Genomic DNA, 71,757 nt, shown 5'->3' on the forward strand with positions numbered 1-71,757 from the left:
GGGATCGCCATGAACTTGGCGTAGCACGGGCGCCCCAAGATGGCATGGTAAGCCCCCTTGAATTCAACCACCTCAAAGGTGAGGACCTCCTTGCGGTAGTTGGAGGGAGTGCCGAAGCAGACGGGTAAGTCGATGCGCCCGAGGGGTCGCGTGCGCTTTCCTGGCACGATGCCGTGGAAGGGCGCGGAACCACCTCGGAGCCGCGATTGGTCGAGCTCCAGGAGCTCCAGAGTGTTGACGTAGAGGATGTTGAGGCCGCTGCCTCCGTCCATGAGCACTTTGGTAAGTCGGGTGTTGCCGACGATCGGGTCGACGACAAGCGGGTACTGCCCGGGGTTTGGAACATAATCAGGGGTGGTCATCCCGATCGAAGGTGATTGCCTCTCGAGACCAGTCGAGGTACCGGGGGGTGGCCACCTTGACCGAGAAAACCTCCCGGCGTTCCCTCTTTCGCTGGCGCGCCGTGAGGCATGCTAAGGGTCCGCCAAAGATCATGAAAGCGTTGCTGTACCTCGGGGAACCCGTCGTCCTTGTCCTCGTTCCGACCGCCGGGGCCCTTCTGCTTGGCGTCGTCGTCGGGGAGCCCGAGCCTGGCGTAGTAGCTGCCGGAGCATGGTGCACTCCTCGAGGGCATGCTTCACCGGACCTTGATGGTAAGGGCAGGGCTTCTTCAGCATGTCAGTCAAATAGCCTGGGGCCGCGGGGGCCGCGGGGATTCCTGCGATCCGTTGTGGCGAACATGGACGGCCTCGAGAACTTCCTGCTTCCCTGGGCGACCCTTCTTCTTTTTCTTAGGGAGGTGGGGGGCTGAGGCCTCGGGGGCCTCTTCCCTCCGCTTCCCCTTGGAATCGGTGTTGGGGAAGATGGCTCCGACAGCTTCTTCCCCAGAGGCGAAGCTGGTGGCGATGTCGAGGAGCGCGGCAGTAGAGCGCGGGACGTTGCGTCCTAACTCTCAGGACCAAGTCCCGACAAGTGGTGCTGGAGAGGAAAGCCTGGACGATCTCCGAGTCGCCGACGCTGGGTAGCTCGGTGCATTGTTTGGAGAAGCGCCGGATGAAGTCTCGGAGAGACTCGTCTGGCTTCTGGCGGCAGCTTTTAAGATCCCAGGAATTCCCAGGGCACACGTATGTGCCCTGGAAGTTCCCGACGAAGATCCTAACCAAGTCGCGCCAGTCGTGGATTTGCGAGGGAGGGAGATGCTCTAGCCAGGCTCGCGCCGAGTCCGACAAGAGCAAAGGGAGATTGCGGATGATGAGCAGGTCATCGTCCACGCCACCCTAGCTGGCAGGCCAGGCGGTAATCGGCGAGCCAGAGTTCCGGGTTGGTCTCGCCGCTGTACTTCGCGAGGTTGGCCGGCTGTCGGAACCGGGCGGGGAAAGGAGCAACGCGAATGGCCCTGCTGAAGACCCAAGGTCCTGGCGGCTCAGGGGAAGGACTGTGGTCCTCACCGCTGTCGTAGCGACCGCCTCGGTGTGGGTGGTAGCCCCGGGCGGCTCCGTCGTCGTGGCGCCGTCGCCTGCCAACTACTTCGTGGTCGCCCTGTGCCTCGTGTCGGTCCCTAGGTCAGTCGCGCACCAAGGGGGCTCCGTTGGACCGTTGGTGCGCGAGCGGGCTCGGGACGGACCGAGGTATCCTGGCCCCGGCGAGGTCGCACCGTGGTTTGCTCCGAAGTGCCTCCGCGCCGGCGGGAGGCGGAACTTTCAGCCTGCTGCACCGCTGCGGTCTCGAGGAGGTCGCGGAGCTCTCTGTGGACCCGTCGCCCTTCGGTGGTGGAGGGCTCGGGCATCGCTCGGACCAGCATCACAGCCGCTGCGACATTCTGGCTAGCGCGATTAAAGATTGGGGGTGGCTCTCCCCCCTCGTTGTCGTTGATGCGGTGATGGACGTCGCGGGCCCTCCCTCGGGCTCCTCCGCCCTCACCGCGCCCTTGCTGCTCCTGCTCGAGAGTGTCCCGAAGCTGTTGTAGAAGGAGTCGGTCTTGTTCGACCTTGGCTCGAAGCTCGCGGAGCTGCTCCAGGTCTGGGCGTCGATGCCCCCCGCGAACGGGATTCTCGTTCCGTGCTGCCGGGGCCTCGAGACGTGGAGGTGTGGCGTCGCCCGCCCCTGCCCGGGGCGGGGAATGGTTGCCTGTCCTCTCGTCCTCTTCGCCCGCCCTTGGCATCCCGAGCCCGACGTGGAAGCACTCACGAGATGGATCGTAAGTCCCTTCATCGTCGGAGTCGGAGTAGCCGAGGCAGTAGTCGCTTGCGGCCAAGAATTGGCGCAAAGCCCTAGGGTTGTGGAGTTCGGAGAAATCCACCCTGGGCCATGCCTCGTCCTCATCCGAGGAGTCGGAGCGGGTGCTCAGGTCGAGAGCAAAGCGCTGGCGGCGTTCCGAGGGGCGCTCGTGAGTGGCAGCGTAAGCGTAGGCGTAAGAGGCGGCGACATTTCTCAACCCAAAGGGGTATGGGGACGGTGCCGTCTCCATATTCTGCCCCGCCGGGGTCAGCCCTTCAGGGAGCGGTGGGGCGGAGCTAGATGACTGGGCGTCGCCGCGAGCCACCGACGATTTTCCTTCGTCCATGCTCAGGCCAGACAGGTCCCTGGCCAGGGACCCCGTACCAACAGCTGGTCGTAGGGCATCGGCGGGGAGGGGCGTGCCGCCCTGGGCTCACGTAGCGTCGGGGTGGCCTTGCTCGCGTCGCGCTTGGCGAGCGTGGCGAGAGCGGCCGCCCGGGCGCCGCCTGCGCCTGGGCTGCCGGGGCGTGACTTCATCGTCGGACGGTGGGGCTCGAGGAGTGAGGAGCACCATGTCGTACTCATGCCCTAGAGACATGAACTCTAGGCTCCCGAACCAAACCACGGTGCCGAGACGTAATGGTCGTACGGGGTCTGCCATCCGGAACTTGCTAGGATGACGAAGCTGACACGCAGCGCCCCCTACCTGGCGCGCCAACTGTCGGTGTTTTGGAACCGGGGGTCCCTCAACCAATGAGTGAATTTGTGCTGCGTGCCCCTAATCCCGGATGGTGATGCAAAGAGACACAAGGTTTATACTGGTTCAGGCAATCGAGGCCCTACGTCCAGTCTGAGAGATCGATCTTGTATTCCTCGCACCTGAGTGCTCGTAGTAGGGGTTACAAGCTAGGTGAGAGAGGGAGCTAGCCCCAGGTCTCGGCGAGGGTGGTGCGGACTGCTCGAGACGTTGTTCCCAAGCAGCGTGGAAGCGTGGTTCTATCGGTGCGTTCGTCTTCTTGTTCCCCCCTAGAAATGGCCCCAGTCCCTCCCTTTTATACTCTAAGGGAGGACCGGGACCGTACATAGGTTGCTACATAGCGCTTCCGTAAATGGGGTGGCGTGTCCGAGCCCTGTAGCCGGCCACTGTTGTGGTATGGTCGATGGAGTGGCCCCGTCCTCGTCGTGTGGAAGTGACATGCTGGTCATACTCGATCTTGTGCGTCGTGGGGCTCCAGTACGGCTTGATGCAGGACATGGCGGGCGACGTGCTGGTCGCCGTGTAATGACGTCGTAGGGAGCAGCGGCTCTGCAGATGCCGAGGCCGAGCCATCGTGGGGGGCTCGGTGGTCATGGACCCTCAGGCTGCTGAGCCCGTGAAGCAAACTATCGAGGCCTTGGGGGAGTTATTGGCCCTGGGTACTGATTCCGAGGCCACAGTAGCCCAGACATGGCTCCCCATGCTGCGTTGTCCTCGGGGTAGGAGTTGGCAGCACAGTGAGGCATGGGTGTCAACCATGTGCATGGTGGATAGCATAGTGACGGGTAACCCCTGCCCAGTCCAGGGGATGTGCAGGTCATCGCGTGATGACGTCGTAGGGGGCTGTGGCTCTGTAGGTGCCGAGGCCAAGCCATCGCGGGGGGCTTTGGCGGACATGGGTCCCCAGGCTGTCGAGCCCCTGAAGCAAACTACCGAGGCCTTGGAGGGAATTATTGCTCCTGGGTACTGACTCCGAGGCCACAGTAGCCCAGACGTGGCTCCCCATGCTGCGTTGTCCTCGGGGCAGGAGTTGGCAGCACAGTGAGGCATGGGCATCAACCCATGTGCACGGTGGTTAGTACAGTGGCGGGTAACCCCTGCCCAGTCCTGCCTCCTGTCCCATCGGCCATTCTGCTGTGCTGTGCCGGTCATGCGGCTGTTGTCAGGGGCAGCAGTTGGCTGAGTTGATGCGACACGACGTTTTGCCAGAGGGACGGGAGAAGGAAGAGGTAGCGGAGTGCTGCCGAGCCCGCCTTGCGCGAGACGGAGGGTCGGTGGCCCGGCCGAAGCCTTTGGCGGGGAATCGGCCGAGGCCCGCGGTGAGGGGGCCTCGGGCGAGTCGGAGAATCGGCCGAGGCCCGCAGTGATGGGGCCTCGGGCGAGTCGGAGAATCGGCCGAGGCCAGCAGCGTTTAGCTGGTTTCGATCTTTACGAAGTCTAAGCAGTCGTTTTTTGGATCTTGCTTAGGGTACCCCTTCTTACGGTATCCGACACAAACATTCAAGCAAGAGCAGGAGTCTGACAGTCTACCCATTGAAAATGATCCTATTGTCGTTGTTGTCACCTAGACTGTCGATCCCCTAGTTCAGCAAACAACTGATGGTAAGAAAATCATATATCTATTTTATTCTTCTACAACAAACATGAACTAAAAAAATCTTTCTCGATGTTTGTAGATACCAATGTTGAAAGTTCAGAGCCGATTCAACTAGATACCATTGGTGCATCATCAGCTGTTCCTTCTCCTCACATAGAGACTACCCTAGAAAAGGTACTATATCCACTTCACCGTTTATCTTGTTATCAACTGGTTCAATCCTCCTAACAAGATTTTCTTATATATAGATATTTAATTCTCCAGCTCTGAGCTACTCCTTTAACTTTGAAGAATACATAGATGAAGGTGAAATCAGCTCATCCGCCACCTCTCTCCAAGAGACTTTATCAGAAAAGACCAGAAATTGGCTAAGAGACACACTGCCAATGCTTGAGAAGGATATAGCCGATTTTGTCCAAGATGCAGATCCAGTCAAAAGGACTTTCCTAGCCATTAAGGGTAACTTGCCCTCGAATCTTGCTAAAGTTCTAACACCTTTATCTGACATTGAGGATCGAGCTCCAAGAGTGAAAAGGGCTCAGAGAAATCTAACTGATCGTGAAGCTTTATTGGCCAAGAAGAACTCCAATAGACAAGAGGCCAAAGAGCTAGCACAGCTAATCGATAATTTGAAGAACTCCTCCCTCAGGATCGAGCCAGAGCTGAACCAACTAAAAACCAAGCATGCAGAACTTGAGAAGGAACTAGAGAACATGAAGGCTGTCATCGATTGCCATGAGTCCAATCTGGCTCAAATACCCAGTGCCATTAAATAGAAGAAACAAGAAATGCTGACCAAGGTCAAAGAAGGCAAGGTGTCGGTGTTTTGGACCGGGGGGTCCTCAAGCGATTAGTGAATTTGTTCTGCGTGTTCCCGATTCTGGATGGTGATGTGAAGAGACACAAGGTTTATACTGGTTCGGGCAATTCGTGCCCTACGTCCAGTCTAGGAGATTGATCTTGTATTCCTTGCACCGAAGTGCTTGTAGTATGGGGTTACAAGCTAGATGAGAGAGGGAGCTAGTCCCAGGTCTCGGTGGGAGTGATGTGGGTGGCTTGAGACGTTGCTCTCAAGCGGTAGGGAAATGTGCGTGTTACAGGGCGTTGTTCTTCGTGAGAACCTGTCTCTCCTCCCCCCTAGAAATGGTCTAAGTCCTTTCCTTTTATAGTTGAAGGGAGGACAAGGGTAGTACATGTGCTAACTATACGACATCGTGCAAATAGAGGCGGCGTGTCCAAGCCCTGTAGCCTATTCCTATGGCGGCGTGGTCGTCGGAGTGGTCCGTCCTTGAAGCGCTGGGGCGACGTGCTAGTCACATCCGATCCTGTGCGTCATGGGAGCTCTAGGGCTACCTCGGAGCGGGCGCGGCGGTCAGCGTGTGGGTTGCTATGGATTGACTGTGCGTGAGGTCGAGGCTCGGTTGGTGCTGAGGCCAAACCATGGTGGGAGGTCTCGACAGATGTGAATCCTGAGATAGCCATGACCCTGGCGTGGAGTGCCGAGGCCTGGAGGCAGCGGTCGATCTGGTACTCTAGTTCGGAGGCAATGATGACCCGAGCTAGACTTCCCATGCCGCGCTGTCTTTGGGGCAGGGATTGCGGGGCACAGTGCGGTGCGAGCGCTGATCGTGGGCATAGCGTCGGAATACAGTGGCCGGTAATCCCCGCCGTGCCCTATCTCAACCGGTATGGCGCCGATACGACCTCATGTCCCGTCGGCCACTCCACGGTGTCGAGCCATCGTCTGGCTGAGATTGCGGGAGTGGTTGACGCATTATTAGCACATGACATGCTGTCGAGAAGGCTGGTCGAGGCGAGAGCGACGGGCTATTGTCGAGCCAGCCTCGAGCGATACGGAGAATAGCTGTCTCATTCGGGGCCGTACGCCCGGGGCCTCGGGCGAGACGGAGATTGGGCTCCTTGCCGAGGCCTCTCATGAGAGGCCTCGCGTGAGGCAGAGATTTTGTCAGGGCATCGAGACCTCTCGTGCGAGGCCTCAGGCGAGGTGGAGAGCCGGTGGGCTCGGAAGGGGCTGGTGATGAACCCATGGCTTACCTTCTGGCTTCATTGTTGATGAGATTTAAGTGGCTCTTTTGGTGTACGCTTGGGGTACCCTGTTCTATGGTACCCGACACAAGACCATCCGCAGCAACCTTGAGAACATTCTTGGATCAGCCAAAGGAGACAAGCAAAAAATTGCAAAGGTTGATGCTATTCGACTGAAAGCTTTGAAGGCAATCCAGGATGTTTTGAATTTGTAATGTCATTATTTGTAATATATATCTCGTGTGAAACTAATGAGAACCATATTTCCTGCTAATCTATTGTATCTCTTGTCTCAGCTAAAGAGTCGATCTGAAAGTACCAATTCTAGACACCTGACCTTAATCCAATTAAGTCTGAAAACACGACCTCTATTAAGAAAACTCCACAATCTTCCATCCTCAGTTATCAACACCGCATTCTCTCCGACATTAGTGGGCGGCGCTTCGCCTTCTATTAATTACGGTTGCCTTTTGCATGTCTTGAGATATCTACTACCTCGCTTTGTAGCTATAAATACCAGCCAAGGACTCCGGCCTCAAACACATCCACACTTGCAACTGTTTCTATTCTCTGCACTTCTTCGCCTTCACAAACCCTATAGTAGTTTTCTTCCTCCTTTCCATAGATCCAACCAAACCCTATGGCTAGTGAGGACAACCGGGACAAGTGCACGACGGTGGAGGTTTTGGAGGAGAACCTACCAATGAGCCTGCATCTCCACCGTATGAGGTGAGATCAATATCTTCTACTCATGGCAATGAACTTTTCTAACTTATTTATAGGTTTGTCTTGAATGACAGCCTTCGTCCACTTCCTCCTAGGGCCGGTGAGCCCTCCAATGCTACATCTAATGTCGCCTTCGCACCTGATTCATCGTCAGACTCCTCTGACTCCTACAACAGCGACGACGCTCGACGTTTCCTCCGGGAGTAGAGGGCGGCCCAGGACTGTTATTCCGAGGCAACTCGCGAGAACGATCAGCTTGAGATCTGCCTTGGGGCTTCTCAAGCCACCCTCATCATCACTGAGGAAGAGGCTAGCGCTACTCAGGCATGGTTGTCCAAGTCTGCCACCATGGTGGCGGGTAAGATGAACTCCAAGAAAACCTTTGTTTCAATTTCCACTATCTTTGTCTTGATAGCTCCTTTGTTTCTGTTATTTCTAGCCTTGATGGTACAGTTGGAGAACCTCCAACTGGTGGCGAACGTGGCTATGGCAGCCATCAACGCTCGGGGCACTCTCCTCAACAACCACCTATAGGATGTCCCAGCGCGCGTTCAGGAGATCGCCCTCCATGACGTCCACCATGGCGCAGCGATGGCTCTGGCAGCAGCATAGGTCCAAACCGGGCATGATCTCTGCACCATGGAGCTAGGCTTTCCGATGGCCGACAACCCTAGCACACATGAGGACCTGATCGAGGACTTTGAAGATGCCATAGCGGCCATCGTGGACATCGCTTCAGCTCAGGATGTTGTAAACAGGGTGTTCGATTAGCTTGTACCTAGTATAAACTTATGAATGAATGAAATCCCTATTTTTCTATGATCATGTCTCAGTGAACTTCTTATAATATTTTTGTATATATCTTGATTGTCTCTATGTTTGTTTTTTTGCTCTATAGGCGATACATATCGTATCGGCTTTTACCTCTTCAGGTCTATTTTTGAACTAGAGGCGACACCCTTCTGGTACCCGTTATTAGAGCCAATGACTGAACAAATCGGCTATCAAGTATTAATCCAAACGCTAGTATAATATTTCTTTAGATACTTTTCATTGATTGCTCCTTGATAGGTTGTACCAAAACTCTTTAGACCAAAGATCATTACAACCCATTCAAATAGGCCGATTGCTCTAGGGCACCTAAAAGCTGTCTTCCTTAGCCATTATATTATGCATTATTGCCCATAAAAACTAATAACCTTGTGCTCGGCTGCTATTTACCAACATATTGACTATCGGCATTGGATAACCATCCATGGGTGTAGCCTTGTTCAGATCTCTAAAATCGATGCAAACTCTTAACTTCCCATTTTTCTTATACACAGGAACAACACTCGATATCCACTCTGCATATCGGCATGGTCAGATAAATTTTGCTTCTAGTAGTCTTTCAGTCTCCTTTTGATATCATCAAGAATATTTGGGTTAAATCTTCTTGGAGCTTGTTTAAACGGCCGATATCCAGGTTTGATTGGCAACCGATATTCAACAATTGATCGATCTAGACCAGGCATCTAATAGTATTCCCAAACAAAATAATCTTCAAATTTCTTTAATAAATCTTTCAACTCTTGCTTATACTCAGGATCCAACTTAGCATTCACATATGTTGGCCTAGGCCTATCTCTAGGACCAATATCTATCTTCTCTAATTCATCGGCCGACGTGAAGCCATGTCCTAGTTTACTATTTGTACCATCTGTTGGATTATCCATCAAAACAAACTCTCAAAGCTGATTGCTTGGATCGGCTGTTGGCTCTCATCATTGATCTTAATAAAGCCTCCTTCCCATAGCTTGTCAGAAAAACACTCGAAGTCTTTCAGTTCCTAATATATTGGACCAGCTGTTGCTATACTCACAGAATTATCAGCATGAACCAGCTCAAGATCATCTCCATGCCACTAAATCAAGCATTGATGCATAGTCGATGGTACACAATAATTCGTTTGAATCCAATCATGACCAAGGAGTAAACTGTATGAACCTTTTCCATTAATGACAAAGAATGTGGTGAGCAAAGTCTTACTTCCAATTGTTAATTCGATGTTTATTGCCCCCTAGTCTTGGATGCATTACCCCCAAAATTCTTAAGCATCATGTCGGCCTTAATCAAATCTCTTGGTCCCTTGCCAAGCTTGCGAAAAGTAGTATAAGGCATAAGATTAACAGAAGCACCTACATCCACCAACATTTTGCCCATCGGCTTCCCATCAACGAAACCTTTTACATATAAAGCTTTTAAGTGCCGATGCTTGACTGACTTATCGAATATAGCTTGTTGTATAACTATCAACTTAGCAACTATCTCCTCATACTCCGATTCATCAAAATCTAGATAGACTTCTTGGTCTGCTAGAGCTCTAAATTCTAACGGTAATAGAAAAGCCATTTGAATATTAGCCGATGGTTGACCCCTATCCATTGCTTATTAACACTCCACACTTGAGATCTAACAGATGCCTGAGCCTGTTCTAGCTCTCTGTTTCTTAGGCATTGTACCCTTGTTTTCTGGCTTCTTGTCAAACCTCCTGGATACCATTGCCCTTTTTGCCAAACATACTCTTCCTTATTATCTTCTTCTTCATAATCAGCCCAGTTTTGATCAACAACTCGCTTCCTAAGCCGATCATGAACACTTCTATTTTTTAAGCACCGATACATATTATTATGATGATACTCATCTCGAGCATGGATAGACCAGCGGTTAGCTTGCAATTGCCTAAACTCCCAATATTACTTACTGCACTCTGGGCAATTATTTCTAGTAGGCAATTTGAAACCTTCATTTCAATAATGTCTGAAGAAAGGACAATTCCAATATGATTCAACTTGTTTTCTTTCATACCTCTCTTCTTCTTGTTGACGTTGGTATTATTTCTCTTCTAACCAACGTTGATAATCTTTTCCTTCTACCGTTGCCATTTATTCAACAAAATTCGAGATGTGACATGTGGCCTTATCGCCCTATTCCTTGACGTCTCTCCCTACTCATATCGACTCTTCTGTTGGTCACGACGTCTTTTAATTTCTCTATATTCATCAATCAATATTTGTATCTTTGGATTGACAGTTCTAGTTTCTTTTGCCTTGGTTGATGTTAGGACTTTAGTCTTTCCTTTGAGCAACTTAACATCGACCATATTCTAATCTCTTAGGAAAGGATTATCATCAACTTTCATCTTCCGAGGTGTATCGAATTTAAGTTTCCCTTGCTGAATAGCCCTCTGTATATGGTGCCAGAAAATTATGCACTCGTTAGTAGAATGAGAAGTAGCGTTATGAAACTTACAGAACTTATTATTCTTCAATTGATCAGGAGGTAACATAACATGATTGGCGGGCAATTTGATTTGTCGAATTTAAGTTTCCTTTGCTGAATAGCCCTCTGTATATGGTGCCAAAAAATTCTACACTCGTTAGTAGAATGAGAAGTAGTGTTATAAAACTTGTAGAACTTATTATTCTTCAACTGATCAGGAGGTAACATAACATGATTGGTGGGCAATTTGATCTGTCCTCTCTCAAGCAAAAAATCAAAGAGCTTGTCTAATTTTGTGATGTCGAAATTATATCTCTCATCAACTCCTTTTTCCTAAAGATTTGGTACCATTACTTGCTTCTTACCCAAATTCCATTTGGCCACAGCAATCTCTTCTTTTTTATCATCCTCATCGTCATCATCAACTGAATATGGATTATAGGTTTCAGCAATTGTGGCACTCTTTTAGAATCCGGTATCTCTGTGTATATTCTGGAATTGGCTATTGAGTGCTGCCACCCGTTGAGCCAACTGACCTAAATTATCAAACTCTTGCCCAAGCAGATTCTCTCACCACGTTGGCAACATTCCTTAAATAGCTAAAACAGTTGGCTGATCATCAGTCAGATTCAATGAGAAGCATAAATTCTTGATTTCTCGGAACCTCTGAAAAAACTCGGCACCCGATTCATTAGTTCTCTGCCTTATGGTCATCAAATATATGATTTTCTTTTCTTCTATCCCTGTATAGAAATATGTATGAAATTTCTTCTCTAAGTCAGCTCAATTGGCAATGAAATTAACTAGCAACGATGAAAACCAAGTGAAGGCTGGCCCGGACAGGGACAAGGTGAAGAAACGAACTCGATGAGCCTCTTCAATGGATGCTTCGCCTAACTGTGTAAGATACCGACTGACATATTCTATTGTACATATGCTGACTAGTGAACTTAGCAAATTCTAAGAGCCTGTAATTTGAAGGAAGAGCGACCAAATCATACCACTCTGGATATAGACATTTGTACGAAAAGGTCTGCCCTTTTGGTTTTAAACCGAACTAATTCTTCATCATCTCGATCATTCTAAGCAACAACTCATCAGCATTTGAATCTGGATTTCTCTGCAATTATTGACCCATCTGTGGGTTAAAATTTTGAGTACCTTGATACCCTAGATTTTGAATCATATGAAGGATATTATAATCTGTGCCATAATGATATCCTTATGAAATCTCTATCTGTTGGGTCCTTTGCTGATTTGCTACTTAAAGTCTCTGATTGTAGATGTTGTGATCTATATCTCTACGAATCCTTTGAACTGATGACGCTATTTTTTGAGCCGACGATGGTATTTGGCCTGATGTGCCAAAATTAACCATTTGATTCTAAACTTGCCTCATCAATTGTTGCCAAGATTATTTTGTATTTGATTAGTAGTGGTACCTTGAACTTGCTCAGATAAGCTCTAAAATGTCTGGACATCATCATTACCAGTTATTGCTGCTTCTTGATGGCTAGCACTGGCTTGATTAATCTCCTGAGTCGACGGATGTGCAATGTTGTAATAAGCCGGTCCAACCTGATCAATTGGACATCCATGAAACACCTCTTTCATTATATTACGGAATGTGTTCAAGAAAGCTGTATTATGGTTCAACATGGCATCATGAATAGATTTATTTATAGCATCTATGAAGAAACACCTATCATCAGCTTCATCTGTATCTGACTATCCATGCATCAAAACTCTTGATAGTGGATATTTCTGAATAACTTTATTGTCACATGTCTTGGTATAGAATAATAAACACTTGTTCTGAAATTCTTCTATAGCTTTACTGATGACATCTTTATCCTCATCAGGTAGGTCTTCATAAGGCACCATAAGAATGTCCCTGTTGTTGTGAGTTGTCATGATGATTGTGGGGTCCCACCGGACTTGCCAGAACGCGTGTCGGTGCGAAAATATGGTAGCCACGCCAGGTGGACACGCAGCAAGCCATAACGATCTAAAGATCTGCCTGGCTTCAATGCAGGACCAGTTGATCCTGCGAATTCCCAAGAGCGTGCTAGTCAATTTAACCTGTAATTGACAAGGAGAGAAAAATTATCAGTAATTTAGGGTGTAACATGTTGGTTTTGCCCAAACAGTTCCAAGTATGCTGCTTCGGGAGCAGCCAAATGAGAAGATCGACTAAATAGCCGATACGAGAAGAAATCGACTGTTAAGGACTGTAACGCTCGTGGGTCATGATTGATTTTATGGTAACGAATACAATGCACCCAGTTTTAATGATCATTTTCCTTAAGCTATTAACATGTATGCGTCAAAGATACATCACTGACTAAATTAGATTTGATCATTACATGGTGTAGAGCCAATGAATCTGGTAAAAAGGGATATGCCACGCAAACAATTGACTGTTCGATATAGACAGATCTACGAACTATTTAGATCTAATCTATTACCGTCAATAGCGAGGTTCGACCGAATCGATGCAGCTATGATGATGATAGTCTAGAACTAGAAAATTAATAGAACCGACCATACTTCAACATGTTTATAAAAAGCATGTCATATCTGTGAAAGCACATGCGAATCGACTAAAATAGCCGATTCAGGTAGAAAAGGGATTACAACATGTGAACAATCGACTATTTAATATAGATAGACCTATAAACTCATCAAATCTAACATGTTATCCTTAACAGTGGGGTTCAACCAGATCGATGGCAGCCATGATAAAAATAATAAATCAAACCTTCAAAATAAACAGATCTATTCACATTTAACATAATCATGAAAACACACTATAAGCGTTAAAGTACGGACGATCGACTATTTAGCTGATGCAGGCATAGCAAACAACCAAGGTCACGCCTGGTCGAAAGCAAATCTACCAACTAGCATACTTCGATTTAAAGTGCTAACAGTGGGGATCGACCGGATTGTTATAGCCATAATAGCGAGCTATAGACTAGATTCAACTAGCTAGTAAATCTTCTCAAGATCAGGCATGCCTTAGTCGCGTACTATGCACAATCAAGATCGAAGTAGAACGACCGATAAAACATAACCTATCATTTAAAGTAAGAACCATCGCAATGTGACAAAATAAACGATGGAATAAAAGGATGTGAGGCCGATCTAGATCGATCTCGATCAGGCAGGTTGATATTGCTGAAACTAATGACAACAAGAATATCAGCAAGATCGGTAACTTAATGAATCTACCTGAAGGATGCCACTCTTAGGTAGAGCCGATAACTTGACCTTAATTTGATTCGAGCAGTGGAGGTCGAACTTAACCGATGTAGCCATACTTAAACTAGATAAGGATCAATAACTAACTTATACTAGAGGTCGTAAGAGGTTGGCCGGACCAATGCAGCCTTATAAACAAAGGTATAAGCCATAACAGTACTTACAGACAAGCCAGAGGTCAATCGGATCGATGCAGCCCTGCTTGTTGAAGAACTCGCCGAGATTTACAGTACTTCTACTCCTAAGGGTTGCGTGAAGTCGGAAAAAGTATTTGGTATTGATTGATTGGATGTTTCTTACAATAGCCGAGGTCCAATATTTATATCCAGAACATAAACATGAATCCTACTCAAACACAACTTATTACAATCTTTGAAATAAAAGAAGCATTCCTTATTTAAGATAACTTGGACCCTAAACCTTTCCTTTTTGTAGAGTCCAACATATTTTCCTCCCCCGACGCCATCTATACGTAATCCGTTGATGTTATCCGCTGACGTCATCTATAAAATAGCCGATTCCAACACTGCATCAAAATCAGCTAATATCGATTCACATCTGATCGATCCCTTGATGATACAATCTTAGAAGCTTTGAGTTCCCGTGTTCTTCTTTCTCAAATTTTGGTGTAAACACCACCTCATATTGGTTCCAGGGACTAGAGACTAGAGACTAAAAGAGAGACTAAATAACCAGTTTGGTTCCAGAGATTAAAAGGGACTAAAGGGCCGAACAAAGACTAAAATACCCTTCTTCCTCTAGGTGCCGAGATCCAACAGCAGCACCGCCACCAAGGGCCCGCGAGCGGGCGAGGCGAGGCGAGCTCACGGTCATGGACATCAATGAGGTCGTTGGAGATGGCCGTGAGGACGGTGAGGAAGAAACGGCGGCGATCTCGACGGAGAAGACCCCGGCGACGCTCGCACGTGAGAGGAGCACGAACGGGCGCAAAGGGAGGTGTCGGCGTGGGCAGGCGCGCTTGGGCTAGGGAAAGGGGTGGGGACCGGGGCATGGGGTGCCAATTTGACCCCATAAGTCTCAATAAGCCTCACCTTAGGGCCTTTTGCCCTTTGGTCTATAGTCCCTGTTTTAGTCTCTCCTGTTTGGTTGAAAGGAACTAAAAAAACAAAATATAGTATCTAGTCCCTATTTCTATAGAAACAAACAGGTATTAGAGCTTTACACATAAAAAGTCAGCTAAAGTACTATAAAGTTTAGAGGCATCTAAAGTTTGGAGGCAAGATCCAAACATGCCCTAAAAAATGGATAGATCATCAGATCGACTGCGCCGCTACGGGCGGCTGGTGGTTAACGCAAGGTACTTCATGGGGAGAACCGAGCGTAGCTCAGGTGGTAAGGCCCGGTGGTTGGGACCTTGTCGGCTGGAGTTCGAGCCCCCGTGGCTAGAAATTTTTGATCTCTCACTGGGCTTTGTCCCCAATAAATTTCGTTGTCTCTCACGTGTGGTGCCACAGAAGGAATGCGACGTGCCCGTCGCCTACGGTGTCATGGTTGGACCCGGTGATCTCACAAAGGACACGATTTGGTAATCTAGGTGTAGTTGTAGATTTATTTGTGTACGCGTGGTGTGAGTATGGTGTGCGTGTGTGAGGTTGATGTAACAGATGCTACAGGTATACAGATGAGAGGCGTAAAAAAAAAGTACTTCATGGGTGTGTCCGTGCGCGCGGGGGAGCAGCGCCAGGAACGGGCACGGCTGGGAGCACGGGAACGGGTTGCGTCTTGCGTGGCGTGTGGTGCGGGGTGGGGTTGGTGCGCGAGGCCGTGTGTGGCCCTGGAGGCCGGGAGCAGAGGGACGTGTGTCGGGCTATCTCGCGTGTCGGCGGTTCCGTCCCTGCGCCCCAACCCCACGACCGTGTGTACGCCTTAATTTTCCTTGCCCATGCTTGGAGCACCGGAGTGTCGATTTTCCTCGTGCAAAACGCCGGAAACGCACCACACCAAAGTCCAAACACACCAACAACCTGCACCAACTCTTTTCTTCATCACCACCTAATCGCGACTCCTGCTGCTACCAGTAGCTTACAGTAGTTGTTGTACTTGTACCCGGAAACGTCGTGCACATGACTTGCATAGTTGCATGTTTCAGTCTCAAAGATCAATGTTACCATGCACATGCGCCCAGTGGCGGATGTGGGATGCGGGATAAGGGGGGGCTAAAACAACAGAGATGTTGATTTACACGAAGATTTAACGGTGAAATCAAGCTTTTGCTACAGTAATTAGCATTGAAATCAAGAAATTAGGGGGGGCTGGAGCCCCCCCAGCCCCCCCTTTGGATCCGCCACTGCATGCGCCGGAACTGCGGAACCGAAGAATACAACTTGGAGCGGTAAAAACAGTGACTAGCAGTTGGGCTGCCGCGTTATTAGCTGCCTATTAATGCCAAACTCCCACGTCTACGGCCCCGTTCACGTGTTCTTAAATCCGACTTGATTCACTTCTTTTTTTTATTTAAAATAATGTTTTTCTCTCACAAATTCTATTAGTCTCTTTTAAAATTTCTCCAAACGAACGGGGCCTATGTTACCGTGAGCCGTGACGTCCTCAGCTCTGGTAGGAGTCGTCATAGACTGGCCTTTTTCCATTTACGTTCTCTTAGCTGTTTTCTCCAGTAATACCGTATGTATATTATACTACTCTCCGTCTAAAAAAAAGTTATGTCCATACTCAAAGTTAGAATTGTGTTTTTTTTTTCTAGAAAGAGAAAGTAGTCGTATTTGGTGGTCAGTGGTCATGGACGCCATGCCAGCTTCTCGTGCTAGCTGGAAAAGGTAGTTAAATACGATGTGATTAGCTTGCGGACGGCCAATTTGTCCCGTGGATGTGATTGCTAATGCTTTGCTCGGGTGCGGTGGTTTAACAACATTGTTTGGACATGACGTGCACTTCTCAAAACTAACGCCCTGTTTGCTTAGCCTTGTTTTGCTGATAAACCATGACTAAAAATACTGTTAGCTAATTTAATGTAAGAAAGAAATACTATTCGTTGACCGAAAAAATATCACTTACAAATCAAACTAGCCTAAACGAACAAGGCTTAGCATAATCGCCGACCTGGCTATTGGGTAGCAGTAGCCGTGCCGATGGTCGGTCTGCAGGCCTTGAGGCAGAAGTTGTCGATGACCATGGCCGATTAGCTGAGAGCTGACTCTGCGTCGTCCACCTGTGACCTGGAGAGGACGCCGCACAAGCCGACCCCACAGAGCAGACTCCCACCCACACATCGAGACCACAGACCAGCGGCAGCAGCGACCCAAGCACAAAACACCGCGTGACAAGACGACAAGCGGACAAGGCCCCCCCGGGGGAAAAGAAAAAAAAAGGCGAGAGAAATTCGTTAAAAATCCTCCCGGCCGGCCACTTTTATTACCACCTCCACCAGCACTCCCGCAGCAAGTCGTCGTCGCTCCCCCTGAACACCTCCACTCCAAACCCACCCCCACCTCGCCCCTCCTCTCTCTCTGGTCTCTACCCCCCAGGCCCCAGCTCCCCCTGTCTCTTCTCTTCCCCACCCGCCCCAATGTCGCCGCCCCTCGAGCCCCACGACTACATCGGCCTCTCCGCCGCCGCCGCCGCCGCGCCGCCGACGCCGACCTCTTCCTCCTCGTCCTCGTCCTCGCCGGCGCCCCGCCTCACCCTCCGCCTCGGCCTGCCGGGCTCTGAGTCCCCGGACCGCGACGGGGACTGCTGCGAGGACGTCGCCGCCGCGCTCTCCCTCGGCCCGCTGGCGGCTGCCCCCAAGGCAGCCGCCGCATCCGCTGTTGTCTCCGCCAAGCGCGCCTTCCCGGACCCCGCCCAGCGCTGCCCCGGCGCTGCCAAGGCTAGCGCCGACGACAAGCAGCAGGCATCCCCCACCGCGCCGCCGGCCGCCAAGTAAGACCCCGCTTCGATTCGTCTTTGGCCTGGAGTTGGCCGCCGCTGGGCTGACAGATGCGGTGCTGTCTGTCGATCCGGTGCAGAGCGCAGGTGGTGGGATGGCCGCCCGTGCGGAACTACCGGAAGAACACCCTCGCCGCCAGCGCCTCCAAGAGCAAGGCGCCCGCGGAGGAGGCCGCGTCCGGAGGCGGCGGGCCCATGTACGTCAAGGTGCGCATGGATGGCGCGCCCTACCTCAGGAAGGTGGACATCAAGATGTACTCCAGCTACGAGGACCTCTCCATGGCGCTCGAGAAGATGTTCAGCTGCTTCATCACTGGTGAGTGGTGTTCGGTACTATATGCTTCTGTTTGACGCGTTCCCCTACTGTAATTACACAAAGTACTGATCCGTTGCTATAAGTCCTTTGTGATGTACTAGATTTAGTACCACAAAAGAGTAGGAGGAGCTTGAGTAATTATTGTCGAATAAAAGTTGCTTTCTTGAAGCAAATATTCATAAGAATTACATGAATATACATCCATACATCGATGTGTTATGCATATATGATCCTAAACAAGCACCAAGCACAATACAAACATGCAGTCATTTTGTGCACAGGGAGAAATTTCTGCTTATCATGCCACGATCTAAGTGCCATCGGACTTGGCTCAACTGCTCAATTTTCATCACAGTTCCATGTAGCTTTGCTAATGGACAAATAATTGGGACACACGCACAGTTTTCATGGCCTAACAAATAATGACTAATGTGTGAACAGAAACTAAATACCATACAAATCACTGAACAGTTTTTCTACATAGTATGTCTTCCTTTTTTTTCACAAGGATATTTACTTGGCCTGTGATTTTAAAGGTCAAAATGGTCTGCATAAATCATCGAGCAAAGATAGGCTGACTAATGGCTCAAAGGTGGATGCCCTCAAAGACAAGGAGTATGTCCTTACCTATGAGGATAAGGATGCAGACTGGATGCTTGTCGGTGATCTTCCCTGGGAGTAAGTACCTTACATTGTCATATATTTCTTTTAGTGGTACTAGCGTAGGCTATAGTTGGATCAAGTTTGGTTCATGTTTTGTTAATTTTATTTTATTGGCAATTATTAAGAACATATTATATGACTATGAAAAGAAAATCATATGCATTTTTTATCCCCTTGTGAATGCATTACCTCATAGCATCAGTAGCTCACTGTCTCAGTAGTGTTGATTTTTCCTCGACCAGCTACGGTGACATGCAAATAACAGAAGGGTGAAAAGAAATTGTAAAATGTACTTGTGTAGGTATTGAACACATTTGTTCTATAATTTTGTAAACTGATTACCCTGTATAAGTTTCATATCTGTACAAGTTACTACTCAAGATGCAAGTGCTGACCTTATTTGTTCCCTTGCAGTTATTTTACTTCTATCTGTCGGAAGCTCAAAATCATGAGGGGCTCTGATGCTGTTGGAATAGGTATGTACCATGTGTAACAATAGATCTAGAAATTCTGCATGTATTATGTGCATATGTTATAGCCTTGCAGGACGAATTTATTAATTCCCAAGCACTTATATTTGCAGTTAACTTATACTATGCAGTGGCTACATTTCTCATTGTTTGCGTGAGGTAGTCTTGCCAGCCCTTTGAAAATAAGTTAGGCCAAAGTATTCAAGTATTAGCAGCAACTGTATCCTGGCCGCCAATGGATTCTAGCTTCTATGCATAGATCATTTCTCATGGCTGATAACAGAGCACAAACCTAAGGGAATAATAAGATGATTAAATATTGATTGGAAGAAACAGTTGCTGTTTTGGTGTCTGAATCTGAAACTTCAGTTTGGAAGGTGCCTTTTCCTATTGTCTGCAACTAAGACCACTGACTATCGCATTCGGTCCTTCATTCTGAAATTTGGTGCATTGTTTCATTTAGCTACAATATTTCTTGTATGATTCTGAACTATATCCATTTGCCTGCAGCTCCAAGAACCATAGAGCAGACAGGTCAGAACAAATAAGCTTGGTCTTTGTCTGCATCCACGGAAGACATCTGAGCTAGCTGGGAGACTATGTGTGTATGTTGAAGGCTGAAATAGTTGCTGGGAATTATCAAAACTCGTCAAATGTTTAGTGTAGTTTTCACGTGTTCTTGAGACATGTGCATTTGTATGTCTGTGATGTTATCCGTCAGATCGTGCAATCGTAGGTTGCTGTTTCTTGTGCCCTTTAAAGGCCAAATCAGGGAGCTCTCTGCTTCCTCTGTGTCGCTTTCCAGCATTCCCTGTTATTCTACTCTGAAATCATCCATCATGCCACAAGAACTGATGGTCGGTGATGTCAAGAAAGCTGTCCAAATTGTTCAATTGTAACCTCGCAATTGTGTTCTTTTACAGGAGAAATTGGTGCTGTGCACTCAGCTTCCTACCACATTAACACTAGTACTAACAGCGCATTTTACTGAGAACAGGGGTATGCGTTTGGGGTTTGTCATGGCTCACCAGTCACCCTTTCTTTGGGTTCTGCGAATCTGAGAAGAAATTGTAGAACGTGGGGTCCCTGGAATCTCTGGGCTCCTGTTCTGCTTCCTCCGGAGCATTAAGAGGCGCACTGCTGTCACCGAAGAAATTGTAGAATTGGATGTCCCTGGGAAGTCCGGTCTCCTGTTCTGCTTTCTCCGCAGCATCAAGCGGGTCCTTGCTGTCAGCGAAGATTTCCCCGGTCGTGGCCGCATCAGCGCTCTCGCCGTCGCCGTCGCCGTCGGCCTTCTTCTGGCGTCCAGGCGACGCCGCCACCGTCTCCGCACCAGAGTCCTTGTCGCCCGCCTTCCTCTTACGCCCAGGCCCCGTCGCCGTCTCCGCATGCACCAATCTCCTCGTCCGCCCCTCGCGTCCAGGCGTCACCACTGCAGACGCAGCGGGGCCCTCGCCGTCCGCTTCCGCCACCGCCATAGAACTCTCGTCGTCTACGTTGGCATTCGGGTTGCGGTACACCTTGCACAAGACAAGAAGGTTCGAGGAGCCCGCTTCTTGGCCGCCTTCATCGGAGTCGAGGCTGAGCTCCACCATGCGCCATGCCGAACGCACACGCTTGCCGTCCACTTTCTCCATGAAGGCGAAGGTCTGATGCTGTCCTATCCACTGCCGGCGGCCGCCGCGGTAGGAGAACACGGTGGTCTTGGGTCCGTTGTTGGCCCAGCTTCCCTCCCTCCCGGTGTCCACTTTGCGCTTCTTGTACTTCTTGGAGGGGGCCCTGGGGCGCAGCGTCGTGAAGAAGTACCACGTCCTCTCCCCATCGTCCGCAGTCGCCGGCGAGTACTGGCTGGTGAGCAGGTCCGGGTCCGAAGCATACAGGTCCGCCTCGTGAATGAAGTCGCTCACCTTGGTGCCGGAGACGATCCGGTGGCGCAGGTAGGAGTCGATGAGCTCCTCGTAGGAGGGGTGGCCGGTGAAGGTCGCAGGCGGCGGCATGGGCGAGGAGGAGCCGACGGCGAAGGTCGGAGGCGGTGGCTTGGGCGGGCTGCCAGCCATGGCGAAGATGGATGGTTTCGGCCTTTCGGGAACCGTTGCGAGTTGCGGCGTGCTAGGCGCGGCGGCGGTTTATATAGCCAGCCGGACGGTCCACGCGTTGGTCTGTGTAGTTCCAGTTCTTTGTAAAATAATTTCTCCTTCATTATTTATTATTAGGACTTGTTTGGAATGCAGAAAAAATCCCGGTTCATGTATTTTTTTCTATGAAATTGAATTGTTTCTGCGAAATTACTACATGATTCTTGTGAAATTTCTATGTTCAAAACAAGCCCTTAATAAGAACAAAGATATTTGTACTTTAGTTTCGGTTTGCGTTTAATTGAAATAAATTGGGGGGAAATAGATGGAGATTTGTGAACATTAATTTCTGCTGCATTTGTGAATTAACTAAGCCAAAGTCGTCTCAAGTATTTTTGAATGTTGGGTGCGTTTTATCGTCGTGCTGCATCTGTCTTTGGGCAGCAGGTACGGGCATCTGCCTGCAGCTAGAGTAGACAGGTACGTATAGGAAGTTAGGAACAAGAAAAGCTTTATGGTACATTGTTCTCACAAACAAAAAAAGTTTTAAGGGATGGATCATAAATCTCTAGTATTTACTGCTTATGCTACATTGATGCTTCAGGCGTTCCCTTCTCAAGAGTTGTGAAGAAAAATACTTCACAAATACAGTGTGGAACTGTTTTGAAGCAAGCATCTCAGAATTTCAGTTTGGTCAGTGTTCTACTATCTCCGCAATGGGAACGTTCAGGTCGTACAATCGTGGGTTGAATTCGCTCTGAAGTCTGAACATTTGGTGCACTATATTTAGGGCCCGTTCGGTTATGCCGTTCCCGGTCCTTGCTGAGCAGGAACAGTTCCCGTGCTATAGAAAATACTGAAGAAACCGAAAGGGCAGGCTGCGTCATTTTTGCCCTCTGAAGGTCCGGTCAGGTAGCAGTATCACACTCTGCTTCCTGCATTCCCTTTCAAAGATGAAGAGAAAAACACTCCTAAACTAAACCATCATCCTACAATTACAAGTCGTAATGCCCTCACGAAACTACCCTAATTATTAAACCCAAACCTCGTAATGCCTTCTTCCGACCAATACACCAGAAATGGGTTCTTTACTCTGCTATCAGATTACTCTCGACAGCACCCATCCATGGCTCTGTTTCCAGGATTTGTCGGGGGAGAGGAGCCCTGGATCTCACAGGAACTGATGGAACCGAACATTCTTCCGTGAAGAAGCACGCGTCTCGCCTCGCTGAGGAGCGCCGGACGCGCCGAGGGCCGACTCGTCCTTCGCGATCGCGGTCTCCGATTTGGACTCGGCCCTTTTCAGAGTGACCACCAGATGGGTGCCGCACTGAGGGCACTGCATTTCCGTCGCAGAAACTGGAGCGCGAGGGGAGCTGCTGCCGTCGGCCTTTTTCTTGCGCGCCGGCACAGCCGCGCCGGAGCTCTCGTCGTCCAAGGCCTTCCTCTTGCGCGGAGGCGCCGCCGCGGACGTCTCGACGGACTCCTCGCCGATCTCCGCCTTCTCCTTGCGTCCGGGCGCCGCCGCGGCCCCGCCGGGGATCTCGTCGTTCGCCTTGCTATGGCGACTGGGCGCCGCAACCGTCGCTTCGCTGGATTCAACGTCGTCGGGTCTCCTCCTCTTGGGTCCAGATGCCGCCTCTAGCGACGCGTTGGAGCTGTCGTCGTCGTAGTAGTCGTCATCCAACGTTGCGTCGCTAGATTCGTCGTCGTCGGCCTCCGCCTTGTGCCCGGCCGCCGCAGCCGCCGCCGCCGTGGCCCCGCTGCCGCTCGGCTCTGGGTTGCGCGGGCTGCGGTACACCTTGCACAGGACGCGATTTCTGAGGGCGCCCTCCTCCTCCTCCTCCGCCTCCGCCTCCGGTTTCTGTCCGGCGCCGCCGTTCTTGAGGAGGCGGAGCTCTATCATGAGCCACCCCGTGCGGACCCGCACGCCGGTATCCTTCTTGACGAAGGAGAAGCTCTGGCGGTGCCCAATCTGGTGCTGCTTGCCGTTGGAGACCATGTACACGGGCTTCGATTTCGCCTCGTTGTGCCAGCACCCGCCGCCGGTGGCCACGGTGCGCGTCTTGCGCTTCCCGTGGACGCTCTTGTGGCGCAGCGGGGTGTAGAAGTACCACGCCCGCTCACCGTCGCCGGCCACCGCGGGCGCGAACTGCCGGGTGAGGTCGGCGGGGTCGGCGGCGTACACGTCGGCGTCGTGGATGAACGCGCCGGTCTTGACGCCGGTCTCGACCCAGGGACGGAGGTAGGAGTCGACGAGCTCCAGATCGCTGGGGTGGGATTGGAACGCCCGACACGGCGGCTTGATGGCCGCCGACGGAGAGCGTAGCATGGCGAGGGTGCGGCGCGGCGCGGTGCGGTGCGGTGGCGGCGGGGTTGAAGGGGGACGGGAAGGGGACGAGACGACTCGGAATTTGAGATGGAATGGAACCGGGTTGAGGCATCGGGCACGGGGAACCGCCGCTTTATATGGCCATCGATTCACGCGTTTGCCTTTTGCCGGTCCCCTGTTCGAGTCGGACTCCGACTTCGAGTTCGACTCGAGCAAGAACAAGACCAGGCAGGGTCGGTTCCGGGTGGACTCGGACTCGGAGTTCAGGAGAATAGCGTCCGGTTGGTATCTCTATTGGACTTGTTTAGCCTGGTTTGAGTGTTGCTCAGACACTTGATGGAGCCCACTGGACGGGGTGTTTGATCAGACAATTGATTGAAGCCCACTGGACTGTGTGTTGCTCAGAAACCTGATTGAAGCCCATTGGATTGTTCTTCTTTTTCCTTTTGTTTTGTTTGGGTCCAGGCCCAGTGCACAATTGAACAAATAATAAGGCAGGAGTGGATTCTAGAATATCCTCAAATTATAAGAGAGAACGTCGTTCACGCTTATAGAAGTACATATATAAAGCAAATTGTATTGCATTTGCCTTTGTCTTGGTATAAATCCTAGTGCCAATGGCATGTTAGCAACTGAACTTGGCTTGATTACATGTACGATGTGGCGCGCGGCGCTGCATCGATCGAGATCACAATCTCAGGAGTTGAGGACCGGAGAATGGCCGCAGCCAAAGTCAACATAATGGTGTTTCAGCAGCCGCAGGTACTCATCGAGCCCGTAGGTTTTCTGGATCTCCTCGTCTGGCCGGTCGACGATGCTGTACTCCTCCATTAACCAATCCTTATTCCTCATCCACCAAGAGAAGAATGAGTCGTCCGTCCAGATGGGTGCTGTCCTTCTTCTCTTCGCCATTGGGTGTGGGCGTGCCTTCCTCTGCCTCGGTGGGACGGCCGCGGTGTCGCCTGCGCGCCGAATTAGCCGGGTTCTTGTCGACCACGGCGGCCTTCCTCTTGCGCCCGAACGCCGCCGACGCCGACGCTGAGGCGCGCGCGCGCGGGCTGAAGTAGATCTTGCAGAGGACCACGTCGTCGGCGTCGGCGCCGTCGAGGCTGAGCTCCACCATCTGCCACCCGGACCGGACGCGCCGCCCGTCCACCTTCGTCACGAACGAGAAGCCCTGCCGGTGCCCTACCAGGATCCGGCTGCCGTGATCCCTCCTCCACCACCGGCTTCGCGCTGACCTCCGAGTGCCAGCACCCGTCCCCGGAGTCCACCGTGCGCGCCTTGCGCTGCCCGTCGCGGGTCTTGGCCCTCACGGCGGAGAAGAAGTACCACGCGCTGTCGCCGTTGCTCGCGACCTCCGGGGCGAGCCGTGCCGTGAGCTCGCCGGGGCCGGCGGAGTAGACGTCCGCGTCATGGATGAACGACGCGCTGCACGGCCTGTCTCTGTCGTCGCCGGAGACGACGCGGGGCCCGGAGGAAGGACGTGATGAGCTCTTCCTCGGATGGGTGGGCCGCGGCCGTGAGCGTGGGAGTGGGCCTGGCGTTGTTTTGGAGCGGGTCGCGACCATGGCCCAACGGAGAATTTGAGCATATACAGTGTGACCCAAGGAACACGGTAAGAATATAGGGGGTATACAGTAATCGAATCGATTCTGACGAAAATTGAGATTATAATCGATTCTGAGTATAGCTTCGCAGCCGTCTCGGCGTCTTATATCGAGCGGAATATGATGGCTGGTGTGCGAAGGCCGAAACCGACGCGAACCGTTCTTTCATCATGACACGGAAAGGAAACACAATTCCAAACTCGGTTTGCGCGGCCCGTTGCCGATCGTCCGACCCGTATGGTTGAGGGGGCAGTGGGCCGAAACCAATACAGATGGGAAGCTGCGGCTTGACGGTTTGAGCTTTTTCTGAGTTCTATATGTAAGTGTGGTGATACTAAAAAAGTTTAAAGCCAACATTAAAGATGGCAACGCCCCGATACCTAATATTCGACGGGTATTTGATCTATTAGGGAACAGAGATGAGATCATATCTTTACCCGTGGGCATCTAAATGGGCAAGAATCCATCCCCGACGGGTATAGCAGGTACGGGAACATTCCCTGTTTACCCGTTCCCATTACCCGTTGGGGAACCCGACTATTTGAGTTGTCATGCTAGTATTAGGCTAAAAGAAGCTCAACATAGGTATTTTGGCCCAAATCTGAACAATCATATATATAGTTTATGTGTTTTAGGAACCCTAGTTCAAATTTTCCTCACCATCTCCGCCAGCAACACAAGCACGTCTGCCTCACGAGCGCTCGTGCCCCTCGCTTCCTTAGTTCGGTCTCTCTGCCATCTTTGCTCGTACTCCTCGCAACATCGCTCCTTCTCCTCGGCATCTCCGAGACTCCGACACTTATACCCGGGTGAAGAAGAAACGTCTCCGATTGCAAAGCTATGACCCCAAGTGTCCTTGTTTATCGGGTATGCAGTACTCATCGGGTATCTGTTACCCGACCAATGCCCGACGGACAGGGATGGGCAAGAATCTATACCTGAGACAGTTAACACGGACGGGGACGGGATGAATTCTCCGTAGCGGGGAAGAGAACGTTCCGGTGATACCCGACGAGTACATCCCCGTTGCCATCCTTAGCCAACATCTATATGCCTATACCATGTGACTGAAGCAATGACTATCCATATCTATATATGTCATATTTTATAGCAATACTCTTTTCATCCCAAAATAAGTGATGTTTTAGGTTTGTCCTAAGTCACATTTTAAGTTTGACCAAAATTATAGAAAAGAGTAAAATGCACTCTGGGTCCTCAAACTTTTGAGACCCTCCCATTTGGGTCCTCGAACTAAAAAAAGACCATCTGGGTCCCTAATCTACTGTCGTCGCACACCAACCGTCCAAAACTCGCCACGCCAACATATGACGTGGCCATGCCACGTAGGCAACTGGATGCTGGGGCCATGACAACCACTCAAAACCCCCCACACATTTGGAGAACTTTGTTTCAGATCCAGGCCTGCGTAACAGAGAGAGAGAGGAAGGGGAATGGAGGGCGACAGTGGTGTTCGCTAGGCACGCGGTGGTGGGCGCCAAGATCGCGACGATCGTCTGCGCGGGCGCCGGCCCGGCCACCGCCGTGTGGTGGACCGCCGAGAGGGTGAATGAGCGGTTGTACGCGCGTACGAGCGCCGCGCAACACCTACATCGGACCTGGACATGGCGAGCCGCATGGTGCGGTGCACACACTCCAAGCTGGAGCACGGCCGCCCGCGACAAGCTGACCACTAGTAGAGAACAGACTTTCGGTTCTAGGCTTTAGTCCCGACCATTTATGGGCCCAAGACTAAAGACAAGATTAGTTCCCGGTTGGAGCAACCAACCAGGGACTAAAGTCCCCTGCCCAATGGCTAGAGGCGTAGCTTTTGCAGGAGGGTAGCAGGAGGGGTGGTTCAAACCGGGACTAAAGGTCATCCCTCCAGTCCTGGTTGGAGCTACCAGCCATGACTAAACCTTTAATCCCGGTTGGTGGCTCCAATCGAGACTAGAACTCTACCTGTAGTCCTGGCTTTATACCACAAACTAGGACTACATGTTCTGAGCTATATACTTTCTCCTTCTACCTCCCCCTGTCCGAGCCATTTCAAGCTCTCTGCCTGCTCTCTGTTCTTGCTCAGTGGAAGGAGTTCATGCCTGTGGGATTGGTGAAGACTTCATTCCTCCATCCATTCTTTGGTTCTAAAGGTTACCAACTTCATCCTCCCATGTTTCATCATAGCATGACTCATTGCTTGGTCTAGAAATAGAGAAATTTGTGGTTTTTTATATTGGGAATGATGATGGATTTTTTTTATTTATGTACCATTTGAGCTCGAAATCACTTGATAGTTTGAATATGAAGATGAAGGAATCTTATAGTAGTTCATCAAAGCTAGTATGCACCTTTCATTGCCTCATTTCATGGTCTAGAAATAGAGAAATTTTTGGTTTTCTAGATTGGAAATAATGGTGGATATTTTTCATTTATATGCCATTTGAGCTCAAAATCACTTGATAGTTTGCATTTGTAGATGAAGGAATCTTATAGTAGCTCATCAAAACTAGTATGCACCTTTCATTGCCTCATTTCATGCATGGTTTAGAAATTGAGAAATAAAATGTTTTTTTAGTATATAGCTTATTTAATTTCATGGTTCACAAAATAAGAAACTTATAGTAGTTGATGAAAATGAGTATAGAGAGTCGTAGATGACGACTGCTTTTGGGTCCTCAGCCTCGCATGGGGTCCCTAAGTGACTGAGGCCAGACCTCCCTCTCATTGTGTGCGACAAGTGTAGGTAGAAGATTGTGAGGGAGTATAGGGTGAAGAAGAAGGGTCCCAACCAAGGACACATCTTCTACACGTGTCCGGATCACGAAGTGAGTAATTTTTTGGTCATGTTTTGCTATGGTTTGTAGCCATTTTTATGATGATTTTGATTAAAGTTCTTGATTTGTTGTTGTAATTTCAATGGGATGGCATTGGATCATGTGACGGTTGGTACTGAGAGGAAGAGTATGTTGAGCACGTCTAAAAATCTCTTGCAAAGGAGACTACAGAGGCTGATGAGAGTGCACCTATGTATGATGAGACAGGGAACCAACAGAAAAATGATCTGTCTGTTTTAGTTGGAATTGGTCGTGAAATCCTTATTCCGCTGAAGTGCATTGTAGGTTTAATTTGTTTAGTGCTATTTAGGATTGTCTACATTGTATCAAGGCTTTAATAAATTAATGTTCGATAGTACGTGAAACAGCTGTGTGGTATAGGATATTAATTAATCATGTTGATTGATGGATATTTTGGATCTTTTAATTAACTACTAACCATGCATGTTGTATAAAAGTTTTTGATATGGTGTACGTCATGTAATACAGATGAACCGGTAATGGATGTACAACGCTGACCGCCGTTACCCAGAGTTCATGAGGGGCGTGCATGATTTCTTAAATGTGGCCAAGGCAAACACACGGAATGGTTTCATGTGCTGCCTATGTGTTCTATGTAAGAATGAGACGGATTATTCTTGCTCAAAGAAAATTCACGAACACCTGTTTACGTCGGGTTTCATGCCAAACTATATTTGTTGGACTAAGCATGGAGAAAGATGTGTTATAACGGAAGAAGATGAAGAAGAAGGGGATGATGACAACATGATTATTCATGGTTTTGTTGAATACGGTGCGTTTGATGATACTGCAATGGGGGAAGCTAAAGAAGAGGTAGCTGCTAAAGAAGAGGTAGCGGCAAAAGATGAGCCCGATGATTATCTTGGTCAGGCCATCCGTGATGCACAGAGAGAATGCGAAAGTGAAAAGGAGAAGATCAAGTTCTAGTGCTGCTAGAGGATCACAAGAAATTGCTATACTCGACTGCCGAAGAGGGGCAAAAAAAAGTTTGGTACCATACTGGAATTGCTACAATTGAAGGCGAAGAATGGTGTATCCAACAAGGGGTTTGGGGAGTTACTGACTATCGCAAAGAAGATGCTTCCGAAGGCAAACGAATTGCCCACCACTACATACGCAGCAAAATAGGTCGTCTGCCCTCTAGGATTAGAAATCCAGAAGATACATGCATGTCCTAATGATGGCATCCTATACCATGGCAAGGAGTATGGGAATTTAGATGCATGCTCGGTATACCATGCATCACGGTATAAGATCAGGCGAGATGACCTTGGTGATGTTGAGAGCGACGATTGTAACATCTCTGGTGTTATGAGCGCGCTTAGCACCTAGATTAAGGCCTAAGAGAATTTATCAAGGCAGGTTTCTCGGGAGTTAGAGTTAAAACTCGTATTAAGGTACTAATGAAAATCCCAACAAGGAAATAGACGGGTAGATTCAATCATTTGGCATGAAAAATAATTTTTTTATAAACAATAATAAAATATAAGTTTAGTAGATGAAAATGCAACCGTTGATTTGGTGAATAGATGTTGTTCCATAGTATTTCTGATGGCTCAAAAATCGAATTGGAAATTAAAATTTGCCCTTTTCGGTGAATCGACAAAAATTCGAAGTTGTGTTGAGAGTACACTTTTTGGGAAATTATAAAATGCAAAGTAGTTAAATAACGCCCTGTTGTTTTGGTTCTATTGTTTGGTATAAAAGGTGGGCTATGTCGAGAAATGGTTGTTGGTAAAGTTTAGACCGTTTAAAAATTAACCAAAAGTGCTTAAGAACATTAGTTCTAACTGAAACCTAGAATTATTTTAAGTATGAAACTATAGTAGACAATGCCATTTTGGCATTCGATTTCCAACAAAAATGGTTAAGCACTACATCTATGCTTTTCGCAGGATCGGTTGCATTAAGGTGTATACTAGGACGTGGTGCAGGTCGTGGTTACAGTTAGAGTTACGATGCTCACGCAAAAATTGACCGAAACTTCGCTAGAACGCGTTGAGAACATGTCGTTGGCGCTCTGTTCGTGGACCGGCAATTGTAGCGAGCGATCTTAGCCGCTCGTCTCAATTACCTTGCCCCTGCTCGCTCTCAGCTGTTGATCCCACCTACCGAGCTACTATCCTCGCCTCTGCTCTCTCCTCACTCTCTCGGTCTTTGCCTTTGTCTGCCTCTGCTTGTCGCTACCTATGTCGCCCTGCCCCCATGGCCCCTACGCTGCTGCCGTATCGCCGTCGTGTGTGCCCATGCCTAGATGTGTTTCTAGGATAGCACCGACGCTCCCTACTTCTCTGGCTGCTGGTCACCATGGCCGTGTCCGCCATAGGAGCGAAGCAGAGCTCCGCCCGGAGATGCTTCTCCCTGTTCTCTACCTGAGCCACCACCTCTATCCATCTCTCTCATGCACCTGTGTCACCTTGGCCTGCTCCCCATGCCCCGACCATGCCATGCACCCCAGGATCACGCTCGCCATGCACTGAGCTCCGCACCGCCTCACTGCCCGGTTGTCGCGCGAGCTCTAGCCGTTGTGCAGCTACCGCATGCCCTCACCATTGCCCCAGGAAGCACCGTCTCAGCCACGTCTTTCCCCACCAGCTAGCCCCGATCAGCTATAAAAGCCGTAATCTAGTAGAGCACCCAGCCACCATAGCCGCCCTCGTGCTCTCCCTTCCTTCTTCAAATTGGCCTCGCTCAACTCATCCCCCTCCAATTTCTCGCACCCACGACTGCGCTAGGTCCTTAGCTAGCCTTCCGACGAGATACGTCCACTAGTGCAGCCATGCATGGCCTCGCCATCGTCACGGTTGCCATCGGCGCTGAAGCTTGGCTCCTCCATGGGCATGCTCTCCTCGTACATCTCCTCCTTGTTTTTACCTCATCTCGGAGCTACCTTGTTACCTTGCCACTTCTATTGCAACAGGTTCTTTGACAGAGCTTCGTGCCACAAGGAATGATGGTGCTGCTCTGGTTTGCCACCACCACCATGCCAACGCACGCGGATAGCTCTCCTCATAGCATATCTAACCAAACCAACGCCTCAAGCAGTACCTAGGTGAGACCCTATTGCTTCCCTACCCCTCCGATCAATCTGTACCATGCTCGCCTTGTTGGAGCGCGTACGCCACCACCGGTGAACTACGCTGACGTGGGCAGTCGCGCCCTGCCCACTGTCGGGTGCCCTGGCCCCCCCGGGTCACTCTCCATGGCCATGTTGTCTCCGCGTGGGGGCCCATGTGCCTTGTCGCTCGCCCCACGCCACCAGCGAGCCCTCCCCATCCGGAACCAATGCCGGCCGGCCAAGACCTACTGCGCTACTCTGCTCTGGATTGCCAGGGAGTCGCAAAAACATGAATTTGACTTGTCCAGGGAGTAAAATGCGAATAGTATGACTCACAGGAATAGTGTCCTCAATGGTTTTGGAATTATGGGATAAAACGAGGACTCTTTATAAAGTTTGTCGTGGCCGCTGCAGATCCCTCCTTGGTCGGCCTACTCCCACACGTGGGCTAGAGGCCCACTCGTGCTGGACCGGTTTCCCATCATATTGGATCGGCTTGGGCCAAAATGGCCTGTAGAGCCTTTTCCTTTTTCTCATTCTTATTAATTCCTTTAAATTGGGTGAAAATTGTAAATTCTGTAGTAAATGAAATAAAAATCGTAAAATCACAAATCCAATTTGGTTGAACTATACACAGATTGTACTACATAGTGAACACTTAAAATCATATGCTTTAGTACAAGACAATTGTCGTAAAAATTAATCTAGAGTTTGTTGTAATTAATTAAATTAGTTCCTTTTGTCCAAATGCTATGAAATTTTTATGGTAGTTCATCATATGGTTAGGTGTCCACTGTAATTTTTGTAGCTGCGGAGAAATTAAATTGCTAAGATAGCATATGAGCCCTAGTTTGAATATATAGTAAATCAAATAAATAAAATAAAGAAACACCTTGGAATTGTATAACTAAAACACTTGTTGGGAAATGATGCCTTTCTCGATGATGTTGATACATAGACTAGCGCATAGCGCCGCGCAACACCTACATCGGACCTGGACATGGCGAGCCGCATGGTGCGGTGCACACACTCCAAGCTGGAGCACGGCCGCCCGCGACAAGCTGACCACTAGTAGAGAACAGACTTTCGGTTCTAGGCTTTAGTCCCGACCATTTATGGGCCCAAGACTAAAGACAAGATTAGTTCCCGGTTGGAGCAACCAACCAGGGACTAAAGTCCCCTGCCCAATGGCTAGAGGCGTAGCTTTTGCAGGAGGGTAGCAGGAGGGGTGGTTCAAACCGGGACTAAAGGTCATCCCTCCAGTCCTGGTTGGAGCTACCAGCCATGACTAAACCTTTAATCCCGGTTGGTGGCTCCAATCGAGACTAGAACTCTACCTGTAGTCCTGGCTTTATACCACAAACTAGGACTACATGTTCTGAGCTATATACTTTCTCCTTCTACCTCCCCCTGTCCGAGCCATTTCAAGCTCTCTGCCTGCTCTCTGTTCTTGCTCAGTGGAAGGAGTTCATGCCTGTGGGATTGGTGAAGACTTCATTCCTCCATCCATTCTTTGGTTCTAAAGGTTACCAACTTCATCCTCCCATGTTTCATCATAGCATGACTCATTGCTTGGTCTAGAAATAGAGAAATTTGTGGTTTTTTATATTGGGAATGATGATGGATTTTTTTTATTTATGTACCATTTGAGCTCGAAATCACTTGATAGTTTGAATATGAAGATGAAGGAATCTTATAGTAGTTCATCAAAGCTAGTATGCACCTTTCATTGCCTCATTTCATGGTCTAGAAATAGAGAAATTTTTGGTTTTCTAGATTGGAAATAATGGTGGATATTTTTCATTTATATGCCATTTGAGCTCAAAATCACTTGATAGTTTGCATTTGTAGATGAAGGAATCTTATAGTAGCTCATCAAAACTAGTATGCACCTTTCATTGCCTCATTTCATGCATGGTTTAGAAATTGAGAAATAAAATGTTTTTTTAGTATATAGCTTATTTAATTTCATGGTTCACAAAATAAGAAACTTATAGTAGTTGATGAAAATGAGTATAGAGAGTCGTAGATGACGACTGCTTTTGGGTCCTCAGCCTCGCATGGGGTCCCTAAGTGACTGAGGCCAGACCTCCCTCTCATTGTGTGCGACAAGTGTAGGTAGAAGATTGTGAGGGAGTATAGGGTGAAGAAGAAGGGTCCCAACCAAGGACACATCTTCTACACGTGTCCGGATCACGAAGTGAGTAATTTTTTGGTCATGTTTTGCTATGGTTTGTAGCCATTTTTATGATGATTTTGATTAAAGTTCTTGATTTGTTGTTGTAATTTCAATGGGATGGCATTGGATCATGTGACGGTTGGTACTGAGAGGAAGAGTATGTTGAGCACGTCTAAAAATCTCTTGCAAAGGAGACTACAGAGGCTGATGAGAGTGCACCTATGTATGATGAGACAGGGAACCAACAGAAAAATGATCTGTCTGTTTTAGTTGGAATTGGTCGTGAAATCCTTATTCCGCTGAAGTGCATTGTAGGTTTAATTTGTTTAGTGCTATTTAGGATTGTCTACATTGTATCAAGGCTTTAATAAATTAATGTTCGATAGTACGTGAAACAGCTGTGTGGTATAGGATATTAATTAATCATGTTGATTGATGGATATTTTGGATCTTTTAATTAACTACTAACCATGCATGTTGTATAAAAGTTTTTGATATGGTGTACGTCATGTAATACAGATGAACCGGTAATGGATGTACAACGCTGACCGCCGTTACCCAGAGTTCATGAGGGGCGTGCATGATTTCTTAAATGTGGCCAAGGCAAACACACGGAATGGTTTCATGTGCTGCCTATGTGTTCTATGTAAGAATGAGACGGATTATTCTTGCTCAAAGAAAATTCACGAACACCTGTTTACGTCGGGTTTCATGCCAAACTATATTTGTTGGACTAAGCATGGAGAAAGATGTGTTATAACGGAAGAAGATGAAGAAGAAGGGGATGATGACAACATGATTATTCATGGTTTTGTTGAATACGGTGCGTTTGATGATACTGCAATGGGGGAAGCTAAAGAAGAGGTAGCTGCTAAAGAAGAGGTAGCGGCAAAAGATGAGCCCGATGATTATCTTGGTCAGGCCATCCGTGATGCACAGAGAGAATGCGAAAGTGAAAAGGAGAAGATCAAGTTCTAGTGCTGCTAGAGGATCACAAGAAATTGCTATACTCGACTGCCGAAGAGGGGCAAAAAAAAGTTTGGTACCATACTGGAATTGCTACAATTGAAGGCGAAGAATGGTGTATCCAACAAGGGGTTTGGGGAGTTACTGACTATCGCAAAGAAGATGCTTCCGAAGGCAAACGAATTGCCCACCACTACATACGCAGCAAAATAGGTCGTCTGCCCTCTAGGATTAGAAATCCAGAAGATACATGCATGTCCTAATGATGGCATCCTATACCATGGCAAGGAGTATGGGAATTTAGATGCATGCTCGGTATACCATGCATCACGGTATAAGATCAGGCGAGATGACCTTGGTGATGTTGAGAGCGACGATTGTAACATCTCTGGTGTTATGAGCGCGCTTAGCACCTAGATTAAGGCCTAAGAGAATTTATCAAGGCAGGTTTCTCGGGAGTTAGAGTTAAAACTCGTATTAAGGTACTAATGAAAATCCCAACAAGGAAATAGACGGGTAGATTCAATCATTTGGCATGAAAAATAATTTTTTTATAAACAATAATAAAATATAAGTTTAGTAGATGAAAATGCAACCGTTGATTTGGTGAATAGATGTTGTTCCATAGTATTTCTGATGGCTCAAAAATCGAATTGGAAATTAAAATTTGCCCTTTTCGGTGAATCGACAAAAATTCGAAGTTGTGTTGAGAGTACACTTTTTGGGAAATTATAAAATGCAAAGTAGTTAAATAACGCCCTGTTGTTTTGGTTCTATTGTTTGGTATAAAAGGTGGGCTATGTCGAGAAATGGTTGTTGGTAAAGTTTAGACCGTTTAAAAATTAACCAAAAGTGCTTAAGAACATTAGTTCTAACTGAAACCTAGAATTATTTTAAGTATGAAACTATAGTAGACAATGCCATTTTGGCATTCGATTTCCAACAAAAATGGTTAAGCACTACATCTATGCTTTTCGCAGGATCGGTTGCATTAAGGTGTATACTAGGACGTGGTGCAGGTCGTGGTTACAGTTAGAGTTACGATGCTCACGCAAAAATTGACCGAAACTTCGCTAGAACGCGTTGAGAACATGTCGTTGGCGCTCTGTTCGTGGACCGGCAATTGTAGCGAGCGATCTTAGCCGCTCGTCTCAATTACCTTGCCCCTGCTCGCTCTCAGCTGTTGATCCCACCTACCGAGCTACTATCCTCGCCTCTGCTCTCTCCTCACTCTCTCGGTCTTTGCCTTTGTCTGCCTCTGCTTGTCGCTACCTATGTCGCCCTGCCCCCATGGCCCCTACGCTGCTGCCGTATCGCCGTCGTGTGTGCCCATGCCTAGATGTGTTTCTAGGATAGCACCGACGCTCCCTACTTCTCTGGCTGCTGGTCACCATGGCCGTGTCCGCCATAGGAGCGAAGCAGAGCTCCGCCCGGAGATGCTTCTCCCTGTTCTCTACCTGAGCCACCACCTCTATCCATCTCTCTCATGCACCTGTGTCACCTTGGCCTGCTCCCCATGCCCCGACCATGCCATGCACCCCAGGATCACGCTCGCCATGCACTGAGCTCCGCACCGCCTCACTGCCCGGTTGTCGCGCGAGCTCTAGCCGTTGTGCAGCTACCGCATGCCCTCACCATTGCCCCAGGAAGCACCGTCTCAGCCACGTCTTTCCCCACCAGCTAGCCCCGATCAGCTATAAAAGCCGTAATCTAGTAGAGCACCCAGCCACCATAGCCGCCCTCGTGCTCTCCCTTCCTTCTTCAAATTGGCCTCGCTCAACTCATCCCCCTCCAATTTCTCGCACCCACGACTGCGCTAGGTCCTTAGCTAGCCTTCCGACGAGATACGTCCACTAGTGCAGCCATGCATGGCCTCGCCATCGTCACGGTTGCCATCGGCGCTGAAGCTTGGCTCCTCCATGGGCATGCTCTCCTCGTACATCTCCTCCTTGTTTTTACCTCATCTCGGAGCTACCTTGTTACCTTGCCACTTCTATTGCAACAGGTTCTTTGACAGAGCTTCGTGCCACAAGGAATGATGGTGCTGCTCTGGTTTGCCACCACCACCATGCCAACGCACGCGGATAGCTCTCCTCATAGCATATCTAACCAAACCAACGCCTCAAGCAGTACCTAGGTGAGACCCTATTGCTTCCCTACCCCTCCGATCAATCTGTACCATGCTCGCCTTGTTGGAGCGCGTACGCCACCACCGGTGAACTACGCTGACGTGGGCAGTCGCGCCCTGCCCACTGTCGGGTGCCCTGGCCCCCCCGGGTCACTCTCCATGGCCATGTTGTCTCCGCGTGGGGGCCCATGTGCCTTGTCGCTCGCCCCACGCCACCAGCGAGCCCTCCCCATCCGGAACCAATGCCGGCCGGCCAAGACCTACTGCGCTACTCTGCTCTGGATTGCCAGGGAGTCGCAAAAACATGAATTTGACTTGTCCAGGGAGTAAAATGCGAATAGTATGACTCACAGGAATAGTGTCCTCAATGGTTTTGGAATTATGGGATAAAACGAGGACTCTTTATAAAGTTTGTCGTGGCCGCTGCAGATCCCTCCTTGGTCGGCCTACTCCCACACGTGGGCTAGAGGCCCACTCGTGCTGGACCGGTTTCCCATCATATTGGATCGGCTTGGGCCAAAATGGCCTGTAGAGCCTTTTCCTTTTTCTCATTCTTATTAATTCCTTTAAATTGGGTGAAAATTGTAAATTCTGTAGTAAATGAAATAAAAATCGTAAAATCACAAATCCAATTTGGTTGAACTATACACAGATTGTACTACATAGTGAACACTTAAAATCATATGCTTTAGTACAAGACAATTGTCGTAAAAATTAATCTAGAGTTTGTTGTAATTAATTAAATTAGTTCCTTTTGTCCAAATGCTATGAAATTTTTATGGTAGTTCATCATATGGTTAGGTGTCCACTGTAATTTTTGTAGCTGCGGAGAAATTAAATTGCTAAGATAGCATATGAGCCCTAGTTTGAATATATAGTAAATCAAATAAATAAAATAAAGAAACACCTTGGAATTGTATAACTAAAACACTTGTTGGGAAATGATGCCTTTCTCGATGATGTTGATACATAGACTAGCGCATTAGAGCTACCTCGTTAGCTTGTGAGGCGTGATTGGATTTCTAAGCATTTTGGCTATCGTTGATTATTTACATCTATGCATTTGCATCAATACCTATCATAATAGGAACGGCGGTGGATTCATGGTATCAACTGGAGTAATTGAAAAGATGGTGCTAGGGATCATGTCACGGAGATGGAATGCTAACTTATGGTTATATTTTACCCAGGCAAGCCCCGGTGTATAACCCCTACTTTTCTGCACTTTAAATTATATTTGTGCATTAAGTTTAAGGAGTTGAATGAAACCCACTTGCATATATATATATATATATATATATATATATATATATCTTTACTCTATGAGTCTTACTAGTATGATAGGATCATGTATATTGCTATGCTACAGGACTCTGATAGAAGTCGAGTGATTGCCTGTCACTCGCAAGAGATAGAAAATATATTATTGTTGTTACTATATTATTATCACTCATGATAAGAATGGTGAAAGGAAAAATGGAGATCGGGCAGGGATATGGTTTGGGTATTGGTGGGTGTAAGAGGTTATGTTCTGTGGCCAACAGGGCATAGCTTGGTTATACTATTTCCCTGTCTATGTCGGTTAAGGACCGACCGTTGCATTAGACTCTAGGCAAGTCACAGACGTATTATCCCGAGCACATACTTGGGTATGGGCACAGGGAAGACTTATTACTCTCTTATCATGGGTTTCGGCTCTTTTCGGACTGACTTTCAGGGTGGTTTTTGGGTGGAGGTCCTAACACCGCACTGAGTCCAAGACTCAGGGCGGGGGTTTAGAGTCCAAGTTTGGACAGGGACCTAGACCCCATGATAGGAGGGTAGTGGGTTGGTCCTGCTTGTGCCTAGGGTACAAGCGGGGCATGTGTTTCGGGGTACCCAGCTGGACACATTGATTCATGAATTGCCGGTGATTCGGTATGACTTGTCTACAATTTAGCACCGTAGTAAGAACTAGAAGATGAAAGATGGTAAAATAATTATGATTGCTTACCACCTGCTTGAAAGTAGCACATGTGCTTACATAGAATGGTTAGTTAATGAACTAATGCTGACTACTAATAAGAATTGAATATAAGGACGCACACTTAGTAATGCTTCCTGCAGATGCAATAAACCCACAAGCTAGATAGCCTTTGCATATCCTTGGAGCCTTTTCTTTTCTCCTATCGGATAAGTCTTACTGAGTACAATTGAGTACTCAGGATATTATTTCCCCCTATTGTAGGTGATAGGCAGATGCTAGAGCTGACTCTTGTGTGTGGATTCCTCCTGGTGGGCTCAGAGAGGATTCCTTTATGCTATGATCATAGTTTTATTTATAACTCTTACTAAATGTTTTTATAAATGAAAGTTTTATGATCTATTATCATAATTTATACATTAATGCTTCATCATGTCATGAATAGATATTTGTTTCCACTGTAACTCTAATCACATGTTTATATTTCGCTGTTAAATTAAATTGTTCATAACCCTGATAACATGATCACATTCCACTATTATAACAATAAATATTATACTCTGATGTTGCATGAAAAGTGATGTAAGAAATATCTAAAATGCTGTGAGCTTTATCCTCTCATTTGTGATCCTGATGGAAAATATGGATTTTTAGGTTCTCCCTTAGGGTGTGCTCGACAGAACCATGTAATTTGGTGTCCTCCCTTGGGTACTTAGTGTCTAACGGAAGACAAGTACTCCTAGGAGGCATTAGATTAGGCGGTTCTGCCACAGCAATGACTGTCCTAAGAAGAGAATCCCTGCCAAGGTGATGTGGTATGCTCCTATAATACCACACTTGAAATGTTTGTTCAGAAACAAAGAGTAGGCAAAGTTGCTACATTGGTACAAAGAAGACCGTAAGGTAGATGATATGTTGAGACACCCCGCTGATGGGTCTTAGTGGAGAGCAATTGACAGAGAATTCCCAAAGTTTGTAGATGACGCAAGAAACTTAAGGTTTGCTTTAAATACGGATGACATGAATCCTTTCAGGGAGCAAAGCAGCAGTCATAGCACTTGGCCTGTTACTCTATGTATCTACAACCTTCCTCCATGGCTGTGCATGAAGCCAAAGTTCATTATGATGCCAATGCTCATCCAAAGCCTGAAGCAACCTAGAAACAACATTGATGTGTACCTGACGCCATTAGCTAAGGAACTTCTACTTTTGTGGAGCAGCACAGGCATATGTGTGTGGGATGAGTACAAACAGGAACAAAGGTCGAAAGTCTCGAGATCTGTGTTGGAACTCCCAACGTAGATCTGAATGGTTAGATTTCTACTATGAGTAGAAATAGCTCTCTCCTCTCTTCTAACCAATGTCTACTCATTCACTGCCACCAACCTTCATCCAAAACAGCTCCCAAGCATTTAAGGCTCCCCTCTCATCTCCCCTTTGTTCCTAACTTTGATTTCCCCAAGGATTTGAGTGATAGAAGAGTGGATTGAGTGAGAAAATTACTTTGGTAAGCTTGAGCACTTGATTTCTTCGTTAAGCCAGTTAGATTTGTGTCTATTACTCTTGGGGCTTTGCCGTGAGCCAGCTAGGCGTCGCCCAAGAGCTTCCATCTTGTGTAAGAGCATTGGGAACTTTGTATTACCCTTGATTTCTTAGTGGAAAGCTCAAGTGACATTTGTGGTTGCTTTGAGAGAGGAAAGGAGGTGAAAGAGACTCCAACCTTTGTGGTCACCTCAACAACAAGGACATAGGAGCTCCTTTGTGGGGTTGCCAAACATCAGGATAAATCCTTGTGTCCCACATGCTTATTGTTGTTGTTGTGATTTGCTTAAAATTACTTGTATTTGTTTGTCTCTCTATCTCCCAAACTTTATTTTAGGGTTTAGACTCGATCTATGATTTGGTGGCATTTCGGCGTCAAGGGAGTGACCCAACATCTTTACCAAACCACTAGGAAGTGGGGTTATAAGATTATATATCCGCAAAGTTAAATTTGTCACTACTTTTGTAGTTCACGTAGGCATCGGGATTTCTGATAGTTTGTGTTGGAACTTCTACGACATCGAGAGTTCCGACCCAAACTGTCGAGACTTCCGACAGTGGCTTACAAATTTGAACTTAGCATTTGCAGTAAATTTTTAGATGCGCCTATTCACCTCCCCTCTCGGCATTGTTAGATCCTTTCAGGAACACTAGGGAAGAAAGCATATATTGGCAAGGAGGATGATTATTTCCGTAAAGCACACTACACAGTTCTATAAAACACCTCATTGGTGGATCCGTATATCGAGGTACATAAGGACATTGTACTATCCGAATTCCTGGTTGGACTAAAGCCTGGATTACGCGTCGGCACATGGAATCTTTTGGCGATTGGTTGCGAAAACGATGTCAGGGTGACAAGAGTCTGGATGACCAATTGTACTTGTTGTCTAGCTAACCTTCTTGGCATATTCTGACATTCAAAGGGTACGAGATAAATGGTATTACATATTACATGATAGCCCAAGATAAAAGGAGCACCAACCAAAACAGTGGTGTCCACATAGATGCCATAGACCCAAATGAAAATAAGGAAACATATTATGGCCGCATAGAGGAGATATGGGAATTAGACTATGGACCTTATTTTAAGGTCCCTTTGTTTTGGTGCCAATGGGTGAAGGTGACCGGAGTTGGGGTAACAGTGGACCATCAGTACGGAATGACAATAGTGGACCTCAACAATCTTGGGTATAGAGACGAACCTTTCATCTTAGCCAAGGATGTGAATCGGATTTTCTATGTGAAGGACATGTCTACCGAACCGAAGAAAGGGAAAACCAATGACAACAGCTCAGACAATTATCCAAAGCGCCACATAGTTCTTTCAGGGAAAAGAAACATCGTAGGAATCGAGGATAGGTCTGATATGTTAGAAGATTATGAAAAGAATGATGGAATTCTGCCCTTCATAGTAAACAGTGACCCAAGCATCCTGCTAAATAATGAAGACACTCCATGGTTACGGTGTGATCATAACCATGTGACATAGGTCAAGAAGAAGTTCATTGCTGTTTCCGCTTGATATGGTGATGTATTAGACCAATTATGTAATAATTGTGACTTCAGATTTTTTTGTCGTGTTTTTATATTCTCTATGGTTTAAATGAATTTTCTGCTTGACGGTGGATTTCCTATGGAGAATGTGTGATGAAAAACCAAATGATCAAGGTTAATAAGATGTGAAAACTAATTTCCTGTCGAAAAGCAATAGTTTTAATAATTTTAATCAAGTAGTACATTTTTGCATGGTGCAAATTGCAATTATTATTTACACTAAGTTAAATATTTATACAGTACAATAAAAAAGTTTAGGCTATAGATTTTTGTTGTGTATAATAATACAAAACCAGGTCCAAGAATTTTTTTGCATTTTTTGGCTAATATTTTATTTACTAGGCAATTAACAACTCTCTGCATATTTATATAAAAAAGGAAATACTTCTAAAAACTGGAGGGAAGCCAAACTGCAGCCCACATTTACTCTCGAGTGGATCAACCAGCCGAGACTAAAGGTGGGCTACATTTTCGTGGCCCGCCAAAAAACAACTTTAGTCCCAGGCCGTGGCTGCACCCGAGACTAATGGTTAGACCTTTAGTCTTGGTTATTACCGTCACCCGGGACTAAAGGTCCTTTAGTCTCGGACCATGGCTTCACTTGGAACTAAAGGTCCCCCAAATATATATCGCCTCGTCTTCTTCTCCCCCTCCATTGTCTTCATTCTTCGCTCAAGAGCCATCGCGCCGTCGCCGCTCCTCATTGCCTCTAGCCGCCTCCACATGCCTCTCCCCTCTCTCACTGTCTTTGCCGGTGGCCTGGCTCGCGTGTCTCCCGTCCGTGCGCAGCGCCTAGACCCAGATCCACCCCGTCATCCTCGCCCTTGCCCAGATCTAATTTGGATCCATCGCGTCTGCATCACTGGAGCACCCTCGCCTCATCACCCCATGTTGGCCTCGCCTCATCAACCCGCCAGCACCCTCACCTCATCACCCCGCCGGCGCCCTCGGTTGTCCCTCGCTCGTCCTCGCTACCAGAGCGCGTCATCCTCATCATCGAGATCACCTCTGGCCAGCACCGCCTTGAGCTCATCCTTCGTATCCAACGGCTAGCTCTACACGCACGCGTGCCTCGTCCCGGCCGGCTCCACATGCACATGGGCTCATCGTCCTCGATCTCCTCGCCGTGCTCGTGCTCGTGTATGTCGTGCTATATGTATGCAACAATGTGTGTGTGATGTGTGTGAGCATATTATTTTTTCGACATAGAAAAATAGATAGATTTTATTTGTATACAAAATAGAAAATGTAGTAGTTTACTTAAATATAACATATATATATATATAGAAAAAATGTTGAGTGGTATGAATTGTAGAAAAAATATAGTAGTGTACTACAATATATAGTTGTAGAAATATATTAGAATCTTTGTCACAATTGAAAAGATTGTTTTTATTAGTGCTATGAATTTTTTGGTATATATATCTGAATTTTGATATATTGACATTAATGTTGATATATATCCTAATATCCTAAGCTCCATTCCAAACCCTAATGAAGGCGTAAATAATAACCCTAAATTCTATAGTTATAGATATTTGAATTTGATTCTTCATAATTAGTGCGACATGAATTTTGATATATTTATATACACCAATGTAGATCATGATATATATATCCTAATATCCTGAACTCGCTCCTAACCCTAACCCAATCGAGCTCCACTCCAAACCCTTATATATATCCTGATCGAGTTCCGCGCATGCAAACCCTAACTAGAGGTCAGTGTAAATAATAACCCTGAATTCTATAGTTATTTAAGTTTAAGTCCCTGGCTCTATCCATTGATTAGCATATGATGACTAGTGTATGATTTTTATTTATATATAGTTGTGGTAATTACAATGGCCGAGCCACAAGACGACTAGGACCAAAATGTGGCCATGATGAACATTATCATTGCTGGCACTCAATATGGCCCCAACAACCAGAACGTGGCCGACCCGGAGTTCGATGATGGCTCTCAATACTTACTAAATTTTAAAGATGAGCAAGAACCGCTTGTGCAAGAAAATGCTGGCGAGGTATATTTGTTAATAATATTGCATCTCTTATATATATATATATATATGAAATTAAACAGAATTACATTAATTCATATATATATATATATGTATTACTGAATCTTTGTGTTTCTACGTACGTAGCCCTCTGGATTGACGATATCAACGAAAAGTATACGAGGCCCGACAAAACCGTTGGAGGGCCACTACATAATCACAGAAGTCGATCCTAATACCGGCGAACTACTCCTACCAAAAAACAATGCAAAGAAGTTCGTAAACCACCATGGGGTTCTCGTTAGGGATAGGGTCCTGATCAGCGTCCGTGAATGGAAAAAGAGAAGGGATGATCCTCTGATTAGTTTTGTCTCTAAGCGAGAAAAGGACATTCTTTGGGCTTCAGTCACTGCATATTTCACTTTACCAGCAGGTGAAGATTTAAGAAATCTAGTTAAAAGTTGGGCTCTCAAGAAGATGGCCACACAATTCCAAACCTAGATGAAGAAGCTGTACACTAAATTTGTCAAGAAGAATCTGACTCTAGATTTAAGTGAAAATAGCCCGTACAAAAAGTTGAGGGACGACTGGCCTGAATTTGTGAGGTACAAGACCTCGAAAGAGGGTGAGGAATAGGTGAGAAGGAACCAACAGAATGCGTGACAAAACATCACAAAACAGGATCAGGTGGCTACGGGAGTGCCATTCCAAAGTGGCAAAGAATGGAAGAAGACTTGCTTGCCAAAGGGATCCATCCATTTTCACTCGACTAGCCCGAACACTCCAAGAATTGTTTTTTCGCGCATGGGGGATCATTGGACCCACAAACTGGGGAGCCGGTTATTGGTGGGGAAATTGAAACAGTAGCACAAAGACTTATTGATATTGTAGATGCTTCTGCCAGTGGTTCCTTTGTGCCCAACCGAGCGAAGGATGAGCTCACGTACGCCCTCTAGACTCCTAAACACCCTAGTCGAACGTGAGGCAAAGGGTTGATTTTGTGGTGGCATGACTTCCCTGAGGATGCTGCTACCTACAGAAGCCGCCAACAAAGGAAGGATGAGGAGGCAGAGTGGATCCACAGGTTAGAGGAGGCGGTGCTTAAATCGCGGGAGCAAGAACTAAACATGGACGCGAGAATGCAAGAGGAAATCAAACGGCAAGTGGCACTACAGTTGAGTAGCTAGAGGCAGTCATCAACATCACAGCATGCAGTCAACGTTAGCACCCCTCAGCTAAGAAGTAGTTGTGCTTTCACTGAGCTCCCAAATCAAGATGACGCATTGTAGCACTTCCCCATGGATGACATCACCATGCCTTTGACTCCATGTGAGCTGCACATTCCCTTGGGGAATACTGGTGCCACAGTCTTGATGGTGCATGGTATTGTTTCTCCTGTGGTTCCTAGGAAGACACCAACAAGCCATGGGAATCCAATTCCACCTGGCTATTATAGCGTCTCAGTGGATAGAGTTATCAAAGACTATAGGGAAGTGCCTCTTGACTTTCCTAGAGGTGATGAGGAGAAGATCCTAGGACAAGCAGAGCATTCATTCGTTTTATGGCGTAAGCACTACATCATTATTCCTGGTGTGGTGGCTAGGGTACCGTCACCTCCTCCTCAACTACCTCATGATAGGTGCGGATGAAAGTGAATGAAACAATTTTTCAATAATTAATCATTCTCAATTATTAGCTTCTTGCATAATAACCATTTACTCCCAATCATTTTTGTACTCACAGGTCTCCCAACCTGAGTCCACTTCCATCCCATGATGATCATTAGAGTGATCTAGATGATGATGATGTGTTCCATGGCACGGCTACATCTCCATCTCCATCTCCTCCAAGGCGGTCTCCCCCTCCTCCGCCTCCCGCGCCGCAGAGCCAGAAGAGGCCCCCGCCCTCGGTGAAGTCCTCGATGATGAAGAAAGGCAGCCGTCATAAAACAAAGCCCCATCCGGAGAAGCTACCTTACGAGAAGTCTGAAGAGGAATTAAAAGCGTCAGCACAAAAATATTTGGATAACCGGTGGAAAAGTTTAGAAGAATCAAAAGCAAGGAGGTTGGAACTTCAGAAAAACCCACCAAAGCCATGCACTACATAGCTCAACGAGAAATAAGGAAAGAAATCAATGAGCGCGAGAAAAAGCAGCATGATGCACGTAAGCCCTCGCCATTATTGAACTATGAACGCTCTCTCAACAAGTCATATAAGACATCGCTGAAAGCGAAGAGAGCAGGGAAAGATGTTGCACAGCTCGGGCAACAATCTAAGCAATCTATCGACCCGCTAGTTGTTGAGGGTGATTTCACAAACGCACAAGGCGGTCCAATAAATAAGGAGGCATTGGAAGACTTCATGGCCACCATAGGTCTCATAGCTAAACAACTCATGGGGGAGCATTGATACCAACATGCGACTATGATATTTACCGGACCTATGTGTATGGTCACAGTCTTGTCAACCCTAAGTACTACTCATCACTAGGTACGCAGATGTTCTTGTTGAACAAGTGGTACTTAAAAGTGACCAAGAATGACGAAGCAGCATGGCTTGTTGCCAGAGTGAGACCAGAGCATTACTTGGGCTATGACGTTGTATATATTGAGTTCAATGAATTACACCAACTATTAAACCGAGACGCTCTCGACAAATCTCTCATCAGCTATTGGTGTCTGTAAGTGATTCTTTCTACAATTGAATTGAAGTAACTTGCATGTTAGTTCGTTGTTGATATATAGTTATCCTCACACTATATACATTCTTTTGTACTATATATATGCAGATATGAGATGATGAAACTAAAGAAAAAAGAGATGACTGATGTTGGTTTCACTGATCCAAATCGCGTATTCAAGGACAGGGTTACTCCATATGATAGATGTGTGACCAAGTGGAGAAGCTTCTGTTCAGGTCCTTAGATAAGAAGGCTAACAAGACACTGATACTCTTCCCATACGGCTTCAAGTGAGTGTGAATTTCTTGTGCCCATTTTATTTTGCTTATTCCATGTTGACTTTAGTTAATGAGTTGTGCTTGCGTATAAACATGTAGCTTTCATTGGATACTACTGGTCATCGATATGACTAGGAGTTGTGTAAAAATCTTTGACTCAGCGATAAGACCCCAAGCAGATTACCAAGAAATCATCGATATACTCCAGTGGTAATTTTGGCCTCGCACACACTGTATACTCTCTTATGCCATTTTAATGATATAACTCTATTTATTTATTTTGTTGAGCTGTGCTTGGAAAACGTTCACTGAGAAACACCATTATGGTAATTGGGAAGTACCTCTGCATATAGTCCAATACCCAGTAAGTACTAGCTAGGTCACCGCATTCTTATTTAGTTCAATTCATTATTGAAATGCTTCATTGGTTGATGATGAATCTTTTTCTCGTAAAGTGGTGTCTGTAGCAGGGATCGGGGAACAACTTATGTGGATACTACGTCTGTGAGTTCCTCATGAAGTACTCAAGGAGAACAAGTGAAGAGATCCTCGAAGTATGTAAAAATATACACAATTTATTTATTACCACTGTGTTGATATAATAATCATATATGTATATATATATTCATACTTTTGCTTTCATTCAAATTGAAGATTGAATGGAGGAAGCGAAAGGTTCTGCGATGTGAACAAATCAAAGCAATTCAAGAGGCATTGTCCGAATTTCTTATGGAGCAGGTCATAGATCCCAAGGGCGCGTACTACTATGACCCTAAAGAATTCATACCCAGTAGCCAAATGACATAAGATTATGGTTGAAAGAAATCCCAAGGACATGAGTACAAGGCTTTTGTGACTTTATTATGTACATATTTCATACATGTACAACCTCTTGTATATATATAGTTTTATACATTTTAGTGTGTTATTTATGTATAATGCTCGAACGGAACCTTATACGTACGTATATATATGGACGTATATTAGCAGCATAGAATTCATATACGAAAAGCTAATCGAAACCAAAAAGAATTAAATTGAAAAGAAACCATAAAATAAAAAGGGAATAAATGGAAAAAGAACCATTAGTACCGGTTGGAAACACCAACCGGAAATAAATATGCCAGCCCCGGTGCAATGTCTTGGGGACAATTTAGTCCCGGTTAGTAATAGCTACCGGGACTAAAGGTTCACTTTCAGTCCTAGGAAGTACCTCTGCATATAGTCCAGTACCCAGTAAGTACTAGCTAGGTCACCGCTTTCTTATTTAGTTCAATTCATTATTAAAATGCTTCATTGGTTGATGATGAATATTTTTCTCGTAAAGTGGTGTCTGCAGCAGGGATCAGGGAACAACTTATGTGGATACTACGTCTGCGAGTTCCTCATGAAGTATTCAAGGAGAACAAGTGAAGAGATCCTCGAAGTATGTAAAAATATACACAATTTATTTATTACCATTGTGTTGATATAATAATCATATATATATATATATATTCATACTTTTGCTTTCATTCGAATTAAAGATTGAATGGAGGAAGCGAAAGGTCCTGCGATATGAACAAATCAAAGCAATTCAAGAGGCATTGTCAGGATTTCTTATGGAGCAGGTCATAGATCCCAAGGGCGCGTACTACTATGACCCTAAAGAATTCATACCTAGTAGCCAAATGACGGAAGATTAGGGTTGAAAGAAATCCCAAGGACATGAGTACAAGGCTTTTGTGACTTTATTATGTACACATTCCATACATGTACAACCTCTTGTATATATATAGTTTTATATATTTTAGTGTGTTATTTATGTATAATGCTCGAACGGAACCTTATACGTACGTATATATATGGACGTACTCCCTCCATATCATAATTAGAAGTCATTTAGGGCATGAGTGTGATTACCAAGGAGTCATTAATTAGAGGGTATTTTTTCCTGTCTGCCTCTATTAAATACGCCTGCGGGTGCATTGTATACGAGAACGAATCAGAGTTGGAGTGGCTAGCGCAGTGCTATTAGTGCCCCAAGGTCCCAGGTTTGATTCCTGTTGGGCGCACATATTTTTAGATTTTGCTATTTTGCATGGTGATTTTACATGCTACTGTGCGGAACGAGTCCGCCGTGCGCGCTCGCGCCTGGGCGCGCGTTTGCTTCTAGTTTTGGCGTGGTACCATCGAGCTTGGGCGCCTGTGCCATTCAATTTTTCATTTTTTCAGCCTGGCGCTCGTGCATGCGATGTTTGGGATACCTGCAGACAGCTTAATAAAGCGCCGCAGTCCTTCAGTTCATCACGACACATCTATTCTTCATGCCACTTCGTTTGAGTAGTACTAAGCCATATCTTTAGCTTAGCATGGCTGATTTGTGGACTAGGTTCAATCTGAACGAGCCCGGCGCTGAAGATGACGCCGTCGCCACTGCGTTTGACCGCGACAAGCACGAAGATGGCAACAGCAACGCTGCGTTTCATCTCGACGAGCCTCAAGATGACGACGACATCGCTGTGTTCGACCTCGACGAGCATGACGCCGCTGCGTTCGATCTCGACATGCCTCCGATGGAGGATCAGAATAACAATGGTAATGGTCTTTCCTTTATGATATTCACAGCAGCCATGCAAAAGTACTTCGTGCCTATTAGACAGGGTTTGATTTGAACTACAATTGGAGTTGTTGAATTAGATCAGAATATGGAGCTGTTGATTTTGATTATTTACAGAACCATGCTGGTACGTACTACAAGTGCTTGTTAGCACAATCTTTTGAATAGAATATGCCGTCTGTAAGTTGCATGATTGTGCTTGTTTTAACAGATCATGCTGCCGGAACTAATGAACGTGCTTGTTTTAACAGAACATGCTGCCGTGGAGAACCCCACCATGGAAGAACAAGTTCAATGATCTCACCGAAGGAAAGAAATGTCTGAACACCTCCGAAAACATGTTTATCAAGCTTTGTTGGCTAGGAGCAACAATGGGAAACTAGGCAAGAATGACACTGCAGCTGTTGCCGAGCAATTTGGGCTTAATATTTGGTCAGTTCAAAGGGTATGGCGGAGAGGTAAAATACAACTTGCAAACTCAGTTCCGGTTGTGGTTTCTAGTCTAAAGAAGGGTAGAGTAGGCCGTAAGCACATCCCTGTTGATTTAGAAGCATTGAGAAACATTCCTCTAAAGCAACGAATGACTATAGATGATGTGTGCACCGCACTAAATATGAGCAAATGGTAGATTCAAAAGTATTTAAAAAAAGGTTACCTTAGGCGCCACTCTAGTAGCATCAAGCCATATCTCACTGAAGCTAACAAGAGGTCTAGGTTACAATGGTGTGTTGACATGGTTAATAGGCAGTTGCTTGATGATCCAAGGTTTAAGGAGTTGTATGACTTTGTGTTCATTGATGAGAAATGGTTCTACCTATGTCAAAAATCTGAAAGATATTATTTGCTACCCGAAGAAGATGAACCCCATCGAACTTGTAAGAACAAGAACTACATTCCTAGGCTCATGTTCTTGCATGAAAAAATCAGATTGATGCTATAATTAGTAGACATTCTTGCTGCATGAAACAATTTGATTGATGCTATAATTAGTAGTAGAGGCATTATTGTAATAGTTTAGCATTATTTATCTAGAACATGCTTCTTACCGATGCTTTGGCGTCGTCCTTTGTCAGTAGCAAGCCCTTGTAATGCTCCATGAAAAGCTCGCAGTCCACCTTGATGCGGCTGAGCATGGCGTCGATGGAGTAGTCTGCGTGGATGAGACCATAGCTAGGGCATGGATAGAACCGCGAGTGCACATGGTTCCATGCTTCATGATCCTCATGGACGAGACCACAGCGACCGCATACAAACGCCCTCGACGGCAAGGAATCCGGCACCACCTCCATGGAGTCCAGCAACTCCGACGTGATGGAGTCCGGCGGCATCTGCGACTCCGGCACCACCTCGTCTGGCTCCTGCGAGTCCAGCGCCACGCCGTCTGCGGGGACCAACACGTTGCCCTCATCCGGCTCCTACGAGTCCAGCGCCACGCCGTCCGCGGTGACCTCCTGTGAATCCGGCATGACACCATTCGCGGCGAGCAGCATGATGACCTCGTCCGGCTCCTGCGAATCCAGCATGACGGACAGCAGCGGGTCGGAGTCCATGGACAGCAGCGGGTCGACGACGTCCTCCGCGGCGACCTCCTCCGATTCTGGCCCGATGTCCTCCGCGGAGAGCACCTCCGACTCTGGCCTGATGCCGTCCGCGGCGACCAGTACCCGCGCGCCGCCGATCTCCATAGCGACGAAATGAACCGAACAGTACTAAACCCTAGCCACCGGAATCCACAGGCGAGCGTGAGGGAGATGAAGTAGGTGTGCAGACAGGCGGCGAGCGTGCTATGGGCGGTCTGCGTGCTGAGGCGATCTCTTCAATCGAGGAGTCCACGATTAATGACGAGGAGACCATGTGAACGGGCGGCCATGCGAACGGGTGGCGCGCGTGCCTAGCTAGGGGTAATCGCGTCCAAAATCGCCCTCGTTATCGTGAATGACTTCTTTTGCCGCAACTGGCCTGGCCTCCAGAACGACACCTAAATACGATATGGAGGGAGTATATTAGCAGCGTAGAATTCATATACGAAAAGCTAATCGAAACAAAAAAGAATTAAATTGAAAAGAAACCATAAAATAAAAAGGGAATAAATGGAAAAAAGAACCATTAGCACCGGTTGGAAACACCAACCGGGAATAAATGTGCCAGCCCCAGTGCAATGTCTTGGGGACAATTTAGTCTCGGTTAGTAATAGCAATCGTAACTAAAGGTTCACTTTCAGTCCTGGGAAGTGCCTCTGCATATAGTCCAGTACCCGGTAAGTACTAGCTAGGTCACCGCATTCTTATTTAGTTTAATTCATTATTAAAATGCTTCATTGGTTGATGATGAATATTTTTCTCGTAAAGTGGTGTCTGCAGCAGGAATCGGAGAACAACTTATGTGGATACTACGTCTGCGAGTTCCTCATGAAGTACTCAAGGAGAACAAGTGAAGAGATCCTCGAAGTATGTAAAAATATACACAATTTTTTTATTACCATTGTGTTGATATAATAATCATATATATATATATATATATATATATATATATATATATATATATATATATATATATTCATACTTTTGCTTTCATTCGAATTGAAGATTGAATGGAGGAAGCGAAAGGTCCTGCGATGTGAACAAATTAAAACAATTCAAGAGGCATTGTCAGGATTTTTTATGGAGCATGTCATAGATCCCAAGGGCGCGTACTACTATGACCCTAAAGAATTCATACCTAGTAGCCAAATGACGGAAGATTAGGGTTGAAAGAAATCCCAAGGACATGAGTACAAGACTTTTGTGACTTTATTATGTACATATTCCATACATGTACAACCTCTTGTATATATATATATATATAGTTTTATACATTTTAGTGTGTTATTTATGTATAATGCTCGAACGGAACCTTATACGTACGTATATATATGGACGTATATTAGCAGCGTAGAATTCATATACGAAAAGCTAATCGAAATAAAAAAGAATTAAATTGAAAAGAAATCATAAAATAAAAAGGGAATAAATGGAAAAAAAAGAATCATTAGTACCGGTTAGAAACACCAACCGAGAATAAATGTACCAGCCCCGGTGCAATGTCTTGGAAAGAATTTAGTCCCAGCTAATAATAATAACCGAGACTAAAGGTTCACTTTTAGTCATGATTCCTAGAACCAGGACTAAAGGGGGCCTTTAGTCCCGGATTGATAATCCTAATTGAGAAACCAAGACTAAAGAGTTTCCCGACCGAAACTGATGCTCAGTCCCGTACCAGTAGACCCCTGCTGCAGCAGGTGGCGATCGACGACCGCCATGCTCGCCTACCACTTCGCGCGTCGTCTCCACCCATTCAAGGCGTCCATATACTCCCTCCAAGAGTCCAAGTTACATACGCGCGGCGTATACGGCCTGCCAACGTATGGTGTACAATTAATCATGTACGTGCACTAGCTCATAGGCAATCTCATCTCTAAAGCGGTGAGCCATGCAAGAACAAATTAATAAGCTATAGCAAGTTACGTGTGTGATTATACATCCTCATGCATACGACGTGCAAAGCTTGGTTCTCCTGCCTGTGCATCTCTGTGCGGCGTCCACGCATGCATATGCATTTTATATATAATAACATATACTTCAGGGTATACGTACACAAATCCTGCATGTACGTATTATTTCGTGGGCTGCCACGTTATTAGCTGGACCTATGCATGAGACAGCCGGTGGCGCCGTGGTGGAGTCCATCCAGATTCCAGAATCTTCTAGGTGGACTGTCGCACGAGATAGCTGCAGCAGATGGATAGGCTTCACCTCAGCGCACGCTTGGGCGACGGGCGGAGTACCAGCAGACAGGGCGAGCCACGCCGTGCTCTCGCCTCGCGCTGCCGCATGTGCCTCTCGGACGGGATGGAGACGCCGCCTCGCGCTGCTGCCTGTGCAGGCCGCTGACTAGGCTGCCGGCGGGCCGCCTCACCGTTCGCCACCACCTCGCCGAGCGGCGAGCCTCGCGTCGTTGCGCCCTGAACGAGGAAGGGGCCGGGCGCCGTCCTGGATGCTCTCGGCGACACTCTGTGTGAACCCGAGGAAGATGACGAGCACGAGCGGCAGATGATGAGTAGCAGCGCAGGAGAGCAGGAGCGACGTGAAGTGGAAGGAGAGCTGGATGGATCGGGCGAAGATGCGGAGGCGGCTGCTGGTGCGGAGGAGGGCGTCGCGGTCGGCTCCTGCGCCGGTGATGCGGACGAGACTGGAGAGAGAGGGTGGACTTGGGAGTAAGAAAGAGAAAAGGGGCAGGGGTTTTCTGAAAAGTCGGCATGGTCCCAGCATCCCGCTGCCAACATGGCTCTGCCATGTCTGATGCTGGTGCTGGCTTGACTGCTTTTGGACTATTGGTGTACAGCCGCAATAGTTTAGAGATCCATAGTTTTTTTTAGTTCGAGGATATAGACGGGAAATGACTCAAACTCTATAGAAAAAACAGTAATGTTTATATTAAATAAGTATCATTAGGTTTATCATAAAATATTTTTTTATATTCTACCTATTTAGTGTCATAACTATTTATATTCTTTTCTATAAATTTGATTAAACTTTAAAAAAGTTTGACTTGACAAACCTAAACCACGACTTATTTTGGGATGGTGGGAGTATTTTCAAATGAAAATGTATGACTTAGGAGCAATGAAAACATTATTACTCCGCGACATGTGTGTAGGATATTACTGGCAGCTCGACGCATGCGTGCGGTACTATGGGCAACGCCACAATGGGAAGCAATGAAGCAGCCGAGAGGGTAACATACCTAGAGAAGACAACTTTTGCCATTTCAAATGGGCTTTCTTTTATCCAATTCAACTGCAATGATTCAGCTTAATCTTTTGCTGGCCCAAGTTACAGAATTCTCATTGTCCTTAGCCTCTCAAAACACTTCAGCCCCTCATGTCCAAAGCTTCTATGACTGAAATTTCTAAAGGTGGCTCAAAGGGGGCTCCATTTCTAAGGGTGAGTCAGAGGGGGTACCATGGCCACGATGATGGTAGGGAGGAGGGGGAGGGGGCTCGTGCCCCTCCCTGCCCCACCGCTAGATCCGGCCTTGCTCAGGTTTCTCATCGTGCCATCATAAGCTTCGTTTGCTCATCCGTCATCTTGAGTTATCCTGGATTCGGCAGGGATGAAACCACTCCACTAGGAAGCAGAGATGACAAGCAGGTGGCTACCTGACCGTGTGTTTGGTTGGTGAGATATGCAGAGGCGGGATGGGATGGACCTAATTTTGTTGTTGTTTGGATGAGAGTCACAGCAGGGGCAGGGACATCCCACTTGGGATATTCCCTCGAGATTCAACATAAATACTTGAAGTGCATTCTAAAGCATATAATACTCATTTTAAATAATTCAACATATTATTTAAAGTTTTCTTAAATAATAACACATTGGCTAAAACTTTTCTTTGAACATTCCTACATTGAAATTCACTTGTGATGATATCCATATCAATCTGATCCAACAACTTTCTTCTAGATACATAAAGTAGCCAAACTATTTGTCTATTTATCTGAGGATTATCATTGTCGTTATGATTCTGTTAACTCATCTACTTGTTTATTCTCATTTTGTTTCTCTCGCTGTCAGATGCATATTTTGTAAATGACATGAAGGTGCTGAAATTTAGAGAAACAATTAGTGCTAGTGCTTGAATAAATTTACTAGATTAGAATCTTAGCAGCTACCACGAAGAAGTTGGAAATATCAATAATATATATCCCTAAACAATTATCCAATCAACCAATTATGATGCTACAATAAAAATGTAATGTGTATCTATGGCAAAACCTATGCTACCTATAGGCTATGGAAAAAGTCTACTTAACCCCCCACCTATCAACCATGGTCTACTTCACCCCCCAAACTATAAAACCGTCTATTTTACCCCTGAACTTTTCAAAACCATCTATTTTACCCCCCCCCCCCCCCCGGGCGGTTTTCGACGGTGGTTTTGCTACAGTAACGGTGGTTTGCTACGCTACCTGTGGTTTCACCTTTTTCTTTCTTTATTTATTTTCGCTGAATCTTTGAAAAATCATAGTAAATCATAGAAAAATCATAAAATTAGATTTTCAATAATTAGCCTACCATAAAAATTTCACCATAATTGGACCACAGAGGCTGCAGCTATGAATTGTTCCAATTAATTACAGACAAAATTGGATTTTCCAATTAATCTAAAACTACAGCAAAAATTTTGTACTAAAGCATATCATATTATATGTTCATTGTGTAGATCTACTCATGTGGAGTCCAACAAAATTAGATTTTCCATTTTATAATTTTTCTGTGATTTACTATGATTTTTTAAAGATTCATCAGAAATAAATAAAAAAGAAAAAGACAAAACCACCATCACTATAGCAAAACCACTGTTACTGTACCAAAACAACCGTCGAAAACCGCCCGGGGGGTAAAATAGACGGTTTTGAAAAGTTCAGGGGATAAAATAGACGGTTTTATAGTTTGGGGATGAAGTAGACCATGGTTAATAGGTGGAGGTTAAGAGACTTTTTCCTATAGGCTATAGTCTATACTCGTACCTTCTTGCATTATATTTATAGTACATCCCGAGTAAGGATCAGTGGTGCCATACTTGACGAGTAACGAGTTCATGACCAAACTGATCATGGGTTTACGGCTTTACCTGATCTGTTGATTACTAAGGCCTTGTTCGTTTTCATCCTTAAATCATGGAGATTTGGAGGGATTGGAGGGGATTAAGAAGGATTTTGACTTGTAGAGAATTTAATCCCTAGAATCACTTTCAATCCCTTGGTTTTGGAGTAAAATGAGCATGCCTGGGAACTGGGGATCAATTAGCGTGCGGGCCATGCCAGTGGTGCTCTGTTGCGGACTCGATGTCGGATCTTGGCGTGTGGTTGCGTGGGCAGCCGATCGCGGGATCAGATCTGGGGCTTCACCAATATTGCATCGGAAAATCCTAGAAGATGATGCGATGGAAGATGAAACTTGCCCTGGAACAGTGTACCCATTTGTCACGACGTCTAGATTACCTGCCACTCTTCACGTTTCTGTTGGGCATAACCTAATACAACTACACGATAAACATTTGGAGAGGGGCCCTTTGCGTCCCCGCCTAGGGTCATCGCCCCGCTCGCCACCCTCCAGGCAGGCCCGGCCCTGAGGGGGGGCGGGAGGGACGGCCGTCCCAGGCCCAGGAAAGTGATGGGCCCCCAGCCCCAGGTATGTATACATATACACTAGTAGCAATAGGAGATGACGAGATCCTCCGACTCCCTGTTTCCTGTGACCGTGATCACGCCCGCAGCACCACTCCGCACAAGTCGCGACGCAACACGCGACCTTCCGCTTTCCTTCTGCGCTTGTGGCGTGGGAGCGTGAGGGGCCTGGCGGGCGGCGGCATTCCAGTACCAGAGCAGAGAGGCGAAGCGAACAGGCAGAGGCAGGCGCCAGGCGGCATTTGGCAGCAAAGGCCCTCACGTGACGTGATCCCTGAATCCTGATTCCTGATCATCTAAATCCCTAATTCCCTGTTAGGCGTCAGGTATGGAATCTGAAATTTAGTTACTAATTGACTAATTGTTTCTCACGTGATCCCTATTTTATTAAATTGTGGTTACTAAATGTTTCTCTAAATTTTTTAACAAAGCAAGACATACATTAGTTGAGGAGGGGCCTATAAGAGAAGAGAATCTTGAATTCCCTTGGGATGCCAATGATAGATATTTTCCCTATGCCTGTTACTATAGAAAAACGAGCAAGGAAGAGGTATATGATAGAAAATGGTTAGTTTATTCCAAACACTTGACAGAGCATTTTGCTTCTGTTGTAAGATTTTTAATTCTAACAAATCCAAGAGTTCATTGGGGAATGATGGGTTTAGAGATGGGAGGCATGTCAATGAGAGGTTGAGGGAGTATGAAATTTTTAAGGTAATTTAATATGTATATACAAATTATTTCATATGAATATTGTTTTTGCATTCAATTAACTACTTATTACTAACATTTGTATATGTGTGTATATAGTACCAATGGGTAGTATTAATAGTATTATCATGTTCATATAAAAAGGTCCAAAATTTTAGCTTCGTTTTAGATCAAAATTTAGTTAATAATCCCAGTTAATAATTGTTTCTCTAAATATTAGCAGGACCATGTCATCAAGAAAAAATGCTTCTCGCAATGAAAAAAGAAAGAAGAAAAAGCGAATAGATGATTTGGTAGAATCACAGATAGCGGCTCTTCATAAATTTTTTAAAGAGTAATACAAGCACTTCATGAGATCCTGATGCATATTGGCGATAGTTGTTGTGGATGGGATTGATATTGACACCAAAATCAATGACTTCGTATCAAGAAATGTTAGAAATTTTTTTGAGGTAATTTAAAATGTATACAAATTATTTCATATAAATTTTGCTTTTGTATTTAGTTAACTGCCTATTAATAACATTTTATATATGTGTATATATACTATCAATGGATAGTACTAGTAATATTATGATATTTGTATAGAAAGGTCCAAAATTCTAGGTTCGTTCTAGGTCCAAAATAACTCAGGACCGGCCCTGCTCCAGGCCCGGGCTTCTTGGGCCCATGGCTTCTCCGGTTATGGCTCCCTCCCCGTAGATGATAGCTCAGATGGTAGAACGCTGAGGATGACGAGCGGGTCCCATTGTGTATTGTCTCACTGAATGAATTTGAAGACCTAAATTTGGGTGCTGTTGTTGGAGTGAAAGAAAAAAAATTGAGCCACTCAAATCAAAAGTAGTTGCTCTTGATTTAAAAAAAGAGTAGTTGCTCTTAGATATCTAGCACTAGCAGCACACAAAAAAAGGATGTAGAGTATGGACATCTCTCTTCGCGCGGCGATAGAGCCCCGTTTCTAAGCTTATGTAAAAAAATATAAACAGCCAGTAGCATGTTGTATTATTAGCCTTGCTCTAACGTTTGCACTCACTCTCCTACGGTCTACATATGGCTCTCTTGCTGAGAGCACTAATGACCACTGTGGTTGCCTTGATAATTTGAGAGCACATTAACTTGTGTAGGCTCCTTTTCATAAAAAAAAATTGTGTAGGCTCTTTCCTGAATTGAAGGAGATTTCCTGAATTGAAGGAGATTGTCGGAGGGTTTTCAAAGTTCGTCATCTAAAATTTTGTGAATTTTTTTGTGAAATTGTGTATACAAGTACATAGGAGGCCTGAATAACTCAAGAATTTATAATGAACACATCGCACTTGTTCTTGCCAGATTTTCAAAACAAGTGTAGTTTTAACTCTGTTGTAAGTCAAATTATTTTAACTTTAATTAAATTTACAGAGAAAAATACCAACATAAGTGCACTTTTAAATAGATTTATAATAATATAAAATAATAATCTGGTATTGTAAACATTAAAAAATTCATTTTTAATATAAATTTCATCAAACTTGACAATGGTTTGATATTAAAGAACGATCAGAGGGAATACCGGACAAGCTAGAAATATCTACTACCTCTAGCAGCACGCAGACAGGCCGCGTTAGATATCTAGCAGCAGTGCAGCACGCAAAAAAGGCTATGGACGTCTCTTTCCGCGCGGCGACAGAGCCCATTTGTAAGCTTATCTCCAAATCGCACGGCCATCCGCTTGTGTCGTCCGAGCAGACCACTCATCCCGTCATCCGTCATGGCGGCCTCCTTCCTCAGGCCTCTCCTTCCTCCCCAGCCCCTCCTCTCCGCCCGCAGACCCCACCTCCCCGCTGCTCCCACCACGAGCACCACCACCGTACGCTGCACTGCCGCGCCCAAACCGGCAACCTCGACGCCGAAACCCAGCCAGGAAGAGGCCAACAGCCGAGCACTACAGCAAGTAGTACCGCAAGTAGAGCCCAACGGCGGCGCCGCCGCCACTCCGGACGAGGCGAACGGCAGAAACCCGAACAGCATCCCCGACGAGGAGACCCCGGCGTCGGCGACGGTGACCACCTCCTTTGCAGTGGCTCGGCGGCTGCCGTCCGCCATCTCCCCGGGCCGCCGGCCTCGGACGGCGCTGACGCAGGAGGAGCCGCCCAACTACGAGATCGGGTGGAAGCGCACCAAGCCGGTGCCCCTGGAGAAGCCCCGGGGGTGGGCCATCGCCGACTTCCTGGAGAAGCTGGAGGGCCTGCTGGCGCGCGGGCGGTACGGGTCCGCGCAGCTGCTGGGCACCGTAGCCGGCGTGGTGACGGAGCGCGCCCGCGAGGAGGCCGAGGTCCTGGTGGCGGAAGGCGGCGTGGAGGAGCGCGTCGCCACGGAGCTCTTCCGCGTGCTCCGCCTCGTGGAGATGGACGTGGAGATGGTCAAGGCCGCCGTGAAGGAGGAGACCGTCAAGGAGCGCGTCGAGACGGCGCGCGCCCGCTGCCGCCAGGCCATCCTCGTCGCCCTCTCGCTCTGAAGCTGATGACACGGCTTCTTTTAACTACTATAATAATCAAGGGCGATTAGCGTGATGGTATTGGGTTATTCGGTTACTGGATGGAAATCAATCTTGCCGCGTGCTGGGTTATCTGATCGGTCCAAACATCTCAGTATTTCGTCTGCGACACTACAGTTTTGGTGAGAACATGATGCCGCAGTGGATGCAGTATACATGTGCAGGGTATGCTATTGCTGGCCGACTGCGTCATGTCGTGCAAACAAAGTGTGAAACTCCTGACCCGGTCGCCTGATCGCGAGCGTATTATGGGCGATCTGAGCAAATCTGTACTGCCGATCTAGGAGAATTCCTCTCCTATGTTCATCTTCACCTTCGCGTTCAGTTTGTCGTACATTAGAATTGCGTGGGTTCAGCACCAGCCTCTCCACCTTCTGATGGAGCTATCACTGCACATTCCTCCTCGTTGTCTTGCCCGATTAAAACCGGGAGCAGCACCTGATGCTAACTGCAAACAAGTGCATGAACCAGCTACCTCAACTCGGTCGATTTCTGCAGTAATTTGGAGGAGAAATGCCTCAAATCCCCTTCAGCCTTTTCCATACTCCTCTGTTAACGATAATGCTCCACCGCGGTCGTCCGTCCCGCGTCCAGACACCGGACGCGACGGTGTCCATGTATTGTATATTCCCGTCACGTACTTAGGCAAAAAAATATCTCACCGCAAGCTGGCTCTTTTGCTAGATCCAGTCAAATCCCACTCTTCCCAAGTCCAGCAGTCGAAGCATCGCTCGCCGATGGCGTCTCCGCCCCACTCAGTCGAGGTCCGGACCCGACGACACGCCCACACCCCACGCTCGCCAGCGAGCCGCTGGAGCTGGTCCGCGTTTCTGGCGCCGTCAAAAGCCCCGATGCAGTGGTGCGCGCGGACGGCGTCGACTGCCTCCTGGTCCCGCGTTCTGTGCAGGAGGCCTTCAACCGCCGCCGTAGCCTGACGTCGATCTCCGTGGCGCTCCCGACGGCCACCCCCCGAGGTGGACCCGCACATGCACCGCCTCCTGAGGAAGCCCAGCCCCGGTCCCGAACCCACGCGAGCTGCTGGGTGCCAGCCAACGCTTCCTGTGTGGGACGCCATGGCGCCGGGCCCCGCCATCGCGCGCGGTGCCTGCGCCTGGATCCGGGACGCGTCGCTTCGACGCAAGGCAGGTGAAGGACTTCATCCAAACGCTGCTGTTGTACCGCCGCTCTCCTCCATGACCGCACCCTAGCCCTCATCTGCCCCTTGCCTCCTGCTCGACTGCCTTGAGGCTCGCCTGACATGGTGGTCGTCGTCCACTAGAGTGTCACGCCTGACAGGTTGCAAGCGTATGTTTCAAGTGTTTCAGTTGTTTCAGAGATATGTTGTAAGTGTTTCATGTGGATGTTACGAAAGTAGATCGGGATGTTGTATAGGTTGCAATGGTTGTACACTTATGTTGCAAACATCTGTTCTAAATGTTTCATCTATTTTTTCAGATATATATTGCAAGTGTGTTTATTGGATGTTGCATGTGTTTCACACATATGTTGCTTGTGTTTTGTCTGGATATTGCATATATTTTGCAATTGCTTTTTAAGGCCCCGTTTGGCACGGCTCGCGCCGGCTCCGGCTTACATGACAAAACACTGTAGCAACACTGTAGCACGAAGCCGGTTTTCTCTCTCCTCGTCTCCCCTCTCACTGACATCGGCACTGTTCATCGAAGCCGGAGAAGCCGGTTTTTCTAGCTTTTCCCCGCGTGCTACAGTGACACAGAAAAGTGGGAGATCGAAAATCGGCTTCGTGCTACAGTGTGGCTACAGCATTTTTTCAGATAAGCCGGAGCCGGCGCGAGCCGTGCCAAACGGGGCCTAAGTGTTTTCAACGGTTTTACAAGTGCTTGACACATATGATGTAAGTGTTTCAACTATTTTGAACGTATGTTGCGAATGTTTCATTCGGATGTTTCAAAAGTAGATCGGGTGTTGCATCTCTCTTTTTGTCTTTCTGCTGTCTCGCATTGGTGTCTCTTGTTTTCTCAATGCTGGTAATGTTCGGGCGACGTTGGCCCACGTGGGAGAATTTGTATTTTTTAATCTTTTTTATTCAATATTTCAGTAATAACTGCTCCATTTTTTTTTGGATCTGACCATTTTTGTCGTGGCGCGACCAAAAACGTTGTCGCGCCACATGTATTGGTGCGGCAACATGCACCACGTTAGACGGCGTTTTCAACATAGAAAACGTTGTCATGCCCTGACAGTATTGATCTATCGCGCCACCGGGAGTGGCGTGACAAAACAAAACCTTTAAAAAATTATAACTCTTTGATATGACGTCGGATAAAGATAAAATTTATATGAAAATTATAGCTCTCGATGAGATCTACAACTTTGAAGTTTTGACGTTTTTCTTTTGAGGACGTTAAGATGCTAAAAAAATAATATAAAATTTTAGGAGCATAATAACCGCGTACTAGTGCTTATCGCGTTAGAAAAATAATATCTTTTTTGTATGTTGTCAAATGAAGATATTTTTACATAGAAGTTGTAGCTTTCAATGGGATCTACAACTTTGTAGTTTTGGATTTTTACATTTGAGATCGTTAAAATTCACGAAAAAATAATATAAAATTTCAATACTATAATAATCGCTTACTATAGTTTGTCGAATTAGAAAAATAATATCGTTTTTGTATGATGTCAAATGAAGATCATTTTATATCAAAGTTGTAGTCCTTTGTGAGACCTACAAATTTATAGTTTTGAGTTTTCATATTTGAGGTCGTTAACATACTCGAAAAACTAATATAATGTTTTAGCAGCATATTAATCGTGTATCAAAGCTTATTATTTAGAAAAATCATATATTTCTTATTTGATGTCACATAAAAGTATTTTTTAAATAAAAGTTATAGATCTTATTGAGAGCTCCAACTTTTATGTAAAAAATACCTTCATTTGACACCACACAAAAACGTTATTATTTTTCTAATTCGACAAACACTAGTACGCGATTATTATGTTACTGAAATTTTATATTATTTTTTTGTGCATCTTAACGATCTCAAATATAAAAACTGAAAACTATAAAGTTGTAGATCTTATTGAAAACTACAACTTTTATGTAAAAAGTATATTCATTTGACAACATACAAAAATAAAGATATTATTTTTCTAACGCGATGGGCACTAGTACGCGGTTATTATGCTCCTAAACTTTTACTTTATTTTTTGAGCATCTTAATGTTCTTAAATGAAAACGTCAAAACTACAATATTGTAGATCTCATCGAGAGCTATAATTTTCATATAAGTTTCAGCTTCATCCAACGTCGTATCAAATAGTTATGATTTTAGTCTCGCTCGGCTAGTCAAGTTTTTGGTTGAAACCGGCTGGAGCTGATCCATGGCACAGTGCGAACACTAGCCAACAGCAGCAGCATCAGCCGACTGAACCAGCAAGCAATTGAATTCAAAATATGGCCCTACAACAGCATTAAATGCATTTCAATTTTAAATTCAAACACCTCCAGCTGAAGGCTAGTTGTGCTACATATCAATGAAACATCTCAACACCATTCGGATACATGCCGAAACAAAAAAAATTCCTAACCATGGATCAAGCTGATGCTGGGCATAATTTCACCCAAACCCATCATATACATGAGCACAAGTGACCAGTCTAGCTTATGAGCCTCCCAGGCAGGCTATGCCTTGTCGTTCCAGAGCTGACTGAGCTCCCCCTTGTTCAATCGCAGTAGCAAGGAATGAACCCACCAGCTTTCGTCTGGAGAAACAAGAAGCGAAGGAAATAAGCAACGTAAGTATAAATCACTACACTACTTGCAGCTAGAGTTCAAGTTAGCAATTCTAAGAGTTTTGTAATGGTTAAAGTGAACTCAAACAAACATATTGCTACTCTGCAGTACTTTATAAAGAAACAAAAGAATCCAGTCACTGTAGTGATCCTACAGGGAAGTTACTACATCATCAGTTAACAAATTTGAATCTTTTTCCATATCAACCAGTTTGTTTGAAACTTGAAGAAATAAAAACAAAGGCTTCATTGCAAATTAGTAATGTGACCGGTTACTGAAACTGAAATAGATTAACTGACAAGAAGGAAAATTAGGAGGACCACAATGCAAATGCATCAACTTGATTTGTCCTGAAACCTATAGGACCTTCTCTATCCTGATTCCTAAAACCATGGTACACAACAGAGGTGTGCTCCCGTGCTAAAACAAAGTAAAATACAGTTAAGACTAGTGCAGTGCATGCACCTTCCATAGTTTTATTTAGACAATAACAAACAATGTCCAACCAAATCTCATGTATATGGATGTCCAACTTGTACAGATATTGAGCAATCTTATGTGTCGGCAACAGAGCAGACATGTTCATGTTGTTAATGCTAAAAAACTACAGATGGTTTAAGTGTGTCAATGTACATCATGACTTATCCATCTAGTTGTCATATTAAAAAAAGGCTAAGGAAGCATAGATATTGGACAAAGATTTTCTTAGTAATAACTCAAACAAATTTTTAGAAGTAGACTTGTTGCACCATGTAGGCAATTACTTCACCTGCATGTGTACATATCCTCATTAGACCCAAACTAGGCAGCCAGGATGAAAAATGCATGACTTATCTGAAAACATCCACAAACCAAAATTGTTTCACTTACATTGTCTTCCCAAGGAGTCCAAGTCCATATGTTATCCACTCGCGGACCTGTTCCATATCATTAGGATCTCCCAACACCATAGCTGTCACTTGACTCAAAGGGCTAAGGTCTGTCGCCAGTCTAAACCGCCATTGTTGGTGCTGACCCTACAGCTCATGCATGTAGTTGTGCAGTCCACAAAGAGCAATAATTATCTAGGTTTGCTTCATCCCCGGATAGTGAGGTATGTCTTTCAACATCTGCCACTTCGCTTTCGCTGCCCCTAAATGTTCTTTCTATGACATTACACAGCTTCGAATGATGTCGGTTGAACAACTCCTGCGCATATATAGGCCCCCTGGTCTGGAACTCCTTCACCCAGTACCGCTTATTTGGATACGGCGTAGATACCCAGGGCGAAGTGCATAACTGGAGTCCACCAAGTAATACCGGCCTGCATAAATTCATAGGACGGCATCAGTTACCATACAATTAGCTCCAACATGATACAACCAAACGGACTAAGTTCCAACTAACCTGACGGTGGATGTGGGAAAGACGCATCGGCTTCTGCTTTTCTTTTCACCCGCATATCATGAGTGGAACCCTCTATCCTCGCCCGATATACGTGAACCTCACGTTGAAGTCACAGACCGCAACCACATTTTGGGTTGCCTTCTGTCGGGGACCTAATACCAGGGTACCCCAGAAGGTGGAACCAATAACCACCAAACGTGAAAAACTTCTAGACGCATAAAGGTGCCGTGTCATCCCTTGTTCGAGTGACAGGAGTTCGGTTCCGCCTCGCCCGACACCTTTGGGACCGGCTCGGTCTCGCCCGAGGGCCGAGGGATAAACTTCGTCTCGCCCGACGCCTTTAGGGCGGGCTCGGTCTCGCCCGAGGGCTGAGGGATGGATTCCGTCTCGCCCGATCTCGGAGGGATGGGGTCAGCCTCACCTGATGCCTTTGTGGGATAACCCTGCCTCGCCCAAAGGCTCAAGGCTAATCTCCGTCTCGCCCGACGCCTTTAGGGTGGGCTCGGTCTCGCCCGAGGGCTGAGGGATGGATTCCGCCTCGCCCGATCCCGGAGGGACGGGGTCAGTCTCGCCCAAGAGATAGGGATTGGTCTCCGTCTCACCCGACGGCCAAGAATGAGCCTCGCCCTGATCGATATCTATCCCTCATAATGATGGGTACAGGACGAGACAAGATGTTCGGGTCAACCATGGCTCCAAGGACCATACCCTGCGTCCTGGCAGGAAAAGGACTGCCAGGGAACGACAGGACTGATGCTTTAGACCCTTCCGGGCGCCGCAGAACCCAAAAGGCATTACAGGTGCGTGCACCTCGCCCTGTAGAGTTGTAGGCGCCTCCTTCAGCTCTGGGACACGGAACCCGACGAAGATATACGACAACCGCTACGCTCCAGGAAAGGATTTGCTATCTCCACGAATGACGGATATTCCGTCACCACGCTGTGGACCCGAGGGAGCGGCGCCCGCTTCCTGACCCCTCAGGTCCACCCAGTTAGAAGGCCTTAGCCACGGCGCTACACCGGACCCCGACCCCGCGTTCCTCCAACGAGGACTCATAGGAACCAGAAGGTGTGCGGAGCAAGGCTGGGGGAGGCTCATAAGTCAAAACCACTATACTACAGCCCATACCCTGTGTAGGGCAGCATTATGTGACTAACCTGACATCCTACAGAGACATCGACAAACATTGTAAGCACTTATCTTCCTTCGCACTCATCAGAATGAAGGACCTGACTAGGTAGACGTGAACCACAAGACTAAGTAGAGTACGCGTCCTAGAGCCCTCACCCTTGTAAAGCTAGCCCCCTTCATCTATAAAAGGGGATGCGCTTCCTCCATCAGGGGGACGGGAAAAATAGGACCGAACAAGAGAACGCACTCATACACACATTCAAGCGGCTACGAAGCTCTTGACCACCTTTCAACTCTTCCATCAGAGACTTGGGACCAGTCCCTCTCTCGACAGTTTGTAACCCTTACTACAGACCGTTCACGGTGCTAATAACACAAGCAGCAGCAAACTGGACGTAGGGATATTCCGCCCGAACCAGTATAAATCTTGTGTCCTTTAGCGCACCATCCGAGCCTAACGCGCATTACTATAAATTTACTTGCCGGTGCTTGTACGGAACACCGACAGTTGGCGCGCCAGGTAGGGGGCTTGCGCGTTCCAAATCAGGCCTTGGATGGCCACCCACACAATCACCTAGGTCCCGGGCGCACACGTGCATTTCGGCGACCTAGATTTTGTCATCAGACTAGGAGAGCTGGTGCTGACTCACTCAGCCGCCCCATCTCCCCCTTCCATCAACCTCAGCCGTCTCAGGCTTGAGGGCCCACCGGGCAACTCCCGGGGAGTCCCGTCACCCAAGGAGGCCTCTCACAACGCCACCCTGTGTCTAGAAGGGTCCATACGGAGCGCCCCGACAGCGTTTCCGTTTGGTCTCCGCAACGCTACGGCGACCGCTGGCCGCCTTCTGGCGCTACGTGTGGTTCAATCACCCACGGACATCGAGTTCGTGGGGGTGATTGAGCGGGATACGGAGACCCTCTACGAGCTCCTCAACGAGGAGCCAGTATCGCTCTCCAGCTCAGATTCTAGTAGGGGGAGCCACCACCCTTCCCGGGAATGCTTCATGACGCAGACCCCCGAGGGTCACGTTGAAAGCGCCTCCAGGGAAGAGGCCACCCCTACAAACAATCCTGACAGCAGATCCAGGGAGGAGATGACAGCCCCATCTCACCTAAGGATGGAGCAGCTAAGGGCTCGTCAGCAAGAGATCGATGAGGCTGGGCAAGGGCTCGCCCGGGAATATGCGGACATCAATCACGAGATTGAACGCCGCAAAGACGGGGGGCACGCGCGCGCCACGGCCCGCACCGTACATCAAAGGATCCTCACCGACGATGGGGCCCTTCCTCACTTTGCCCGAGCCAGCCAGAACATCGCCGCAGCAACCACCTTGCTGCATGGCCTTCCGGAGGCCGCAACATCCGAGGATCGCCGCGCTCGCCGGGAGATTCGCACGTTGCTCGAACGTGCAGCGGCGCAGCAGGCGGAAAGTTCGTTGTCTCAACGACGTGAACCTGACACCAGCCAACGCGCGCCCTCAGTGCGTCCCACCAAGGATGCATCCGTACACCAAACACCGCCAGCCGGCGGGCAGCCCTCCGTCGTCCCTGTACATCAACGCCTCGGCCATGGCCGCGACGTACGCAGCATCATCGATGCTCGGAGGCATGCCCACGGCGATGATGGAGAAGCAGCACGCCGCGGCTATCATCCCCGGCGTGGTGGGCGCTACGACAGCAACAAGGACCGAAGCCCGAGCCCCGGCCTGACAGGCCCTCAAGCCTTCGCCCGACACATCCTCAACGCTGCGTTCCCCCTAAGGTATCGACCGCCCACCAACATCCCTAATTATTCTGGCGAAACAAATCCCGGGCTTTGGCTCGAAGACTATCGGCTTGCATGTCAGGCCGGTGGTGCGAGTGATGACAACTTCATTATTCGCAATCTCCCGCTGTTCTTGGCCGACTCGGTGCGAGCATGGCTGGAGCACTTACCGTCCAATACTATTCAGAGTTGGGCGGATCTGACAGAGATCTTCGTGGGTAACTTCCAGGGCACGTACAAACGCCCTGGAAACCCATGGGACCTCAAAAATTGTCGCCAGAAGGCCGATGAAACCCTTCGCGGGTACATTCGGCGCTTCTCTCGACAGTGCAACGAGCTCCCTAACGTCGCCAACGCCGACGTGATAGGAGCCTTTCTATCCGGAACAACCTGCGAATCCCTGGTCCACAAGTTAGGACGCAGGGGCCCGCAAACTACCAAGGAACTCCTGGACATCGCCACCAGTCACGCCTCTAGAGAGGAGGTGGTCGGAGCCATATTTGATCACTCCGACGGAAAGATGAGGCGGGACGAGAACGCCGGCGAAGGCGCCTCTAACCATCCTGCCAAAAAGAAAAATAAGAAGCAACAGCGTGACAACCCGCTCGTATCCGCCGCCAACCGCAAAGGTGGCCGGAAGCCTGCGGAAGGCACTCCGAACCACTTCGAGAAAATGCTCGAGGGGACATGCCCAAACCACGCCTTCCCGGCCAAGCACCTATACAAGGAATGCAGCCATATGCGCAAATACTTGGCTGGGGGCCTTAATAAGGAGGAGCAGGGGAAGGAGCCTGTTCCCACCACTGACGACACAAAGGAGAAGGACGACACCTTCCCAATGTCGACCGGTGCCCTCATGATCTTCGGAGGATCAACGGCCTATGACTCCAGGCGCCACCAGAAGGTCGCACGTCGTGAGGTCTATACCGCTGGACCGGCCACCCCAGCCTTTCTCCGATGGTCGGAATCCGCCATAACCTTCAACCGGACCGACCATCCGGATGCCATCCCACACCTAGGAAGGTATCCGCTTGTCGTTGACCCGATCGTCGGTCCAAAGCGGCTCACCAAGGTACTGATGGATGGGGGCAGCGGCCTCAACATCATGTACGCCAAGACACTCGACGAGATGGGCGTCGACCGAACGCACCTCCGTCCCGTCCGAGCACCTTTTCATGGCGTCGTGCCGGGAAGGCAAGCCGTGCCACTGGGGCAGATCGACCTGCCCGTCACTTTTGGGGATCGGTCCAATTACCGGACTGAGACCCTCACCTTCGATGTAGTGGGGTTCCCGGGGACTTTCCACACCATTCTGGGGTGACCATGCTACGCGAAGTTCATGGCCGTACCCAATTACACGTACCTAAAGCTGAAGATGCCGGGTCCCCGTGGGGTCATCACCATCGACACCTCCTTCCAGCGCGCTTACGAGTGCGAGGTCGAATGCTGTGGACACGCATCCGCAGTCATCGCATCCGAAGAGCTCGTCATGCTTAGGGAGGAGGTCATTGAAGGGACACCCGACGCAAAGAAGTCGTCCGGATCGTTCGAATCGGCAGAAGGCTCCAGGGACGTCCTCTTGGATCCCAGTAGCTCCGAGGGCAAAAAAGTCTGAATCGAGACCGCGCTCTCCTCCGAATAGGAAAGCGCGCTCGTCGACTTCCTCCGCGCCAACAAGGATATCTTTGCGTGGAAACCCTCGGATATGCCGGGCATCCTGAGGGAGGTCGCCGAGCATACTCTCCAAATCCTTTCGGGCTCCAAGCCAGTGAAACAACGCCTGCGCCGCTTCGCCAAGGAGAAACGTAGGGCCATCGGCGAGGAGATAGCCAAACTACTGGCCGCGGGATTCATTAAGGAAGTATACCACCCAGAGTGGTTAGCAAATCCTGTTCTTGTCCGAAAAAAGAGCGGGAAATGGAGAATGTGTGTCGATTATACTGGCCTCAACAAAGCGTGTCCAAAGGATCCGTTTCCTTTGCCACGAATAGACCAAATAGTCGATTCCACCTCGGGGTGCGAAACCCTCTACTTCCTTGACGCATACTCCGGCTACCATCAAATCGCGATGAAAGAATCTGACCAGCTCGCGACATCTTTTATCACGCCCTTCGGATCATTTTGCTACATTTCAATGCCATTCGGTCTGAAGAATGCAGGGGCAACGTACCAGCGTTGTATGCTTAATTGCTTCGGAGACCTCATCGGGCAAACCATTGAGGCCTATGTCGATGACATCGTAGTCAAATCCAAGCGAGCTGACCACCTTGTCGCCGACCTTGAACAAACCTTTGTGAAACTCCGGGCAAACGGCATCAAACTCAATCCCGAAAAATGTGTTTTCGGGGTCCCGAGGGGCATGCTGCTTGGCTTCATCGTATCCGAGCGTGGCATCGAAGCCAACCCGGAGAAAATATCAGCCATCACAAGGATGGGCCCAATCCAAAACATAAAGGGGGTTCAGAGAATCACAGGGTGCCTTGCCGCCCTCAGCCGATTCATTTCACGCCTCGGCGAACGAGGACTCCCCCTTTATCGACTCCTGAAGAAAACTGACCGATTCGAGTGGACAGCCGAGGCTCAGGAGGCGCTTGACATGGTTAAACGATTTTTAACTAAGCCACCGGTCCTAGTTCCTCCATGCGATGGAGAATCTCTCCTACTATATATATCAGCCACCACCCAAGTGATTAGCTTCGCCTTAATAGTAGAGCGAAAGGAAGAGGGGCACGCCTTCAAGGTGCAGCGCCCTATATATTTCATCAGCGAGGTATTATCCGACTCCAAAACCCGCTACTCCCAGATCCAGAAACTCCTCTACACCGTCCTCATCACCAAAAGGAAGCTACGCCACTACTTCGAGTCACACCCCGTGACAGTGGTGACATCGTTCCCCCTCGGCGAGGTCGTTCGTAGCCATGACGCTATGGGAAGAACCGCAAAGTGGGCACTCGAGCTGATGGATCAGGGCATTTCTTATGTCCCCCGAATGGTGATCAAATCTCAGGCACTAGCTGACTTCATCGCGGAGTGGACCGAGGTCCAGATGCCACCAGCAGCCGTCGATCAAGAGTACTGGATAATGTACTTCGACGGATCGCTGATGAAGAAGGGCGCCAGAGCAGGACTAGTCTTTGTATCCCCCCTCAGGGTCCACATGAGGTACATGGTTTGGCTTCATTTTCCCTCATCAAACAATACTGCAGAATATGAAGCTCTCATCAACGGCCTACGAATCGCCATCGAGCTGGGCATCCGACGCCTCGACGTCAGGGGCGACTCTCAGCTGGTCGTCAACCAGGTCATGAAAGAGTCAGGCTGCCACGATACCAAGATGGAGGCGTACTATCAAGAGGTCCGATGTCTGGAGGACAAATTCGATGGCCTCAAACTCAATCATATCCCCAGGCGCCTCAACGAAGCGGCCGACACGCTCGCAAAAGCAACATCCAGCCGAGAGCCAGTTCCAACAGGCGTCTTTGCCAGTGATCAACACAAACCCTCGGTACGCTATGCGGGGTCAGAACAAGCCGACGATGGCCCTTCTAGTCTGACCCCCAAGGCCGATCCGCCAACTGCTCCACCCGACCCTGAGGTCTTGGAGCTTGAAGAGGACCCAGCAGTGGAGTCCGATCCTCCCAATGACTGGAGAACGCTTTACGTCGACTATCTCCTCCACGACGTACTACCGACCGACAAGACAGAAGCCCGGCGGCTCGCACGACGCGCCAAGTCCTTCGTTCTTGCAGAGGGCGAACTCTACAAACGAAGTCACATCGGAATTCTGCAACTCTGTATCCCCGGCGAACAGGGAAAACTTCTGCTGAGCGACATCCATGGTGGAGCATGCGGTCATCATGCCGCACCAAGAACCTTGGTTGGGAATGCATTCCGACAAGGTTTCTACTGGCCCACCGCAGTAGCCGATGCCAAGCAAATTGTACGCACCTGCGAAGGGTGCCAATACTACACTCGGCGAACACACCTCCCGGCCCAGACTCTCCAGATGATCCCCATCATGTGGCCCTTCGCAGTCTGGGGGCTCGACCTGGTTGGGCCACTTAAAAAGGCGCCCGGGGGCTTTACCCACCTGCTTGTCACCATAGACAAGTTTACAAAATAGATTGAAGCTCGGCCAATATCCACAATCAAATCCGAACAAGCTGTGTTGTTCTTTCTCGACATCATC

At 47.4% G+C, this 71,757-nt stretch overlaps 4 protein-coding genes across 4 annotated transcripts; 2 read left to right on the top strand and 2 right to left on the bottom strand.

Annotated features, from left to right (window-relative positions):
* Positions 1-17,358: 17,358 nt before the first annotated feature.
* LOC136456372 (auxin-responsive protein IAA5-like) lies at positions 17,359-20,113 on the top strand. Its single transcript, XM_066456206.1, has 5 exons — positions 17,359-17,765; positions 17,852-18,087; positions 18,624-18,765; positions 19,165-19,226; positions 19,731-20,113. The coding sequence occupies exons 1-5, from the start codon at positions 17,413-17,415 to the stop codon at positions 19,766-19,768; spliced, it is 831 nt and encodes a 276-aa protein (XP_066312303.1). The 5' UTR covers positions 17,359-17,412; the 3' UTR covers positions 19,769-20,113.
* A 90-nt stretch (positions 20,114-20,203) lies between these two features.
* LOC136460850 (uncharacterized) lies at positions 20,204-23,715 on the bottom strand. Its single transcript, XM_066460398.1, has 2 exons — positions 22,471-23,715; positions 20,204-21,347 (listed from the first exon to the last, which is right to left on the bottom strand). The coding sequence occupies exons 1-2, from the start codon at positions 23,625-23,627 to the stop codon at positions 20,252-20,254; spliced, it is 2,253 nt and encodes a 750-aa protein (XP_066316495.1). The 5' UTR covers positions 23,628-23,715; the 3' UTR covers positions 20,204-20,251.
* Positions 23,716-24,468: 753 nt separating this feature from the next.
* On the bottom strand, positions 24,469-25,198 carry LOC136460851 (uncharacterized). Its single transcript, XM_066460399.1, has 2 exons — positions 24,869-25,198; positions 24,469-24,783 (listed from the first exon to the last, which is right to left on the bottom strand). The coding sequence occupies exons 1-2, from the start codon at positions 25,196-25,198 to the stop codon at positions 24,469-24,471; spliced, it is 645 nt and encodes a 214-aa protein (XP_066316496.1).
* Positions 25,199-58,614: 33,416 nt separating this feature from the next.
* Positions 58,615-59,524, top strand: LOC136458702 (protein CHLORORESPIRATORY REDUCTION 41, chloroplastic-like). The gene has a single exon (XM_066458630.1). It carries the CDS (start codon positions 58,723-58,725, stop codon positions 59,467-59,469), a length of 747 nt encoding a protein of 248 aa, XP_066314727.1. The 5' UTR covers positions 58,615-58,722; the 3' UTR covers positions 59,470-59,524.
* The last annotated feature ends 12,233 nt before the right edge of the window (positions 59,525-71,757 follow it).

The sequence above is a fragment of the Miscanthus floridulus genome, chromosome 6, assembly GCF_019320115.1.
Source record: "Miscanthus floridulus cultivar M001 chromosome 6, ASM1932011v1, whole genome shotgun sequence".
In the NCBI taxonomy this organism is placed as follows: Eukaryota; Viridiplantae; Streptophyta; class Magnoliopsida; order Poales; family Poaceae; genus Miscanthus; species Miscanthus floridulus.

Bases quoted from the DNA above. Each gene is read 5' to 3' on its own strand.
- LOC136456372 (XM_066456206.1), top strand. From the start codon at position 17,413: ATGTCGCCGCCCCTCGAGCCCCACGACTACATCGGCCTCTCCGCCGCC. The intron at 17,766-17,851 runs GTAAGACCCCGC...GATCCGGTGCAG, and splicing joins ACCGCGCCGCCGGCCGCCAA to AGCGCAGGTGGTGGGATGGC. The intron at 19,227-19,730 runs GTATGTACCATG...ATTTGCCTGCAG, and splicing joins CTCTGATGCTGTTGGAATAG to CTCCAAGAACCATAGAGCAG.
- LOC136460850 (XM_066460398.1), bottom strand. From the start codon at position 23,627: ATGCTACGCTCTCCGTCGGCGGCCATCAAGCCGCCGTGTCGGGCGTTC. The intron at 21,348-22,470 runs GTGAGATCCAGG...GCTGGCTATATA, and splicing joins GTTCGGTTCCATCAGTTCCT to AACCGCCGCCGCGCCTAGCA.
- LOC136460851 (XM_066460399.1), bottom strand. From the start codon at position 25,198: ATGGTCGCGACCCGCTCCAAAACAACGCCAGGCCCACTCCCACGCTCA. The intron at 24,784-24,868 runs GTCAGCGCGAAG...TTCGTGACGAAG, and splicing joins ACGGGTGCTGGCACTCGGAG to GTGGACGGGCGGCGCGTCCG.
- LOC136458702 (XM_066458630.1), top strand. From the start codon at position 58,723: ATGGCGGCCTCCTTCCTCAGGCCTCTCCTTCCTCCCCAGCCCCTCCTC.